The sequence below is a fragment of the Erpetoichthys calabaricus genome, chromosome 8 (assembly GCF_900747795.2).
Source record: "Erpetoichthys calabaricus chromosome 8, fErpCal1.3, whole genome shotgun sequence".
Classification (NCBI taxonomy): domain Eukaryota; kingdom Metazoa; phylum Chordata; class Cladistia; order Polypteriformes; family Polypteridae; genus Erpetoichthys; species Erpetoichthys calabaricus.
The window spans coordinates 79,007,058-79,079,146 of record NC_041401.2 but is presented as its reverse complement, the minus strand read 5'-3'; the positions used below and the strand labels follow the sequence as shown (position 1 = coordinate 79,079,146).

Below are 72,089 nucleotides of genomic sequence, written 5' to 3'. Positions count from 1 at the left end.
TTTTTTTGCTCTGTGGCGGGCGGCAGTGCGCGTGCGCCTCGATGTGCCCAGCGCCCTGCGTCCATATCCGGTTTACAACCTTCGGTTAGTAAGATGGATTCCAAAGTATTAACTCTGAGATATCTGTTTTTCCAGTTAACAAATAAATATTTTAACCAGGCATCAAGATAACCAGGCTTCTATTGACTTTATATTATACTGTTGTAATTTATTTTTCACTTATTGTCTCTCTGTACTTTATTTAAAAAAATATCCCTGACACCACTAGAGGGCACCGTACAAAGCAGCTGACTGAACTCCAAGAACAACACAGCTTATGGCAAGTTTGTGTTAAGTGTTTTAAGTGTTTCAGACACCAGTTTAATAACTGAAAGATTGCAGAAGCTTAAGTGAAGTATACTTTTTCATGCTTCTAAGTGTAAAACCCCACAATCAAAAACAAGGATACAATTAATCCCTGTTCTCTTCTATATGTACAGGGCCAATAAAAAGTCTCTTTTTTTTAATGTTACTAATAGTCAGTTGAAACAGTGGTGTGCTGGCAATCTGATCACCAACTATATACTCTAGGACAGGGGTTGCCAACTCCGGTCCCAGAGGACCACCATGGCTGCAGGTTTTCATTCTAACTCTTTTCTTAATGAATGTCCTGTTTTTGCTGCCAAATAACTTCTTTTGAACTCATTTGAATTGACTTGCTCTTGAAGACCCAGGCCCCTTAATTGTTTCTTTTTCCTTAATTAGCAGCCAAACAATAATGAGATACAAAATGTGCCAAAACAACTGGTGTCCATCACACAATATCTGAAAATAAAGAAAGGTGAAAGTCTCAGGAATGTCGATCTCCTCAGGTCCACAAAATGTTTTATCAGTGCTAGCAAAGATTAAATCAACAGTTTCGTAAATGTCTGGTAATGCATTATGAGAGCAGCAACAAGCCACAGAATTAAAGAACGAGTTTAATTAACGACAAGAATCGGCACCTCATTAAGCAAATGGTTGGAGTGAAATTGATTGGAGTTTGAAACCCTGACTTAGTTGGTCTTCTCTTGGCTCCTTCATTTCACATTTCATTTCTCTTTGGGTGCTATTTAAGGAAGGAATGAAGCAATTCAGAAGAACAATGAAGAAATTCAGGGGAACAAATCTTAAAAGAGAAGTCAATTAAAATGAATTCACAAGAAGTTAATTAGCAGCACAAACAGGGCACTCGTTAAAAAAAAAAAAAAAAAAAAAAGGGTTAGAATGAAAACGTACAGCTATGGTTGTCCTCCAGGACTGGAACTGGCGACCCCTGCTCTAGGACAGCACTGTTAAATCAACTTTATGGTTGTGTGTGCATTGTACATATGGTCTTTGACAAGTCTATGGGATAGGGTAGGGGGCTATCAAAGTTCAGGGGCTAAAGCTTTGGAAGACCCCCAATGACAAAACTGATTGTACATTGAAATTCTTACTGACATGTCTTCTCAGAAAAACTGATAAAAATACAATAAAAAATAAATGAATAGTATACAGTACATAGCATGCAACATGTACAGTTTTTATATATAAAGTACTGTAGTATATACTGCTGACCAACCACAAGCATTACCTGATAGGTAACCATCCAAAATAAACAGATTGTGATTCAGACATATGAATTTAATACTCTGATCTTCAACCTGGCAAGTAGGCAAACCAGCCGCTGTGGCGCAACGTCAGAGGCTTCGCCTCAGGTGCTGATGTCCAAGGTTTGATCCCTGTAAGGGATCACATTTATATTTACAGGTCAAACCACGTTATAGCAAATATCAAAGTAACATCATTTTCAAAATAACGAATACTTTTGTTGGCCCAAACAAACATTCATAATATAATATTTAATGAATTTTGTTTTAATGGAATGTAAATTTCAGTATAATGAATGTTTTTTTCAACCAAAAATGGCCACCGAAGAAAATAATGCAATGCAAAGAATACTTAATGCTGCATCTATACTTTTGCTGAGTCTCAAGAACCCTGCAGTAGTGAACCCAGTCACAATAATATTTGTATTTTCACCATATTCGTTATAGCGAAATTTCTGTTATAACCAAATATTTTTATTGTCCCATGAATTTTGTTAAAATGGGATTTCACCTGTATATACTAATGTATGTAATGCAATACATACACTAACAACTGTATTTGTAAGTACTATATTTCTATACAATGTTTATTACATTACATTTGTTCTTCTGATTGACTGCTCAACAACCTTACCACTTGTGGGTAGAAACTGTTCCAGCATCAACTGGTACCAGTGCCAATAGTCCTGTACTGTTTGCTGGAAGGAAAGAGTAAGAAACCCAGCTGTACAGGACAGCTGAGGTCTTTTATTATATTATTTTCCTTTTTAAGAAGTAAATGTTGTATATGTCTTGAATAGGAAGCAATGGATTAACAGATAGATAGATAGATAGATAGATACTTTATTAATCCCAGTGGGACAGTGTTTGAAAATGTTATAAGTAAAAGGCCAAGTCACATTAGATGACCAGTAATTTCCAGTAGTAGCCTTCAATTACATAATCTTAGCCAGTTGGCGGCAAGTTCCTGTGAAGGCAATTGCTTCATGTAACATACCCAATGACTTGGCCCAGCTATTCCATGATTCACTCCAATAAAATCAAGCAGAATTGATTTTGTGTTTAATTGTAGGGGTGGGCTCTGTGTGCATGAAAGCGGACAACCAATGAATGTTCATCTGGAAATAAGATGCATAAAATACAATGACAAGGAATTAGGAACACGGGTGTTTTGGACCTCACAAATAGAAGTTCATCTGTCTGTTTTACATACCATGGAAAAGAGATAAAAGAAAAGCGGGAGTTTGTGGTTGAACTTTCCATAATTGTTAACCCTTAGTATAGTAATGGCTTCATAAGGCAGCACGTTATTGGCTGTCACAAAAAAAACTCAGTAGTCACTAAATCTGACCTATCTAGCGATTCTTCTGATACGTAAAACGTCATGTTTTGGGGACAAAATTAACAACTATGGTCCACTTCAGATTAACAATCTAAGATGTTGTATGTTTTTCAGTTTGATCTAGTGTTTTACTTAGAAAGAGATTTCTTGACCTTTCTAGGACTTCACTCACCACTGGGATATAAATCATCAGTAGCATCCTGGTAGTCTTAACAAGGCTTGGACCTGACTTTTGGTTTTCATCCAGGGCCAATTTTGTATGGAAGTGATCTTGGACAGCTGAGGCTTTACTTGTCCTTGACCTACAACATATTGCAAATACTTTACTTGTACCTGCCTTAAACATTTGTTTGGTTAACATGTAAGCCTTCTTGCTTGAGGAACATTAGTACAGCCTCTAGGTGGCATAAGTGGTCTTCTCAAATACTGGATTAGACGATAGTTTTGTTAAGCTAGGCAGCTCTATGTGACTGTGGCAGTCTACAATTATACAGTTATAGAATTTATTTTTGTATAGCCCAAAATCACACAAGAAGTGCCGCAATGGGCTTTAACAGGCCCTGCCTCTTGACAGCCACCCAGCCTTGACTCTCTAAGAAGACAAGGAAAAACTCTCCAAGTCTATCCTTCAGACACTGGAATGTCACTAGAGCCTGATGCAGCCAAAAAAGGAGCACACAGTATTGCCAATGTCTAGTACAAATTCTAAACATGGCGTTCTCCTTGGTCACATTAGTGAAGGGTATCTGCCAATAGCCTTGTTTAAAAAGTTATCATGGTTAGGAAGTGAGTGTTTCCCAGATTCTCAATAAGACACTGAAACTTGGGCATAGGTAGACATTGAATTGAGAAACCCAATTAAGTCATAAGCATTCACCTTGACCATCACTCTGTCAGTGATAAACAGACCTCTAAGCATTTTAATTTGGCTGGTTGTTTAAATATGTCTAGAATAAAAGGTGTTCCATGGTCCATCACAATTTCCTTCAGGATGCTGACCTTTGAAAAGACCACTACAAGTTCCTGGGGAATTGTTTTCATGTTGGCTAGTCTCAGTTGGGTGGCTTCCAGATACAGAGTGGCATAGTTGATCAGGGCAGGTGTGTATTTGTGTACTCTAGTAGAAGGTTCAAGGGACCATACACTATTGACCCCAGTACTCCTAAGAGGTACAGTATGTCAATTAATGGTAAGAGAAACAAGGGAGTTTTTGAAACTGTGGACTTCGGTGGAGTTGAAATTCTGCATAAGATGCACAGTAGCCTTTTAATTCTTTTTCTGTTCTGCCAATAGAAATATAATCTTTTATAGTCTGTGCCCAGTTATCATTACCAAACATAGTAAGGTGTAGCAGAGAGTAAAACAAACTTAAACAACAATACCATTTCTCTCAGGTCCTGGTTGAGGGAAGGTGCCATACCAAGGTGTTTTAGGTATTGACCAAGGTGGGCATATTCACAGGCTCCATCATCATCTGCCGTAAGAATCTTGCTAACTTCTCCACTGTCAATGAATGAAAAAAGTAAGTGAGAAAATTTAGGGCCCTAACTAAAGAAGAGACTGTGTAATTGTCATATTAAGTGTTAGAGGCGCAGGTGTAATGTTTGAGCACCCTCTGTGGCTCCAACACGGATGGCTGAAAGGGTGAAACTTTATTCTTCTTTCCTGGAAGGGGTGAGGCTGGAGGCAGCTGTCTCAGTTCGACAGAGAGAAACAAAAACTGGGTGAATAATCATTCTACTTCCTAACTACAAAACTGGTGTTGCGTAAAAATGATCCCTGTAAGGGACTCGCCAGAAGTACATGTGCTGCTCTGCGTGGTGGTTTATCGTCTACCAAAGTATAATAAGGATTTTCTAAGTGACTTTTATGATTTCTTGGCTGAATTTATGCCAAAATATGACCAAGTTTTAATTGCTGGGGATTTTAATATTCATTTTTGTTGCACTGAGAAGCATTTGATGAAGGACCTTTTAGATTTAATGGACTCTCTTATTCTAATTCAGTCTGTAACTGGTCCCACTCACGAACGTGGGCATACATTAGATCTTGTCTTATCTCGTGGTGTATCTGTTCTTAATCTGGAAATTGCTGAGCAGTGTTTTCAGACCATATGCCTGTCTTATTTGATTTTGTTCCTCTCTGTCAATCTGCTAAACCGTGTGCTCCTGTCCGGCGCTGCCATGCTCTTAAATCTTCCACTGCCGTTCAGTTCTCTGCAGTTTTTTAATTATGAAATGACCTCACAACCCTCGGTGTCTTCCAATACTGAGGAGCTAACACTTCAATTTAATTCTGCTTGCCAAACTGCTCTGGACTCTGTGGCTCGATTAAAAAGTAGGCAACTAAAGCCCAGCTCAGAGCCATGGTTAAATGCTAATACCCGTGCTTTTAGACAGGAGTGCAGGAGAGCTGGACGGAGGTGGAAAAATGACAGTTTGCAGATTTCTTTTGAAATTTTGAGAGAAAGTTGGTGGTGTTGTCAGAAAATTTTGAAAGCTGCTAGATCAAAAATTTTTTCTGAAGTCATTGGCTCTAACTCTCACACCCCCGTGTACTTTTTAACACTGAGTTCTGTTCTTAATGTTCATGAACCTGTCTATCTGGAAGCTTCTAGGGAAACTTACGATAAATTTCTTCACTTTTTTTGAAGGAGGTTGTAAGCACTAGAGCCCTCATTTCACCACCTTCTCATGATCCATCCATTTTAATACCCTGTTTGGCTGTGTTTGACCACTTCAAGCCTGTCACTCTCCCCTTTTTAAAGGAGCTGGTTTCCAATATGAAGCCATCTGGCTCCCTCCTTGATGTTGTCCCTCCTCGGCTTCTTAAGGAGGTCTTTTCTACCTTGGGTCCTTCTATTCTTACTATTATTAATAGTAGTTTAACCTCTAGTGTGGTGCCTAAAAAATTTAAACATGCTGTTGTGCAACTTCTGCTGAAAAAATCTGGTGTAGACCACTCTGTTATGTCAAACTTCAGGCCTATCTCCAAGCTACCTTCTTTGTCCAAACTCTTGGAAAAAGTCCTCTACACCCAACTGAAGTCCATCCTGGACGAACGTGCAATTCTGGAAGTGTTCTAGTCTGGGTTTAAAACTCACCACAGCACTGAGTCCACTCTGTTAAGGGTTTTTAATGATATTCTTTTAACAGTGGACTCTGGTGACTGTGTACTACTCATGCTTCTGGATTTAACAGCTGCCTTTTACACTATAGACCATGAGATCCTCATCTCCAAGCTGGAGCAGTAGGTGGGCATCACAGGTTCAGCTCTCCACTTAGGTCCTATCTCTAGGATAGAAGTTTTTGTGTCAGCATTGATGATTTTACCTCCACCTCTGTTGCCTTCCCCTGAGGGGTACCACAGGGCTCCATCCTGGGATCTCTTCTGTTCTCCTTGTACCTGCTGCCACTCTGTGCTATTTTCTGGAAACACGGTATTTCCTTTCATCTTTATGCGGACAACTGTCAGGATTATTTCCCTCTGAAGCGCTCTGGTCCATGCTCTGTCCAGCCCCTCCTTGATTGCCTTATTGACATCAGGAGTTGGATGGCATTAAATTTTCCTAAATTTTAAGGAGAATAAGGCAGACGTCATGCTGTTTAAACCCAATGGCACCAGCGGGGACCCCTGCATCGACCGTTCCACTGTGACTCAATATGAGAAATCCATAATCACAAATTTAGGTGTGAAAATGGATTCCACTTTAAAACTTGATAGCCATGTGAACACAGTGGTAAACTCTTGCTTTTTTTCCAGTTGAGGCGGCTGTCAAAAATCAAGCCTGTTTTGTCTAAATGCAACCTTGAATCAGTGATACATGCTTTTATAACCTCTCGTCTAGACCTATTAGTTAGCTAGGCCTCCATTGCTTGCCCACAGCTGGTGTAAAATGCCACTGCTCGATTTTTAAGTAGCACAACCAAGCATGAGCACGTTACCCCAATTTTGGCTTCCCTTCACTGGCTTCTAGTTCGTTTTTGAATCCATTTTAAGATCCTTGTATTTGTTTTTAAATCCTTTAATGGTTGTGCCCCATTTTATCTGTCGGAACTGCTGCACCCTTATGTACTGTCTTGCTCTCTTGGGTCAGCAGACCAGATGCTTTTACATTTTCCTAAGACACGATGCAAACTCCGAGGTGATTGGGCTTTTTCAGTTGTAGTTCTAAAACTCTGGAATGATTTGCCATTGCACGTTAGGCAGGCTCCTTCACTTGCTGTCTTTAAATCTTATTTAAAAACACACTTTTACTCCCTGGCCTTTAACCCAGTGTGATATGTTGACTATCTGTATACTTTTTATTTTGAATCTCTTCAGCTGTTATGTGTTTATTTCATTTGCCCTTGGTTATTGCGTGTCTGATATGTTGGGTTTTATTGTACAGCACTTTGGTCAGCCTTTATGTTGTTTTTAAAGTGCTTTATAAATACAAAAATAAATGAAATGAAATGTATTAGTGAAAATTAACAACAAGCAGAGCAGACACCAGTGCTACAACCACTCACTAACATGTACATTAGTAAATAATGGATTAAATAACCTGGGTGCCTGGAAAAACAATGAAACTGATGACAATAATGAAAATCTTGGATACAGTGTACAAAAACGCTAAATTAATATCAGGTAACATACATAAATGCTTAGTACATTCTAATAAAAAATGTACCAAATAGAGAAACTTAGAAACACTGCAAAATAACAGCTTGCTTATTAGGCTAGGAACCTTAAATTCAGAACAAAAACCACAGTTTGAGGACCACTGGGTTACATTATAGAAAATTGTGTTTATTTCTGTTGTGTACTCGGTAGCTGTGTAAATGCATACGCTGTTTTCCACACATCCTGAAACTTGCTGTAATCTGACAGTTGCCGTGTCTTGTGTCGACTGTTTGAGTGATGCTGACTTTCCTAATATGTGTATCTCTTGACTTTGCCCTTGAATATGGCTGTGCCAGCCAAGAATGTTCAAAGCTACACATTTTGGGCACAAGCTTCATGTTTTTCTAAGTTTGTAAGACTTTCTGAAACATCTATGTTTGTCTCTATAACAAGTGTAAAGTTACAGTACTCCTTGCTGATAGTATTGTATACTTTAATAATAATTCTTAAAGCTGAATCATTTCCATGCTCTGAGGATTATGGTATGGTAACACCCACCAGGGTGTTACCCAGGATCACCCACTTCTCAGTTTCTGGCCTCACCCCACATTCTTAGGCTTCTCTACTGATGCATCCCTGGGTCCCTTGTGACAATAGGTAGTGCCAACTGCCCCAACATCATTAGTATGTAGTAACTACGTCACGGTAGTCAGTTTACTTTTGGCAATTGCTCATCATCACATGCCTCTATGCATGCATCATATTGTTGTACCTCTGTATTCTATTTTCTGATTTTGAAACTCCCAAAACATTTTTTATGAATGAGTATGAAAGCGTCACCTGTTGGTCACGCCCAGCACCTCAGGCACATCTTGGTGTTTGCCTCATTGCGTCCGCCTCCTCCTGCTGCTCTTCATAAGTGCCAGGACTTGTGTTGCATCTCTATTCTGAACTGCATATTGCATCAAGCTGAACATCTCTTAGCACAAGCATGGAAGAGCACTTATGGGATGAACTTTTGCAGACTTTAAGCAGCCAGGACTTGACAAGACTGCTAGTTGCTGTTACAGGGGACAGCAGGGACCAGAAAAGAAAGAGCAAAGATATGAAAATCCAATCTATCATCAAGTTTACCCTGACCTCCCAAGAATTATTAAATCGTGCTGGGCTGTGCAAAAGAGTTTTGTACAACTTTGCTAGAAATAAAATGATGCAGGATGTGTCAACATCAATGACCAAGACTCAGATTGTTGAAAAAATTACCGACATTTGGAGGATGCGAGCCTTACCTCTCTCACGCATCAGATTTAATGAAAGAATAGAATGCAGAAATATCCTTAATCATCTGGATTCTGAAGCCATTAAACATATCTGGATAAAGCTGAAGCCGTGCCATGGGAAGAATTCAAGTTCTGATGTAAGAGGTGACATCCTGAGCTCTCTACCGTCAGTGGAGTGGCTGCTTCATAAGAGGTGCGTTACTAAAAAAATTCTTGAAGAGTACTTGCATCAAGTAGGCAACACATCCTACAATCAAGCTACTAGAAGTGTCCTGATCCAGTGGGTGCTGGAATTCATAAGGAGGAATCCAGGTCACCTCTTGTATCAGTAACCAACATAGCATTAGAAACTGCCTTTTGTGTACTTGGATTACTGGAAGAATGTAAGAAACCATATTAGACAATGCATTTCTTGGGTATTTAGATCAGTGATTTGTAGATATATCCAGCTGCCCTTCAAGATGCTGCTCATTTTCTGATGTCACTTTCAACAATATAAGAACTAGAGGTTCGTTTCTTCTCACTTGGAGATTGGATGGCATTTGGCATGAAAGGGCAATGTGTAACAGTAACATTTGTAGGCCACGGGAGGTAAGGCCACAGCAGACATTTGTTCTGGGATAGCCGAGGAACATTTCCATCTGGAAGAATGATCGGTGTCGTCTTGTTCTGCGAGAAGCTCTTTCCACTGCTGCTGCCGAACCCCCACACCTCATCCAATACTAGTAATTCATCTCTTTATCAGTGTATTTGAAGTTAATTTGCCATTGCAAAACCCAAAAATCCTTGACTAAGATATGAACACTCTGATGTAGTTTCAGTTTTCAGAGGGTGACATTTGTAAATAACAAGAATTTTCAATGTCTTTTAAAATCCTGGTCACAGATACACAACTGAACAGACGTTTCCATGGAATGGGGTAATGACTTTAAGTTTGTAGCTTACTCTGGGGGATCTTTAGCCAAAGAGCTACATCTTATATCTGTCCTGTCCTGCACCTAGTGAGTGGCCCATCTCCCCATGTCCCATAACTACAGCATGGTGGACCCTGTTTTGTTGCTTATCTATTTGATGCATCTTGGCTTTTATGGATTCTCTCAGTTCTTTCAGAAATGCTAATGTTATCACAGGAGGCCAAGTGATGCACAGAATGTCACAATTTGTCATTAATGCAATATTTTTTTTATTGGCTTCATTAGTGTACTGTATATGTAAAATGCACTTGTCTATGTGTCTTTAATTTTTGGATGCTTTCTATACTCCTGTGTGTGTATATTTATGAATCATTTGACTTCATATTTAAATTGCATTGTGTACCTTGAAATTGCAGATTTAGCACAGTGATCTTTAAAGTCTGTATAAAATAAAGATTGTTTTCATTATATTGTGCAGATACAGTATCATCTTCTCTATGCTGTGTCAGTGGCTTAATAAAGATACAATAAATCTGTTTTTTAAAAGCTGCAAACATTTTAATTTTTATATCAGGATGGTTCACCTATGAGAGGTGATTGTATTTTTGTTTTAATTATGACACTGACACACCAAGCCGGGTACGGAAAATGAAAATGGGTGATTTTATTTTTATTTTTTAAATTTTCACAGATGACTCCTATGTGTGTGGAAAATTGCAAATGGTGTTATTGCAATCTAATTTTTTTTTTTATTTTTGCAGCATCCTTGCATGTAGACCTTGGAAAAAATAAATGACAAAAGAGAGATTGCATTTTCATGTTATAATTTCAAATTGCATTTCCTTTTTTGCAGAAAATACCTCCCATAGGTTCACCGGTTGGTGCTGCAGCTTTCCAGTTTCAGAGACCTGCTTTCAATTCCTAGCTCAGTCACAGGTTGTGTGTGTGCCCCTCTCTGTTTGCTTTCAGTTTCATTTCTTCTAAGTTTTCTTTTTCTCGAGTTGCCAACAATGAAAGCAGGGTGGGGCAGGCAGCTACACATTATCCATGTTATCGCATTTATAATTTTGTTCTTTGTGTTCCAAACAGAAGTGTTTATCTTTTAAGAACCAAGAGTTATTCTAAACAGAGGAAAAGCACTCTGCCCGAGGTTTGAAATATGTATTACAAAGTGTACCACCAAGGGACACGAAGGAAACAGGCACTGGTACAATTGTGTCTGTACATGCCTTCATTCAAAATGATTACTGATGACTATACTAATTTAATCAGAGCAGGAGAATTTGAAGTTAATGTATGATAATGGATGGATGGTATTGGACAATACACAAGATGTAATTCTCTACTTTGTTAGTGTTTGAGCCTGCCTTTGCTCAAACTATATAAAAATTGTAGAAGCATAACTTGTTGTCTGCAACTTGCACAGATGCACGAGAGTTGTCCACAACATGTTCATCTAGTTCAGAGGTTCCCAAAGTGGTCGATATCGACCCCTTGGGGTCGAAATAGATTTCCCAGGGGTCGACATAAACGAAAACTGATTTTGGGGGTCGACGAGGTCTAAAAATCGGCCCCTATTAATTAACACAAGTTCTTATTTGAAACTTTCAAGATACTGTATAAGTTGTGTTACGTGTACCAACTTGTTATAAGAATGACTAATATTTTAGTAGGAAGTATCATTGTTGTACTTTTAAAAAACACAACAAGTCGATAAGCGTGCACAAGTTCGTACAAGATGATGAGTTCGAGCGTATAAGTCTTTCGGGCACGTTTTGACTTGTTCTGTATTTGACGCATATACGCGATTTAACACGAACGAAATCATGATCAAGTTCAAGTCCAAACATGCTCCTGATATTTTACTATATAACAAGCTTGCACTCTACGGTGGGTTGGCACCCTGCCCGGGATTGGTTCCTGCCTTGTGCCCTGTGTTGGCTGGGACTAGCTCCAGCAGACCCCCGTGACCCTGTGTTCGGATTCAGCAGGTTGGAAAATGGATGGATGGAACAAGCTTGCACTTAGGTTGAAAGTTCATTTGCGTTTTGAAATTCGTTGGAGCTTGAATGATAATACACTCATCTACTAATTTATTTCAAGAGATTACAAAGTGATTACATAGTTAAATAAAGTGAATTAAAATAAAGTGATTGAAAAAGAATTTACAAAGTGCTTAGTTACCTACGCGCGTTTTATTATTGTTTTTTTAAGTAGTTTCTTAAACATATATATTTTTTTGATTTGCAAGTTTACTGCGAGTTTTATGATGGCAGACACGAAAAAAAAATGCAGACAATACAGTTTGGACTACTTGAAGTTTGGATTTATTCCATCTCTATCAAATCAACACTTGCCGATGTGTCTCATATGTGAAAAAGTATTCAGTAACGATGCCATGAAGCCTTCAAAAATGGAGGACCACTTATCAAGAGTACATGCTGACAAAAAAAGTAAGCCCTTGTCATTCTTTCAAGCACTTAAAGAAAAACTACAGAAAAGGCCATCCATAAGATCGATGTTTGCGTCATCATCTATGCAAGACGTTGATGGTTTACGAGCGTCCTATAATATATCTTTACTAATAGCGAAGTCGGGGAAACCCCACACAATTGGAGAGCAGCTTATTTTACCAGCCATTGCGGAGGTCCTCAACAAAGTTTTGCACAAGCCCGCACATGATATTATAAAGAGAATTCCTTTGAGCAATAACACCGTTCAGAGACGAATAGACGAGATGGGTCGCGACGTGGAAAACATTTTATGCAATTTCTTACAGACCAACAGATTCTCTCTCCAGTTGGACGAGTCTACATTACCCGGCAATGAATCTCTGTTGTTAGGATATGTTCGATATATTAAAGATGAAAATATGTGCCAAGAACTGCTTTTTGCTACATATTTAGAGACTGATACCAGAGGAGAATCGATTTTTCAGGCCGTGGAACGTTTTTTTACCGACAAAGCTATTCCATGGAAGAACATTGTTTCTGTTGCGACTGATGGTGCACCATCTATGGTTGGTCGTCATCGAGGTTTTATAGCTCACTTAAAGAGACAACTGCCTGAGGTACTGGTCATTCACTGCGTGATTCACAGACAGCATTTAGTAGCAACAAATCTGTGTCCTAGATTGCACCAGTCTTTACAATATGTTATAAATGCTGTCAACAAGATTCGAAGCAATTCTTTGAACTCTCGGTTATTTGCTCAGCTATGTGAGGAAAACAACGAAGTCTTTACTCGGTTACTTCTGCACACTGAAGTTCGCTGGCTATCAAGAGGCTCTTGCTTAGCAAGATTTTCAACTATTTTTGAATCTGTGTTGGAGTTTTTACAAGAAAAAGATCCGAATTTGAAAGAAAATCTGAACAATTGTAAAACAGATATTTATTACTTGACTGATATCTTTGGAATGTTTAACAAAGATAATTTGCAGCTGCAGGGTGACGATCTCAACTTGATTAAAACAAAATCAATAATATCGGCCTTTGTGGGTAAACTTATCCTTTATAAACAAAATTTAAGCAGAAAACAATATTCACAGTTTCCGCATTTGTCAAAATTACCAGAAATGCTTCAAGACGATGTTATTTTATCATATGTCACTCACTTGGACGCATTACACAAGGATTTTACTAAGAGGTTTGAGGATCTCTTAAATTTACAAATTCCTCAATGGATAATAAATCCGTACAATATCACAGCCATGGAAGAAGCTAATGTGATAATGCAAGAAGAGTTGATCACCATCAGCACAGAGGAGGAGCTTAAGCAGAAGTTCAACCAAGGCTATCAGAAGTTCTGGTTGCAGCGCAACATTGAAACACAGTATCCTGCATTGTGGAACATTGCTGAAAAATACCTTATCGCTTTTCCATCATCATACCTAGTCGAAAAAGGCTTCAGTGTGGTTACAAACATTTTGACAAAACAAAGAAACTGTTTGAAAATCAACGAACGCGGAGATTTAAGGCTGCAACTCACCAATATTGAACCAGATTTAGCTAGATTGGTAGAAAGTCACCAGGTTCATCCATCACACTGAATTTTTTATTTTTTATCTTTACTTTGCGATTTAAATGTTTTTTTTTTCAAAAAATAATTACCTACTTAAGTATTTTTACGTAATTTATATTAATAATTATTAATTACACTTGATATTTCCTGAATTTTATGTCTATTTATTTTGTTAAATTTTGATGAGAAAATGATGTCAAGTTTACTCACTTAACCAACCGCAAAGCTTTTAAATTGGTAAGTATTTTGTATCAATAGGAAAAAAACTAGAGAGAGAATTTTTAAAGTAATTTGGCTATGGGGGTCTGAGGTATCAGTTCATTTTGGAAAAGGGGTCTCTTGCCCAAAATAGTTTGGGAATCCCTGATCTAGTTGAACAAGAAATGAAAACCAGAACATCTGGGTGAATTGCCCCTCTTGGGTACCATTACCTGGTGCATTTAATGGGATTCAGTGGGCTGAGCTATTTTCTGGAGTGTCCATACACTGCTATCACTAGACTATCCTTTCATGGGACCCTCGTGTACTGTGACAGTCTTATTTTTCCGAGCTATTTCTTAGTGTTCCTTTTTGACACTGCTGGAATTTACTTAAGAGTTTACTGTGTTGCTTAATCAAAGTTATAAACACTATGACTTCTGCATCTGACAATAAATCGGCCAGTGAAGGCCATTTAATTAGCTAGTAGACTGATCTAAGAGCAGCTGCCATCACAGAGTACTGTATCTGTCTTGGAGAAATTGTGTTACAACATATAGGGTGTTCTTTACATTGAAAGAAAGAAAGAATACAAATTAACTAACTTGGATTATGTGTTTATACTAAAAATGTGATTCTGTTATTCTCTCCATTAAATCAAATACTATCACAAGATCACTCTTTACATTGAAGTCCAGAGGGTATTACTTGACATTATAAACTGCTTTTTCTATTGAGGAAATATTTGAAACGGTTCTGAATAAGTAAGCTTTCTGTTGTAACAAAACACTACCAGCCCCGACTGTTTTATACTTTGTCAGTTTGATTTGAATTCTTTTTCATTCACTCCCTTCCGTAAACAACTGAAAACCCTGTTATCACTGGGGGGTGCTAGACAGGATACTTTGAGTATAAATCACAAATCCATGTACAGTATGTGCATTACAGCTGCAGCGACTAATAGATGATATTGCTAGCATGGTGTAATAAATAAATTTCACTCCGGAAGCTTTGCAAAGAGGTGGGGAAATTGCCCCGTATAATGTCCACCGGACATAATGAAAATTTGAATGAAATATGATCAAAAACCAAAGCATTTGACAGAATACAATTCTGGAATGAGGACAGAAAAATGGTGACAGGATGTGATTTAGCTGGAAGTGATATCAATACAGAAAGGCAGAAGTGATGTCATCACAGCGGATCCAGAAGTGACGTCAACATGGTGGAGGCAAAAAATGACGTCATCATTAGGAGTCAGAAGCGGGTGTCTTGTGGAGTGGCCATTCTGAGAAACCGGAAGTGCTGAAGGCAAGTGCGTGGGATTGTTATTTTTCTTCTTTGGGTCTGTTAAGAGAGAGAGAGAGAGGGGCGTTTGTATCGAAAATCAACCCTTCATCTTGTGGTAGATCACTCACCTTAGGACTTGTTGGCTGCCTCCTAAGCACACGTGTGTGATAATGGATAGTTAAAAAAAATATTAGTTAATCATTTTACATGTACTGTACCCCTGACAGTGTTGTTACCTTAGCTGAAATATTATATGCACTCACGTAAGCATTGTATTCTGTTTTTGCAATATAAAAGCGATAACAAAAGTATAAGATGCATGAAATTAAATGTTCAGCTTGCAAGGAGTTGCTCTTGTTCATAAAGTAGTACTGAGAGTCTGAGAGGTTATCTTGCCTGCACTAAACCCCATGTTGTTTTGTACTTGCATGCAAAAAGAGATCTACTTTGAAATGCAAATCTGCAACGGGTAGACTGGGGACATTAGCCACTCTTTGCATGATAACTTAGTCTGTTCAAACTTGAGCCACAAGGCTCACAGAACAATGATGGGTGACCTACAGACGCTGGATTTGTGGCCTCAACATTTGTAATTATGTGCATGACATCACATATTTTCTTAAGAATAGAGAAGAGGATATGTGTACTGTTCTGATCAGCCCTACATACTGTTGTTTTGCCAATATGTTCACCATCTTTAGCATAAAGTTTGCATTGATGTTGTTGCAAGATTTTTCAGACTTGATACGGTCACCTATTATTTTGCAGACAACCCAGATGCCAGAATACATGTCTGGGGTCTGATCACCCTTTCGCAGCACAATATTTGGAAAAGATATTGTGCTGTCGATTGATCGTTCCATGAAGGAGCACATTTTTAACATTAAACAATAGTTTCTTCAGCGTCCATACTCCTTATATAGTGCAGCATTTCTAACATGACAATTTTAGTATGTGATTGTATGATTGGATTCTCTGCTTCTTAATTACTACATCCTCAAATCAGCAATCCCTCACACTAAACCTGCTATTTTGCATGTTAGTTTCAGGGCATTGGTTTCACCATAACTATGCTAGATTTTGAGAAATCTTTGGTTCTGGAATTGACAAAACCAGAACCCATTCCAAAAAAAAGGATTGGCGTCAATGGCCTCATATATCATAGAAGTGTGGCTTTGTCTGTTCCAGAAGCACAGGTTTGGCTGGATTTCATGCTAATACTCCATCCTGGAATAAACACCAGGTGTATCTTACCTTAACTCCTATAATGGCTGGAGGCTTTCATTTCAGCTGCTTTAGATGCCTCACGCCTGGACAAACTGGTGAGGAAGGCAGGCTCTATTGTTGGCATGGAGCTGGACAGTTTGACATCTGTGGCAGAGCGACGGGCGCTCAGCAGGCTCCTATCAATTATGGAAAATCCACTGCATCCACTAAACAGTGTCATCTCTAGACAGAGGAGCAGCTTCAGCGACAGACTGCCGTCACTGTCCTGCTCCACTGACAGACTGAGGAGATCGTTCCTCCCTCAAACTATGCGACTCTTCAGTTCCACCCAGGGGGGGTAAACGTTAACAATATATAAAGTTATTGTCTGTTTTTATCTGCATTATTATCAATCTTTAATATTGTTTTTTGTATCAGTAAGGTGCTGCTGGAGTATGTGAATTTCCCCTTGGGATTAATAAAGTATCTATCTATCTATCTATCTATCTATCTATCTATCTATCTATCTATCTATCTATCTATCTATCTATCTATCTATCTATCTATCTATCTATCTATCTACTTTCAGTTTCTTTTTGCTTTCAATTACCGTTCAGCCTCTTGGCAACATAAGAAGAAGGAATAAACTAAGCAAAATTAGAATCATTTTCTGGGGGGGGTGAGCTTTATTCAGTTTGATCGCCCCTTAGTTTAGATGCATGTACACTTGCTGCTGCCCTTTACAGACTTGTACCAGGAGCTTGCAACTGTGTAAGTGAGTGAGGGTCACACTTGCTTCTAGCCTTGTTTGCTCTCCTTTCAGTGTACCTGAAGCAGACTCTTGAGTACAACTCCTGTTCATGTTACAGCCCAGAAAAGGACCTTCCTTCCTCTCCAGTGGTCTCCTTTCACAGCTTTTCTGAGCTATTCCTTTTGAAGGCCCTTTTGCCCTTCTTAGGTGAATCACACTCTGAGGCATCAACGTCTCATGACTTTTTAACCAAGTATGCCTTTGGATTTTCTAGCAGGAGCTGACTGTGATATCCCTTAAAAATGGTTTGAATTGCTCAACAAGGAGAACAGTTTATGCAAACTTTTAAACAATTTTAAAACAATTAAATCCTCCCAATTAAAATAACAATAAAACTAATCCTTGATGTTTTCTGTCCTTACAGGCTCAATGAAGTATTTTCCAGTGTGATCACAAATACATCTAAGCCTAAGTTACCTGCTTTTTGGTGCCATAAGTAAGTCAGCCACCATTGGTGCAGGGAAGTGTGGCAGCTATTAGAACTCCCAGTTGGATAGCAGCTACATAAGATATAGGGAATGATCAACACGTTGAGTAAAATGTCTAAATAAAGTGTCTGTTTAGGATATTGTATTTGTAATACTCTTTAACTGTTTGTATAGTGTGTCATGACTGATGAGAACTTTCAGTGCAATTCCTCTCAGATGGTTATATTTTGAGAGTGGCAGAGATTAAAATAGTCCCTAATCCTTCTGGATCATAATGGAGGAATAGTCTTGTCATTGGAGAGATCGGCACGCTAAACATTAAGGTAAGTCACCTAAGTACTGTAAAAGGGATTGCACTAAACTTGACATTGATGAACAAAGTTAACTGAAGATTAAAATCTGACCGTGTATTTACTTACTGTTTTAGTAAGAACCAATGAAGACCTTCATACTGTGGTGGTTTTGAAAGAATTCTAAAGCAAAGCTGCTTATCTTCTCTTCACAAAGTACCGTACAGAAGATTACCAGCAGAGAATTATATCTGCTACTTCTCTCTAGCAAAAAAAAAAAAAAGAATTACCTCCTAATGTTAACTCTCTCTCTTTACTGAAACCCCACAGATATAGGTCTGTCTTCTTCGCAAATAAAAACAAAACAGACAATGTAAGAAGTTCTTTTGTTTCCACGTGTACCTGGTGCACTACTTATATTTCAGTTTGCCACCACTTGAAGATCCTTCATATTTAAAATGTACCAAGCCTGTATACAGTGGCTTGACCGCTTTTAGCTAAAACGTTCTAATGTCATTTTTATCATGAACATCACTTCCCTTTATACTGTTGTTCCTTACAATGAGGCCCATGGTCATTTGGTCAGTTGATTCTTAACCTCAATGATTTCTTCTTTGACAGCCACTTTTTTTTACCAGGTCATTGTACTCACAATGGATACAAGGACAAGACCTGCTTTTGTCAATATCTTTGTTAACTGGGAAAAAGATTGTTTCTTCCTGCATATACCAATGATTGTTTTGTGTAAGCCCCCTACTCTAGATGCCAGCTTCAGGAATTAATTAACCCTTTTACTAGATTGTGTCCATCTCTTAAGTTTATAGCCATTATTGACAGTCTTTCTATCACCTTGCCAATACATACAAACCTCTTTTCATCACATGCCAACTGACTCACACTGTTACCTTCTCAATGATTCCTTCCATCCTCACCACACTAAAAACTCTTAACTCTTTTCCACAGTTCCTCAGACTCTCCACCTCTGCAGAGCAGAAGTGGACACAAATAATGGAATAATAATAATGTGGAATTAGAGACCAAAAATAGCAACAGTAGCGACAACAAAAAGACAGTAGAGGGTGAAGGTGATGTCAGGGGGATTGCTTCCCCCTCCTATGCTTCATAAACAATAGCACTTGTGGTATTTCCTTATTCTTAACTGAACACTGAACCAAAAAGGCTGTCTCTTATCACTGTCATGGAGGAGCTGTTATGGAAAGAACTGCTGCAGACATTGAGCAGGGAAAATGTGTCAAAACTGCTGGTTGCTGTTATAGGAAATACAAAGGAGCAAAAAAAAATGTACAATAAGGAGAAAATCCAGTCTGTCATCAAATTCACCTTGACATCCCGAGAACTGTTAACACGGACTGCACTGTCCAAATGGATTTTGTACAACTTTGCAAGTAACCACCTGAAACTGCATGTCTTGCTTTCACAGACCAAGAATCAGATTGTGGAGAAGATCATCCAGATTTGGAGCACGCGAGCCCCCATGCATTTCCCACGAATCACAGCTATTGAAAACAGTGAGTGCAGAAAAATCCTTATGCATCTCAATCCTTCAGCTATCACTGATATATGGACAAAGCTGAAGCCATGCCATGAAAAGAATTGCCATTATGATGTAATAAATGACATCCTGAACTCCCTGCCTTCAGTGGAGTGGCTGCTTCATAAGAGGTGTATTACTAAAGGAGTTCTTGAAGAGTACTTGCACAAAACAGGTAACGCATTAGATCATCAAGCTCATAAAAGTGACCTCATTCGGAATGTACTGCACTTCATGAGGCAAATTTAATATCCCTCTAAATATTAGTAATCCTGTAACAGAAGCTGCTTGGTGTGTTCTCGGATTACTAGAAGAATATAAGAAACCAATTAGAAAATATGTTCCTTGCCTCTTTAGATCAATGATCCCTACAGTTGATGTATCCAGCTGCCCCTCAAGATGCTGCTCATTTTCTGATGTCAGCCTTGTCAACATCAAACCTCTAGGGCTTTGTTTCTTCTTGCTGTGGGACAGAATGGCATTGGGAAGAAGTGTGCTGTACATACAATAATCGTTGTGATCTACGCAGCCCGATTAACATTTCGATTTGCCAGAAAGAGATCAGTGCCTTCTTATTCTGTGAAGAAGCACTTTACCACCACTGCTGCTGCTGGATCAAAGCAGATGTGCAGCACCTCACCCATCATTTAACAATTCATCTGTTCATCTGTGTACTAGATTTGAATTTGCACTGAAGAAACCCAAGCCTACCTGACTAAGATGTTAACACCCTGTTGGTTCAGTTGCCCCGAGGTGACACTTGTAAATGACAATCTGGATTTCTCATTCTTTCTGTTGTTTCAGAAACTCTACCATTACCATAGGCAGCTAAGTGATGCAAAGATTGTCCAAATTAACCATTAATGCAATATTTCCTCAGTCACTTTGCTTTTAAATGATATATTTGGTTCCTTGGTGTATATGATAAAATACTTTCCATTTTTGTTACTTATGAAGTGCCATTTTTTGATTTTGCTTGTCTATTTTTTTAATTTTTTGATGTTCTGAGTGAAATCTTTAGTTAATTCCCATTTGATCAGCCCTGTGTAACAAATACAATGAATTATGATTTCAACACTTTAATTATTGATAACTGTATCTAAATAAAATGATTTTCTTGATAATGTAATCATTAAGTCTGACTAACATTTCTTTACTACTTAATGGCACTGGCTTAGGAAAGACACAATAGAAGTATTTAGTTATTGCTGCTACCTGCGTTCAGTTTGCAGCTCCAGCACTGTTGATATGCCCTTACTGATCTTTTATTGCTGTCGTGTCAAGTTTCATTTCTGCAATGTTATCAACAATAAATGCCCCTGTTGTCTGATGTATTGTACAAGGTGTTCCAAACTGAAATGTTTACCTTTTATGGATCAACGAGTTACACAAGAAGGAAAGCACTCCGAGTGCCTGAGGGCTCAAGCGTGCATTATAAAGCGAATCACACAGGAATACCAAGAAAACTAAAATTCGTACAACTTGTGCATAGCAACAATGAGGGACATAGAAGTCTAAACATATTACTGTTCAGACTCTGTCCTCCTTGCTTTTTAATGTAATCAGAAGTGTGTTGTTTTGTGGTTAACAGCAAGCAGTGTTGGGATCAAAACATAGCAGGCGTTACTTAATCAGATTACTTTTAAAAGTAACAAGTAACCTAACGCAATACTGCACTTACTATTTTGAAGAAAAACTACCTAAAAAATATATATTACTACCAAAGCCTATTCACGTCACTGGACACCCAAAAAAAAAAAGGATTGGCATATGTATAGCATGCAATCAAGTGAAAAGAACAGAACAAAACTTTTTAAGGATATGTTTAATCCTTCATGTGCTGAGGAGTACAGTTTAGGGTCGCAGGGAGCCAACAATTAATCCAGCAGCGCTGGGTGGACAGCAGCAAGACGCAGTGGACCGCTCGGACCTCAGTGCCTTATCAGCTTCTTGGACCTTGGTCTTCCTCACGACGCATTTGAAATGAATTTCTTTAACAGTATTTCTATAACCTTTTAGGAACATTAAACTGTGTCTGCTGACCTTATCATCCGTTCTCAGTATTTTGATACCATTAGGACAGCAAACTCACAAAGTTTAAAAAAAAAAATGACAAAACAAAAGTTAAGCCTTTAAACACATGACAAGGAATACAGACGTTTCTTAAGTGCACATAACTTTGACAATAATACTCTTTTCTTAATGCAAAATGAGAAGGGGTAAAGGTCAGATAATTAAACAATGAGGTCGATCAAATGTACAAAAAGGAGTTTGCTACAAAGAAGACCAGAATCTGAAAGCTTATGAAGGTAGGCACACACATTTTGCTCTTATGCTATTTTGTGTTGCGTATTCCCCTACGGTTTTCTGGGTGTTGTTAGTTGACTGGCCAGACAGCATTAAGCCATTGTGTAGACTGGTGGAAGTGACCTTGTTGCTCCTGTTTTTAATTTTTTTGCAACTGATTGACTTTGCTTGGTCTTTCAGCCAGTGTTGCTGATATAATATACTGTAGTTTGGTTTCAAAGCCAGATTGGTCATTCATAGTGCACATTTCTTTGGCCCATAATGTATTGTTACATTCCTAAGTTAAAAGTAATGTTGTATGCATCAAGTGCCACACAATGATTTGCATTTCATGCTTGCAGTCGCTACCAGAAGATAAGGTATAAGGAGGTGGGCCATTTATATTAACTGGAAGGTCGTTTAGGGGCCTAAAGCTGGCATCAGCCTATAGGCCCCCAAGTTAGTTAATCTGCCCCTGCTGACGCATACTTTGCAAGCCTTGTCTTTAATGATATCATAAAATTTCACCTATTAAGCCCATAACTGTCTTTTCTTGGTGTCCCTATTTTGGCATATCTTTTTTACATGAGTGTTTTCCAGCCTTAGCTCATTTTGACCATCATTTGGCTTCTCACAATAAATATGCCAATTATGGTAAAATCACTTAGTAGGCCACTCTGGGGGGCATCGACTCTGAATGTGTGTCTTTGGAGGAATTATACACTGTAAATAAAACAAAATGTTAAATTTGCGGTTAAAAACTAGGAGTTGTGGTTGCCAGAATTTTACCATAAAAAATATGGTAAACAACATTTTTACATCTACGGTATAACTTTTTGAAGTTGTATATTATGCAGTAAATAACTTGTTTGTTTGCAGCACAGTACAATAGAAATTAAGATTTTACTGTAAATTGAAATTCACACCATAAAAAATGCTGTCAGAAGCACAGAACAGTGTGTAGGCTGCATCAGTAAAATAATAGCAATCAGTAACAAACACGTTGTGCTGTTTCACTCCATACATTAAAAGGACTCGATGTTTAATGAAGTGTTGGTATGTTGTGTGGTGGGTGAGAGAAGTTTGCTTTCATGGTGTATGGTGTGTTGCAGTTTTGCCAGTTTACCAGAAACAACCCACCATAAATCAGCATTCCATAATCTCCAAAAACCTTCAGCACTTGGGGAAAAATATGTTTGCTAACTCGTTTTTTTTTTCTTCCACCACTGTGCGTGTCACCAGGAACAATACAATAAAAGGGGGCGTTCACTTGTGCAAATATCATAACTGTATACAAATTAGAAATCGGTGCCAAGACAAAAAAAAAATAATGTCAATGTTCTGAAAAATTGTATCTTACTCTATATGGTAAGCGCTCAAACTTATTTTTCCTCCAGTGCACATTAATTAAAAGTAATGCTGAAGAAACAGCTCCATAAAACCAGTACATATGATCGTTTTGAGTTAAAATAATTTAAGGTAGCTGTTTAAAGTTAAAGAATATATACAGTATTCTTGGTCAGCATGTGACAGTGGATTAGAGCAAACCAGACATAGGGATCAACAAACAAGAACTTTTCTTTTAAAAGCTTGCTGTAGTGAAATGGAAGGTAAAATACGATTTCAGAATGATCTCATTTTTGGTGCATTATTTACCATTTTTCATAGAAAAGAATATATTTTTATAGGTTAACAATATAATAGATATTATATTGCTCTGTACCTTTCATTTCAGTGCTTTGGTATTACTGAAACTGTGCTTTACCGTTTTACATTTTACTGTTTACCGTTGCTATGTAACAGTATTTTTATATTCTTTACATTCTGTCGCTATGGATTACAGCCGTTCTCAGTGTGTTTCAGATGGATTACCAGCTTGCCAAGGTCATAAAGATGGGCCTACTACTCAAGGAGTGAAAAACGGGGTTCCCTCTAATAAACTTTGAGAACTCCATTAAAGTCTGAAAGCAAATTTTGTGGGGGAAGTCAATGGGGAAAACAAATTCAATCATGTTACAGTGGCTATCGATTACTAAGTGCCCATTACTGAGTTTGCAAGAAAAGATTGTAGCAGACTGCAGAAAGCTGTTTATAGTCCAGACCGGACTGTGGCATTCAATGGCAGTTCATTCTAAGCACTAAATGGATACTTAGCAGTTTTCAAGGCTGTAAAGAAAAGCAACAACCACATCTAAACTCTTGGGGATAAAACCAGATAGGAACGTGTAGAGATGGTGGCTTTGCTGGTTCTCCACTTATATTAGTGAGGAGTCTGCATGTGTCAAAACTGTAAACTGTTTCATGTTATTGAAGTAGCTGTCTTAATAGGCTGTGCCAATGGAACTAATCGATTCCTATGGAAGTGCCTTTTATTATCAAACATCTACAAATTCCAGTATGCGTCGTCTTTATGATCTCCCTTAACAAAGCTCAAGGACAGCCTGTTAAGGTTGCTGGTGTCAACCTATAGGGACTCCACGCTTTCCTTACATGGCATATTGAAAAGGTTGAACTGGAGAGAATTTGTATGTCTTTGCAACCGATTAAAAGCTAAAAAATATGGTTTATTAGTCCACTTTACAATAACAATACTTTTCCAATATGAATAGTCAGTCAGTGTCGAACCCGCTATATCCTAACACAGGGTCATGGGGGTCTGCTGGAGCCAATCCCAGCCAGCACAGGGCGCAAGGCAGGAACAAATCCCGGGCAGGGTGCCAGCCCACCACAGGGCACACACACACACCAAGCACAATTTTGGATCACCAATGCACCTAACCTGCATGTCTTTGGACTGTGGGAGGAAACCCACGCAGACACGGGGAGAACACGCAAACTCCACGCAGGGAGGACCCAGGAAGCGAACCCAGGTCTCCTAACTGAGAGGCAGCAGCGCTACCCACTGCGCCGCTGTGCTGCCCCCAATATATGAATAATTTTTTTTTAATAAATATTCTCCAGTGCCAAGGATGCAGTATAAAGTTTCTTGATGCAACAAAAAAATACATGACTCTGCAGGAAGAACTATAAAGCATTTTGCAGAAATTGTTAGATAATTATATACCAAATATGATTAGCAGCATGTTTAAGTTATCTAGTGGTAGAGATCTTCAGATCTTGGTATGTTTGGCAAAAATGTCACTGATGAAGGATATACACGCCATGTTGGGCCAAAGGGTGTTTTCTTGCTGAAATGTATTTTTAATCTGTAATCTTTTATAAATTTGCTAAAAAGATTAATGCAGTTAGTTCTGAAACTATTTTTTCCTAAAAAGAAATATTTGTGACAGGTTCATTTATTTATTTTTTGTGTAGGGTAGAATTTCATCCATCCATCCATCCATTTTCCAACCTGCTGAATCCAAAGACAGGGTCACGGGGGTCTGCTGGAGCCAATCCCAGCCAACACAGGGCACAAGGCAGGAACCAATCCTGGGCAGGGTGCCAACCCACCGCAGGGGTAGAATTTCAATTAATATTCAATTACTAAACCTTCATACAGCATGACCTTTACCTTTGATTTTCTGACACTGAATAATCCTTTCCTGAAAAACTAAAGATTTTGGTGACTGTAAGTCTCTGTATCATGCAGTAAATCTGAAAGTCAGCTGGGATTGTGTTTAGTTCCTTACAAACTATCCACTTAGCTGTAAGATTTACTTTTCTACTCTGTTTCTCCATTTTCAGAGCCTATAATCCAATATAGTCGTGGGGAGGACGGCAGCCTGCCGAATGTGTGACCAGTTACACTCCGCACAATCATCTTAAGGAAGTTCGAGAAAAAACGGAGCGTCCGTAGAAGAAGGAGCTTTCGCGGAGGGAGAACATTAAAAACAGACACCTGCAGTAAGTGCCCATTCTCGTCGAGCTGTGATTCAATAGCAGTAATCGTATGATTTGATTAAATCCACTTCTTTAATAATAACAATAATACCCAAAAGGTCTGATGGGAGGGAGAGAGGGAAATCAGAGATCTTTGTTGGAAAAAAGTTTATGGTTCTTAGTTTATAAGGTTAGATTAATTTTAAAAATACACGATTTTCTGTTCTCTCTCACACTAGACCTGCGGAGATTTGCTACTGTATCTAGTATTTTTGAAACAGTCCTACACTTACATGCTGTACCGGGTTGGGGCGCCCACTTCCATCCCATTACCTAAGACCAACGCGGGCTGTTTATCCAAAAGAGTGAAGCTGCCTCAGTAGCGTAACAATGAAGTCCTCGCTATACAGAAATACACCCAGACCATCTCAGTTAGTGTGCTACTTGACATGTCCACCTGTCTCTCGTCTGCTCAATTTCGCAACTGCCCAACTCTAATTATTTTTCTTTGAACGAGAGATCTACTGATTGGTTGATTGACTCCGTGGCACGGACTCCTGTTTACAGTTCATACTGAGCACGCATGCTGTATCTCTAATGAGGACTTTCGGTGATCAAACTTGCGTGCATAATGATTTGTACGTCCAACGAAAACTGCGTCAGATCCTCGGCCCAGTTTCAAAATACGTGTAAGGGAGGGCGTTATGACACCTGCACATTGTGTGTGCGGAGCAGAAGTTAGTTATGAATAAGCGCATGGCGTGACGAGTCTAAATTAATTTAATTACCTTTCTCAGTTTAATGGGCGGAGGAGGGTATGGAGTGCGCTTGCGTGAAGTGCACCAGTGTTAGTTAGGCACCAGGGTTCTTTTTTGTACTTCAAAGTAACGCTATTGTTTGATTATTCACTTTACCTCAACACTAACTGGCTTTTAAAAGGTATGCCAGTATTTAAAATACTTTATACTGTATTATGAAATCCAGATTTTTTGTATTTCTTTAATTGATACTTAATTGTTAAGTTGACCCGCTGCCACTATTTTGCTGGTAATACTTTGAGACTGCTGAGTGTTTACGTCTTACGAAATATTTAAAGCATTGAATTTCCCTTGGGATGGGAATAAAGAGAAGTTTACTTGTTATCCTTTGCCTATTTTCCTAACGCACCCCAGACGTGTACGAATTGCGCTGGACATGGGGATACGTTTTAAAAACAACATGCTGCCGCAGTTCGAAGCAGTTATTAATAAGGCAGCGTGACTTAAGCATGATTGGAAAATAAGAACCGTTTATAACATTACACGCATAAAAGAGTGTGTAGCAACATAACGGGAAACTATTCTTCAGGAGGGCGAAACAAAAGCAAACGGCTGTCTAAATTAGAAATGTCCCCGGGTGGCCGTAGCTGTACCCCCTGGCCGTTTCACTGTACAGTATTGTGTTAACATAAGGAGCCGACTACTGAGAAGGAGATGATCGCTTTGGCAGCTTTCTCTTTTTAATTTTACCCTGCACCGGTGCTCAGTCTCTGTTATGTTGCGTTTATATCAAAAGATGGCGCATTACATTTTTTATAAAATGCGCATTTGTCATTCCAATAGAAGGCGCATGAGAAACATTAACACGAGACTCATATGGCATGTGACAGAGACGTGCATTAAATGATGCCCTGCAAACAGGGCCGGTGTTCTAACGAAACATTCTACCCATCGAAATGATCTACTTACTGATACTACGCATGCGCAGACCAAAATTACGCAACTTTTTTCGAAGCTTACCAACTGCTTGTCGATCTGTCCTACCTAGTGTTGAAGTTTGAGGTAAGTGTTACTGTATTTCAGTAAGTTTGAGGTAAGTGTTACTGTATTTCAGTAATATGTATGCTTTTCTTAGCCTTACTACATTAATGCATTTATTACAGTTTACTGCATAGGTATTTTTAACTGATGACATGGTATAACGTTATAAGTTTAATGCTACGACTTACAATAAACGGATGGGTGTAACATATACGGTGTATATACCATTCATGCCAAGTAATCTGTTGCTTTTGTTGACATAGTGTGTAATAAATAAACTGTTAATTTAATGTGCTAATTACAACTTGTTTATTTTGCTTTTTTAAGCTATGGAAAAAAAGTGGGAAGAAATTTATAACTCACAAAAGGAGGGCTAATGGATGTGTTAACCAGTGAGTCTGTCATGAGAACTGCAAGGATGGACATAGCCTGTGCTCTCCTTGAATACAGAGATAATACAATGATATGATTCACATACAGTAATATATTTTATCATACAGTTCATAAGGATTCTTCTGCAAAAGTTCTGTTAATGTGAAAGGAGTATCCCAATGTTCTAAGGTCCAATACTTGTTTGTAATGATATCTGATTAACATCTTTGATATTGCATTTTGGAAAACCTAACATGATGCAACACACTTTCAAATTTTAAGTTAGGTTTGCTTGAAGAATTATTTTGTCAGAAGCCGCAAATATTAGCATACTAGCAATAAAATCATTGAAAGTAAATTAAATATTGAGTGAAGATTATTTTCTTATTTTGAATAACAGCAGTATGTTACACCTAACACTACTATTGCTTTTTCAAAATACTGAAAATTAATCAAATGACTGATGTTAAAGCTTGTACACTAATGAGAACAACTGTGATTATAGGCAATGCAGAAGGTTATTGCTTGGTTTGTTCCAAGCTGGAAGATGATCCCAACAAAAGCACAATTGAAATGGTAACAATATTTCAACATGTACCATCCACAATAATATAATATCCTACTATGCTCATTTTCAGTCTTCATAATTTTGTTCTTGGAGTCTAGTAATATAACTTAACAAGTAACATATTAACTGTTTCTACACCTGCTTGGCCTCATCGGAAGAAATAGTTAATTGAATCAGTCACTATTATTACTGTTTCCATGTTCAGACTAATCGTTATGTTTTATTTTTCAGGTGCAGTGTGATATGTGCAGTCGCTGGGCACATTTTGAATGTGAAAAATACAATGAAAAAATTGAAATAGCATATGTTTGTAAAAAATGTATAGATAAATAAGTATTGTTCTTTGGTCTTTGTTGTTGGAGTGTTTTATTGTTCACAAATGTATGTAAATTAAAGCCTTTCTATTCTTCCTATGATGTGCTATTGTTTTATTTGAAATGCCCTCAAATAAGGTGCTTTATGGACCTTAAAAGTTTCACTTAATATGTTCAATAGAAAATATTACACATACTTTATAATGTTGTATGTAATACAGTTGTTGTTTATTTTGTTATACTATACTGTATATAATGTGTCAGCTTTGCAGTATATTTCAGTCCTTGGAAATGTGTTACTGATGTACCCATATGCATTATGAAGGTAGGATGTTTAGTTAGTGTTATTTACCCCATCGAGATGATCTACCCATATGCATTATAAAGGTAGGATGTTTCGATAAGGTAGCACCAATCGATAGATATACCTGTCGAAATAAACTACGGTAGGATACTTCGACAAAGTAGGACAAATCGTCAGAACACTGGATTTATATGAAAAGAGGCCCTAGGCTATTCCACTTATGAGGCCCTTTCACCTTCCATTTTTACGTTTGTAAATTACATGAGAGATAATAAAATACATCATTACTGTGATTAACCAATACATTTTTATGTTTGTTTATTAGTCATATGCGTAGAATTTCTCCTTATTTTCGGTTCAGTGTTTTAGTGTTCACTGTTTTTAGAATAATGTAATTTTAATTTTGCTAACATTTTGAATGTAGGCCCCTCTTGATCTTGAGGCCCTAGGCTGAAGCCTATAGGAAAATCCGGCCCTGCCTGCAAACGTTAACGCTGGGGTCCAAGTTGAATATTTAGATTTCAACTCGTCTTTGACGGGTAACACAGCTTGTGTGTGTACTACAAAGACTAGTTATAACATACAGCATACTTGAGAATATAATATTTGAACATAGATGTTTGTCTTTTGTGTGTATTGCAGTATATTTCACACATGATTGCCCCTGAAAATATCATCCTATAAAAATCTCATAAGTGTTTTCTTAATTTGTGATATACTGTATTATTGATCAAGACACACTGACACAACCCGGATTCTAATCCTATAAATAATTAACTTAGTACAAGAAAATAAGGTTTTAACTTGAACCCTGCCTGCTAGTTACTTTTAGGGAGTTACTGGGAAGTCAAATTAAATTGGAATCCTTGGAAAGATCACGTTTAGCCTTTCCTGGTAAAAAGAGAAGACGTGATCCGCAATTGGTCTGGTCACAGTATGTTACATGTCTTAGACCTAATATATTTTGAAATATATTTATTACTAGGGGGCTCTGCCCCCTGCTCACTTCGCTCGCCAACCCCTGTGTTCGGTTTAGCCTACCGGATATACAATACAATACAATTTATTTTTGTATAGCCCAAAATCACGCAAGAAGTGCCGCAATGGGCTTTAACAGGCCCTGCCTCTTGACAGCCCCCCAGCCTTGACCCTCTAAGAAGACAAGGAAAAACTCCCAAAAACAACCCTTGTAGGGAAAAAATGAAAGAAACCTTGGGAAAGACAGTTCAAAGAGAGACCCCTTTCCAGGTAGGTTGGGCGTGCAGTGGGTGTCAAAAAGAAGGGGGTCAATACAATACAATATAGTACAATACATAGAACAGAATAAATTATCAATACAGTGATCAGTGCAGCAAACAGTCGATATAGACCAGCATAGAACACTAACATGACAAACATAACATTGTCAAACACACCCTCCATCATCACTGGGGACCAGAACGTATCCGGCCAGCCTCGGGTGCAAGGCAGAACCCTGACTAATGGGAGAGCCCACAGAGGACACGAAATGTAAAGCTCTAGATGGTGACCTGCAGAAGCAAACTGAGCAGTGTTTGTGTCAAAGTTTGCATTCTTGAGCATTGTGTGAGCTAAGACTGTGGCGCTCTTTGTTCAATTAAGTTGTTCAGGGTTTCTGAATTTGAATTTCCATAATCAAATAAAATACCAGGCTAAAACAGACCTTCTGTTCCTATCTGATGGTTAGATTTAATAAAACAAGTATTACATAGTCAAAAGGCAAGACCATATGGGTGCTGCCTCAACCAGAGGATTTGCATGGCGTTGGGTCAGCCTTTGCTCAAATGTTTTTGCTTCCCCAAGGTTGTTTCATCCATTTATCTCTTCATTTGGCTCTTAGTGTGTGCTTACGCATATGTGTGTGACCACATGAGCAAGTCTTTTGTACATACACATATATGTTTGGGTTCCACTCTACTGTTTCATTCTTATTAACCTGCATCTCCTTTAATCCTTCTTCACACCATTGCCTCAGATGATTGTCTGTCAAGTGCACTGTGTAGTCCATCCATTGCAGGGGTGTCGAACTCCGGGCCTGGAGGGCCGCAGTGGCTGCAGGTTTTCATTCTAACCCTTTTCCTAATCAGTGAGCAGTTTTCACCGCTAATTAACTCCTTTTCCACTCATTTTAATAGCCCTGTTTTTAAGGAGTCAGTACTCTGAATTGATTCCTTTCTTCATTAAATGGCAGCCAAAGAGAAATGAGACGTGAAACGAGCCAAAAGATGACCAGCTAAACTGATTTCAAACTCCAACCAATTTCAGTCCAAATAGTCTCTTAATGAGAAGCTGTTTCTTCCCGTTAATTAAGCCCATTATTTAATTCAATGGCTTGTTGCTGCTCTCATTCTGCCACAGCAGACAATTCCAAATCTGTTGATTTTTCTGTTTTTTCTAAGAACATTTTCAAAATGTTTTGGTGACCTGAGAGATCAACCTTACTGAGACCTTCACCTTTATTTATTTTCAGATATTGTGTGATGGTGGCTTGTTTGATGTCGCATTATTGTTTGGCTACTAATTAAGGAAAAAAAGACAATTAAGGGGCCTGAGTCAACTTAATTAAAACTAAAGAAAAAGAAGTTAATTAGCAGTAAAAACGGCTCAGTAATGAAGAAGATGGTTATAATGAAAACAAGCAGCAACTGCAGCCCTCAAGGACTGGAGTTAGACACCTGTGATCTATTGGAACAAATACATCTGAAAGCCCAAACCTGCCCTGGCTATATCAAAAGACACCAGGGGCCTAAGTGAATACTTGATAAGGTAAGGTCAAGTACATTTTATATTTATCGTTATTTAGCTGTGTATTTGTCACCTTTTTTTTAACCACTCTTGTGCTTCTTTACCAACATGACGTGGGCCGCACTTGCCATCAGTCAACTTCAGTATAGGACAAGAATCACAAATGTGGTTCATTAGTTGAATTTCCCCACACTGCCATTTATCAGTAGTACTGTGGTGCTAGCAAAAACAATTTGTGTTAAACAGATCTTGTTCATTGTGAGTCCATTAGCCATTTAGGAAATCAAAGCCTGGCACTCAGAGTGTATGGTCATTCACTAAATAGTAGATAATCATGACTGCAAGTCGACATTTCTCCCTCCATTGCTCCAATGCAGCAGTAGGTCTTGTATCTGTCCATAGAGGATCCACATCCATCCACATCCACTTTACTAACCGAGAATGGTAAACCGGATGGACGCAGGGACATCCGGCCATGGGCCGTGGACGCAAAAGACGTACTGCGCAGGCGCCCCACAAATCCTCCCCCCCCCCAAGCAACAGGAACCGGATAGAATGCAACGTAAAATAAGAAATGAGGCGCCGCGCACAGAAAAAAGGAGTCAAACGCCGGCGCCGCACACAGCGCCGCACGAAACCCATTGCACACGAAACGGGACACACACAAAGAGGAGGATTCAACAAGCCCCTAGCACACAAAAAAAAAGAAGCCGCGAGCACCACACAAAGCCCATTGGACACGAAACGGGACAGACTACGGACATAGCACACGAAATGTACACAAAAACGACAATTCAGACCCACAACCACAGTAACATAAATAACAAATGACACACAAAGCCCCATTTCTAAATGAACCGTCCGTATTAAACATACGTCATCTCAACACGTTCACACTATGCAGCATAGGTGGATCTCATTACAATGAGGCACTATTAACCGTTCAACCGCAGAAAAGGCTCCATATTAACAGTAAGTGCGATCCTCCTTATTACTTATCCATATTTCCAACGCTGAAGAACAAACAAGTCATGAATTCACTATCACGGGTACAAAACGATACGGCTCGGGTAACTGGACCAAACACACGAACTTAGACGCATGCAGCGTGCGTCTCAAAGTGCTGCATCGAAACAGACACGGGTTCAAAACGAAACACCTCCCGTCTCAGACATACAGAAACGGCAGCGAAGGGACAAAATAAATAAACGCAGACGTCTACAACGCGCATCTGGAATGCCGGAAAACAAGCAGGCAAGGCTCCAAAAAGAGAAAGCTCAACTGACCGACATACACAAACGGGCAAGGCTCAATACAAACAATGCACGCTGTAAACTACAACGGGCTTCTCACGCAGCACAGGCAAATCGATTACACCTCCAAAACAACACGTCCCAAATACTGGACATACAACAACGCACCTCTCAAACGGCACAAGCAAAACATACACATCACGGACATCAACGACGGACACCTGCTAAACACTTGCGCCAGTTAGCTGACAACGCGTTCAATAATGAGTCCACTATTCAGGAAAATTCATTGGGATTAATGAATGTCATTTGTAATCATTGTCATTCACTTAACTTCCCTGAAGAAACAACTGGCAATACAAGTAGACTGCCTCCTTTACATTCATATCCTGAATATCTACAGAAGCTTCTAACTAACGCAGTACCTGAAAGTAAAAACTTTATGAACTGCATTAGATCCTACAAATCGGTATCCACTATGCACATGAACAGTAGCACTGCACGTGACATCCGTCTTGCAAAACAGTTCATTATTGATGAATGTACAATGGCATCCAGTCACTTACTCAACACCATTCATAAACTTCTACAAACGTTGATGAATAATAATATTCCCTTTGGAGGAAAGGTTCTTTTATTAGGAGGAGATTTTAGACAGTGCTTAGCTATTGTTCCACATGCCATGCGCTCAGCTATTGTTCAGTGCACCTTAAAATCCGCAGACAATTGGCATTGCTTTCAAAAGATACAGTTAGTACAAAACATGCGATGTCCAGATCCAGATTATAACAATTGGTTATTACAACTGGGAGATGGTACACTCACCAATACAGATAGACTTCACCCAGATATTATTACAATTCCTCAAGCCTAAAATGACTGTGCCTTTTTTAATTTATTAACAATTGGACATGGTAGAAAAGCATTGCCATCTGCAATTGTCTGTAGAGATGCCCTATCAAATAAAGTGTGAGAGTGATACAGTGGTAATATTTCAGAGAGGCGACGGCAGTGGATGTGGTGCCAGCAAGGATGACGATGATAGCAGGCAGTTATAACAATAGCAGTGGCACGTAACTGATGGTGGGTAAAACGTGAACAGCAAGGTGCTAGTGGATTTGGGGAAATGTGAAAAGCCTTGAAAGCTGTGGAGACCTCGGTTTCTGCAGTGGCATAGCCACAGGACAGGCAAGGCAGGCAATTGTGTGTGGCCCCCCCGAGGATATCGTTTTCTGCTCATTGCAAATCAAATCCAGTCCAGTCAAATCAAATTTTGTCACATTCAGCTTATACGTACGGTACAATGTGCAGTAAGATGCTTAGATTTAAAATGACAAATCTGTGGAAACCCACCTTGAAGCGTGGCATCAACACACTACAACAACCCAGTTGAAAACACCCCAGAGGGAGCTCCAGTGTTCGTGCTAGAGCGCAAGAGTATTTGTGATGAACGTTACTTTTTCAGTAATGTTAAATATTATCGGCTCTATTTGCATAAATCATGAAGAGAATTTACATGTCTGGAAGCAAAATATTGGAAAAAAAAAACAAATATATGTTTAATTTTGTATTTTAAAAATCTTGGGAAGGGCAATTCAGACTGCATTGTTCTTGCACAGCAATAGCACTCCTCACCGAGTGCGGGCACAGAGCACCACAACAACTCTCAGGGCAAAATACAAGAATAGATTATAATACTCAATAAATACAGAACTGTCACATATAAGGATATGGATTTATTAAAATACATCAAAACAAAGTAGAAACTAATGAACCTAAATGAAAACCAACAATATCAGTCCACCAGTTAAGTATTGTTCTGCGTCTCCTCCTGACTCTTCATGTCACTGTTACCTCTAATGAGAGAAGTTTTCCATTTTTAAAACTGATCAATTCTTACTTGACATCTTCCATGTGCCAGCAGAGACTTTCAGCCTTAGCTCTAATTTCAACAGGGCGCAGTGTTTGAGGGTTTTTGGGCCTGGTGGACACGGTGGCTGCTGTTGCTAAAGCCCACAAACTGTGATTTTGAAAGTTACACTAATATCTTTACAAGACATTTTTTTGTATCTATTATATTAACTTTTTGATTTATTTTTACAATGGGCAATTTGTATTTATTTTATTTATTTCTATTTATTTTATTGCCATACCATACACTTATTTTGCATTTTATTTCCTTTTTTACTTATTTAGATTAAAAAAAATATATCGTTTTTCTATTTTTTTGTACAAACTTGTATTAATTATGTAGTTTTGTTTATATAATTGGTTTTTCACAAATATAAAAATAAGTGATTTCTGTTTATCAAATTCTAGTCTATTGATCTTATTAATGTAGACTTAAAATAATTGAAGTAACTGTAATGTATTTTACCATTTGGGGTCTCGGGGGAGGGTGAAATGGAGGACCCCCAGGACCCTGATGTCACCTAAGTGGCATTGTGTGGGGGATCTTCCAGGTGCTTCAGCCTGTAATCTCAAGTGTTTAGCCCCCTTATCTTCTAATGGACATTAGCCCCCATTTCCAGAGCCCAGACCTTGCTCCTTCCATTTATAATCTCTCAGCGCTTGTTGATTACATGCAAACTTCATGGGACCCCCTTCTAACTGTCAACAGTGTGAAAACTCCATGGGGGACCTCCCCTGCTTTTGCATTCGACTATTACGATTAGGTGATGACTTTATTGGGCTGGGGGCTAAGCCCCTAATAAAGGCTGAAGCTAGTGACGCTGCTGTAGTCACTTCTGCTGATATGTAAACTAAACACACAAACAACAAAACACTCAGACAAAAATACCAAAACTAGCATTTATTTAAGCAAACCCAAAATGCCGAGAATCACAAAATGACAAACTGAAAGCTTCCTTTTACGCAGTGAGCAGCACTTTCAGACATTCCTCCTTCGCTGTACTCGTGTGACAAAACACCTGAAATCTGTCCTTATACGCAGGGTGAAGTAGGCATATCGTGGAGCTGGGATGGACGGCTTTATTAAAAGGAGTGGAATGCAAGCTAACAGCTTTTGGAACACTTAAAATATAGTTTGGTGAAATGGAGATAAAATAACTTATTAGATACATTAGGCAGGGCTGTCAAATTCAAATCCTGGAGTGTCAGAGTGGAGTTCCTGCCATTTCCTTCATTAGTAACCAGTTACTGCTGCTAATGTATCATATTTTTTGCCTTAATTATGGATAACTTGCTTATTTTTTGTCTTAATTAGTAGCCTAGCAATAAAGAGATACAAAGCAAGCCAATAGATGACCAGCTAATGTCACAAACAGTCCTAGAGAGACACCATTTTTCGCTCCATCTTGGGTATGACGTTAAGCTGCATCAGCCTTGTAAGCAGGTCCTTCAAATTACAGGGAGAGCTTGGGGGTTGGTGGTAGAACTGGCACTCCAGCCACTGTATCAAAACCTCCCACGGTTCTGTTCCATTCAACCTAATGTGGTGCTGAGGTGTCACCCATTGCACGACTGCACTTGGGTCCTAATTTAGGTGGTTCATCGTGTGGTGGGTGCAGTAACGCACCGTATCAGTGCATGCTCCCCAACCTCAACCCTAGTTTTCTATTTAGGTGTTCATGAACCCTGTATTTTTTCTATGGCTTGTTAGTATATCATTCTGCCACACTATTTCCAGAACTGATTTTACCTTTTCTGGCATCACCATCCAAACATTTTGTGGACCAGAGAAGACCTTGATTTTTTTTTTCTTTTCAGATATTTTATTGTGACAGAGAAAAAAAACCTGCAGCCACTGTGACGCTCCAGGAGCTTAGTTTGATATCCCTGCACTAAGGTGGAATCTTTAGAATCAGGACACCATTTAGGACAGGGGTCACCAACTCCGGTCCTGGAGGACCACCGTGGCTGCAGGTTTTCATTCTTTTTAATGAGTGCCCTGTTTGTGCTGCTAATGAACTTCTTGTGAATTCATTTTAATTGACTTGTTTTTCAAGATTTGTTTCCCTGAATTTCTTTTTCGTTCCTCTGAATTGCTTCATTTCTTTCCTTAAATGGCACCCAAAGAGAAATGAAATGTGAAGTGAGGGAGCCAAGAGAAGATCAACTAAGTCAGGGCCTCAAACTCCAACCAATTTCAGTCCAACCAGCTGCTTAATGAGGTGCAGATTCTTGTCGTTAATTAAACCCTTTATTTAATTCTATGACTTGTTGCTGGTCTCATGGTGCATTACCAGACATTTACGAAACTGTTGATTTTCTCTTTTCTAAGAGCACTCTTAAAATGTTTTGTGGACCTGAGTAGATCGACATTCCTGAGACCTTCACCTTTCTTTATTTTCAGATATTGTGTGATGGACACCAGTTGTTTTGGCTCATTTTGTGTCTTATTATTGATTGGCAGCTAATTAAGGAAAAAGAAACACTGAAGGGGCCTGAGTCTTCAAAAGCCAGTGAATTCAAATGAGTTCAAAAGAAGTTAATTAGCAGCAAAAACAGGTCGCTCATTAAGAAAAGGGTTAGAATGAAAACCAGCAGCCATGGCAGTCCTCCAGGACTGGAGTTGGCGACCCCTGATTTAGGCCGTTAAACTTCTCACTGGGTGAAGGTCCTGTTTGAAACAACATAGGCCATAGTCCAGCTATCACACTCATCCTGAGGTCAGTTCTGGTAGTTTATAGATTTATTTAGGCCATCAAGGGCAGGCTGAATAGGACAGGATAGGGATCTACTGGCACCCAATGGAAGCAGTGGCAGAAAAGAGGGCAAAATTAGAGGCCACAGTGGTCAGTGCTGCCAATCTCTCCATGATGTGTTGTTCCAAACTACCATCAACTGCTGAATCATTACATTATGGTGTGCTAAGAGGCAACATTTTTTTTTTGCCTGCAGCTGCCATACTATATAATGCAGACTCCCAAAATTCCTGCCTTCACCGAAATGAGCTACAGAGTAGCATATGGACAATAGTTATTTATAAAGCTGTACTAACTGTATAAGATGTGTTGGAATCTAAATAAATAACGTAGACCACCTTTTGTTATTTCATGCACCAGTTGTCCATTTGGTCTTGTATAATGATAAACCCCTGTTCCCTTTCCCTTGTGGAGGTCTTACCCTTTTCAGATCAAGTTGCCCGTTTTCACCATTTCCTCTTGGTGTCACTTGTTGAACTAACCACTGTTATATCTGAAGGGAATAATTTGCTGGGAAAATGTTGCGGTGGTTGCTCCCACATTGGCCTGGTTTAGTGACTCTAGTCAGGCCCATCTGACATGCGCGTCTGTTTATTGTAACTTTTAGTCATCCGATGTCCACCATGCAAAGGTATCAGTCATTAGCATTACAGCTGTAAACCTCATTCACATGGCCCAAGCAGGTATAAGAAAGTTTCTACCACATTGCCCCTGCTGGAATATAACGTCGAACAGTAGATTTTATTTTATTATTTTATTATTTGTAGATCCCTAATGTTGTTTGTATTTTGTTTACCCTACTTATAAATGTTTTGCCTATTTTTAAATTTTTTGTCCTAACCTGAGCAACCAGATGGACACACAAATACACGGACACTTGTCATTTTATTAATGTGAATTGTGTGTTATGCATAGTTGTGGATCTAACATGAATTTAATAGCACTTTTTAGTGTTATATGTCACTGTTGGAACAAAACATTTTCCACTTAAGGATCAGTAAAGTGTTATCTATCTATCTGTCTATTTAGCACTATGATTATAGTACACTGGCCTCTGTTTAAAAGTTTCATCAGTCAATGGTGAGCACTAAATGAGTACTCGATATGCAATAAGCAAATGAAACTGCAGTCACAACTCCTGCACGACTGCGGGACAGAAGTTGTGTGTTTTGTTTGATGAATGTGTTCTCTATGGCCAACTGCAAAGATTTTTTTATTTGCTGATGGCAGATTGAAATCTTCTCTTTGGTGCCCCCTTCTGTTGCAGCTCAGTATTTTTTTGTGGTACTGCAGTAAGAGTGCGACCAGAAATCGCAACAAAACAATTTTGATGAGAGCAGGCCATTCAGCTGAGCTCATGTTGAATGTAAAATTTTGTTATTTTTCATGAGCTAAAAATTAAACACACAAGATGATAGAAATTTCACCCAAAGTGTCATCTTCTGTTGTATTTTTTCTTAAAAGTTGGAACCAGTTTTTTAAAAAAGTACTGCTTCCTTTGGGACACTCTGTATCTTTGCATATTTTAGGTGCCTATAGTGAGGCGTGTTAGAGGAGGAGATTTTAGTTAAAAACATAGCCTGTGGTAGAATAGGTGGGGAGTATAGGTGCCCATGGTAGTGTAGCCTGGGGTGTTGATGAGGGGACTGGCTGACCTACACTCAATGTGGTATAAAATGAAACTGAACAGAACAGACAACGAAAGAGAGAAAAAAAGAGAGCAAGCTGGATGTTACAGAGTAAAAGAAAGAAAGGAAGGAAGGAAGGGCGGCAGGATCACGGCTGAGCCATGCTGTAGAGAGGAGGGATTCAGTCCCGGATGATGCACCAGGTGGAGCAAGTAGACGTCGCTTATGGGGTAGGGTTGGGGAGCAGCATTGACAAACCACTCCAGGCAATCCCACGGGCCCTGAGGTATGGCAGCAGGATCATGAGCCAGTTAACAGTTTACTGTGCTCTTTGGAGTATGCCTCTGTCTGCTGAGAAGACCGTAAAGGTGAGCAGAGGCGGATGTGCATTTAGATGGATGATCTGAGGCTTGTGATTTGTTCAGTTGTAACCTTATTGCTTGATTTTTAAGCTCTACTGAACACTGTTTTTATGAAGGGTTATTTATGTATTTATGAGGAGACTGCACTGTACTTTTGAGTGGTAACTCTTTGCTTATTGTGAATAAAAACACTGTGTACTATTGTGCCAAACTTCCTGTTTATGCATAAAAAGCTACTGATCTTTTGCTTTTATAGTTGTTTTCACTTTGTGTATTATTTGTCCATCTCCCTACCTCTCTCTGTAATCTTAACTGCTTGAAAATGCTGGAGCACCAAAAGCTGCCAGCAAAATGACAAATAATCTTCTTTTTTAATGATTGGTGAATTAATATTGGTTGATCCTAGGCAGTTTGCAGTGCCACTGCATGCCAGTAGATGTTGCTGCAGCATACCATCAGTGACACCTTTGTCTTTCCTATGCAATTGTCTTCTCAGTCAATTAAAATTGGAGTGATGTCTCCAGCAGGGGGCGCTTGCTCCCTGAGATCAAAATGTAGGACATACTTGAATCTGTATATACACACCATCCTCTTTAATAAAATCCCTGTGTGCGTCCAGGTGTCCATGTGTGTGGGTGTCTTCTGGTGAAGTGCGCATGCGCGGGGCACGGTGCAATGCGCGATATTACTGTCAGAGAAAGTTCCAGGCATTTTTATGTAAATACAAACCGGTATTACTGCGAGAGGAAATTAAAGGTACACAATACATCGACTCATATTACAGCCACATACAAGCCAGTATTACTGTCAGAGGAGATTAAAGGCATATTACCGACGCGCACGCCTGTATTACCGCCAGACAAAATTAAAGGTATATTACGGATGTTCAAGACAGTGTTACTGTCACAGAAAATTAAAGACACACAATACATGGCGGTAGCCCATGAAGAACGGTCAGCTCAGCAAGTAAACATCAACAAAAGAAAGGCTGAAAGAAAGAAAAATATGACCAACAAAAAGAATGAGGTCAAAGTCCCTTGCCATTTAATATAGACTGTTCCTACTAATGTTTATGCACTACTGTTCTAGAGCGCATTATTGTAACGGGTTAAATGATTAGTTAGTAGATAATTGGACGAGAGAAATATGGTAAACAAGGAGATATATCCATCCATCCATTATCCACCCTGCTATATCCTAACTACACGGTCACGGCTGGTTCTGACCTTGTGTCCAATGTTGCTGGGATAGAGTTTGGTTCTCCAAATCCCTGATTTGGGTTAAGCAAATTTGAGAATACGTACGGTAATGCCGCTAGTGAGTAGTTCAGGTGCCTTTTTTAGTTTCAGTAATATAGTAAACTATTTGTATACACCGTAGTTAAGGTGACCCATGTATCATAATAAAATATGACTAACTGTGATTCATTATTTTGTTTTTACATTCATTAAGTGCATCAGAGCATCTGCCTAGCCTAGTGAAGTTTTATCATTTTTAGGAACTGACATTCCTACATAATTGTCAGAGCAATTAGCAACTTTTATTTGAAACAGAAACTGTCTACAGAACATCATATGACGAAAGTATCTACACACAAGAGAGAGATGACTGGCAACTTGTAGTTCACTCAGCAGATTGCTATTTCGGGATAACAAAAGCTTACACCTGGATTGCTGCCTACTCACTTGCAGATAACTTGTGTCACTTGTTTGTAAATTAATGACGATAAGTGAGATGGCAGTGCCTGAAGGAGTCTAGCAAGGGTGTCGTGACAGAGCACTGGATACAAACACATAATGTTTTATAAAGATAATGATAAAGAAATCCTTTCAGTCACTACATATTTTACAAATAAGAGGTAAAGGTGTTTGCAGTCCTGCTACATACTACCCAGCCTGTTACTCGAAATGACAATGTTGGTCCTACCAAGAGGACAACTGACACCATTATAGAAACAGCACTACAGCAAGGGTAGCCCTTTGATGGTTAGGGTGATTTAGATCATATTATCTTAAGTTTAGGGCACTAATGCAAAGTCCACAGTGCTGATGCTCTGTGACCATTCCATAAAAGTTATATAACACTTTGTCCAACATCCTCAAAGTCTCTGGTCATGCGTGAGTGTAGTCATGGATGTTAGTTGGCAATGCAGCTTGGTTGGCACTTTGCCCCAGGCTGCTTGCTAAATCAAATTAGGGAATGTTTTTTTTAAAGTAATTTGTGTTTCCAAAGTAGAGCAGTAGTAGAAAGAAGATTCATGTGATGAAGAGCCCATTTGGATTTGGAAAAAGCCTTAACTGAATCTGATAAGTTTTTGTGTTTCACCTTTCAGTTTTTCTTCTTAATAACCATTGAACACTGATTTATTTCACAGTCGGAGTAGGCTCTGTGTGCAGTTTGAATGACCTCACAGTGTTTTCTGGTTTTCTTGAATCTTCTGACGGTGATAAAATATAGGGTTATGTAGATTGCAGGTTTTAACCTGGCGCAGCCTGAACATGAATGGAATTGTGCATGGTGGACTTTCATCATCCTTTCCACAGTAGGAGCCAGTGTGTCAAGTGAACATTATTTTTGACTGTTATGAATGTGTTCTTTATTTAAATTTTTCTTTAGCTTTTTATGAAGTTTTGGACTCACTTTGGGTTTTTTTTTATACCTTAGAATCTGAATTTACCATTAATTTTGCAATTGGTGGGTTAATAGTATTTCTAATTTTTTTGGACTGTTTTCACTGCCATTTCATTTCTTCATACCATCACACATGTGCATTTAAGGGACACCTACAAAGCTTCTGCGAGATAAGCACTCCTGCCGCTAACTGCCTCTTCTTTTCCATCCCCAGCTCTCAGACCTCTCTTCTAGGATAGTTCTGGAAACCCAACCCCTTCTGGGGAAGACGCTAAATTTATACACATTCTGCAGCCAAAGAAGGTGCACTTAGTCCATGGCAATTGCTATCTGCTTGCTTTGTTTCCTTTTCATTCCAGAATTAAATGGGATTTACCTACAGGTACCCCAACCCTTGAAACCTTGTCCTAGCAGCTACGGACAACACTCACCACATTTCTGTGCTCCCGTTTCTGGGAAAATGTCTCATGTTGTTAGGGTTGTGCCCTTAGTGGTCATGACATTTCTCAACAATGCAATGCATTTAGAAAGGTCTTTGAAAAGTTCACTTCCTATCTGAGTTTTTAAATTCAAAAACATTTCTTTTTGCTCTAATTTTTGACTTTGGTTTTTGTCTTGCAGTATGGCCTTGGTAACAGTATGGCTGACTTCTCAGTTTTCAGCTACTTTTTCGATTTTAACTTCACCTTTATTCTCAGTTATTTGTCAGGTATTCTTGTAAGCTTGCCTAGCATAATATTGACAGAAAAGTGTATAGACTAGACATCTTGCAGCCCTCTTGCATCTGCAGAAGAACATATGTTTTCTGAGTCTTACATATATTACGCTCAAGCTCACATGCTGACCTTACAGACTTTTCTACCAAGTAATTTACAGTTGGCAGGATTTGTAAACTGTAAGGTTACATTAGGTTACCCAGGGATGAGGTTCTAAGATGGCAAAAAATGCACTGTTGCCATTTAGGTGACTAAATACATTTTGGAATGGGTTATTAACTCTGTGCAGATCAAATATTGATGCTGAAAAAAATGTGCTTTATCAATTTTTTGTCTGGAATGTCAGAAATTCAAGCTGAGCAAGTATAAACCACTCTAAAGCCAGGGTTTCTGACATTGAGCCTTTATTGAATACAACAGTCAATGTTGTAGTCCCTACCCTGTCCAAGATGTCAGCATCAATGACATTCATTTTTCATGAATTACATTAATTAAAGAGTTTAGTCATCTGGTTGTGTAAAAATCTGAAAAAGAAACTCCAGAATTTTACAGAGAAATTGTAGTATTTAGTATACCACACTCATTAAAGTGCTGTTTAGAGAGCAAGTATTGCGTCTAAAAACAAAGCATTTATGAATAAGTGGAACAACAGACAACATTTTATATGAAGGATGAGACAGCATATAGAGGTCACTGTGTGCAGTATCATCAGATTTATCAGATGTGTGACAAGAGAGTCCCTGGCAAAATTTTAAATAGGAATGGATGAAGAGGATAAATAATACCAAAACCAAAGGGCACTGCTTCATCAGATTTGTCAAACCTGGAGAACACTCTTGCAGAACATAAACCAGCACTGGATGTCTGGCATTGGCTGCTGACTGGGAGATGAGAGTGTATATCAAGAGACCAGTAAAATTCCCATGGGAGGTTGCTAGCTCAGTGCTCAGGCCAGATGTAGTTCTAAGGTCTAGTGCAGAAAAACAGGTGGTGCCCCCTGAGCTGACTATGCTGTGGAAGGAGAGGATCTTGGAAGCCCATGAAAGAAAGCATGGGAAGTACAAGCACTTATCCTAGAATGCCAACAGAGGGGATGACAGGCAAGAAATCTCCTACTGGAAACAGGCTGCCTGTCATTATGGAGAGCCCTTTCTAATTTGGGCATTAGAGGTTTAACCCAAGCAAGCTTGTGGTTAACATCACCAAGCAAGCAGAGTCAGCATTGAATTGTCTGTGGATGAAGTGCAATGAACACTGGAACAACTCGTTCAGTGAGATCTCTCTGTGCCAAAGGGGCTAACTCAGAACACTGGAATTCTTTGTCAAGCACTCCAGAGGTGTTGTGGGCTTAAATTAACAAAACACCTGAAATGGAGGTGCCTACCTGACAACCCTAAAAAAGTTCTAAGCAGAGCCAGTTGAAGTCCATGTGGCGCTATAGGCCATGGAGAGATCTCCCTCCAGAGCACGTGCCCCTGAGTTACCAGAACAGCAATCCCCAGTGTCTGGACCACATGCTGCTCATCTTTCATAAATGGCTCCCCTCTGCTGCCTCTTGGAATGACTGGCTCTGGTTCTAAGAGCCTGCACTACAAAGCTCTGTCAAAAAATGGACTTGTGAAGGTGTGATTGCTTACCACTCATCTCATGTAAGGCAGACTCTATCATACAGAGAGAGTAAAAAGAAGATAGCAAATGGGTTGAAAGCAAGGAGATTTTCACATAAACCAATCCCAAATGAAAGACAAAAATCATTGTCAAAGACAAGGGGTCATAACTAGTAGACCAACAATGATTATAACAAGCTGCACACTACGTTTCAATGAAGAATCTCTAAACTTGAACAACCAGAATGTGTTCAGTGCCGACCTTTATACTATCATAGCATCACACATCTGGTCGTCCTGCCTAGCAAAAGGCTGGCACCTGCACAAAACAACGGCACAAAATGGCGGTGCCACTATCAAAAACAAAATGGCACTGCCAGAGAATGTATTCTAATTTAAACATCTTAAAAACACATCAACAAAAAACATAAATGTGACTGCTTAATCCCTTGACTTCAAAAACTCCCAAAGCGATTGCTTAATGATTATTTGAAGACAAAAAATGCCTGCAAAAAATTAAAACAGAAATTAAATCATGACAAGGTCACTTTTGATTTTTAAAGCTTTTAACCAAAATATTGTATTCAATTCTCAGCCAAAAAAACACAAAACTAAACTTATAATTTCTTTTAGATTTATTTTTGATTCGCTATAGTGTTAAGATACCAAGCGTCATTACACCACTAATCTAAAGTTCTGATTTAAGTGTGTGCGTGTGTTACACTCTTCTAAGGTGGTGCCGTGATGACGTCACATGTACCATCACTTTCAGCCCATGTAGATAGTAATACGTGGCACTGCTGTCAACACAATTGCGCTGCCCATGAAAAAAACATAAAGGGCCGTATCTTTTAAAAATACCCAAACAAATTGGCACTGCAAAACATCGCAAAAATGGCAATAAAAATATGTAATAACAAATAAAACAATAGTGATAATTCACAAAATGAACTAAAAGCAATCAGGGTGTTCAAAAATAAGAATAGAGATGAGCACTTTAACAATTGGAAGAAACTTATCAGAATGTCCTCTAGTGAGACCATCATGGCTCAGAAGCAGCCTCGGTTCTTACATTAAATATTCTTCTATTTTCCAATACAGGAAATCCCACATTCATTTAAGCATTTAGGCTTAAGAGCAGCTTTTGAAACAGTTGACCATAGAAAATAAATTATGCCTAACTGACTGGTGCTGTTGTTAGTTAGATACTTCCTGTTTATTGTCATTTTTTAAGATGGAAAAATGCCTTTTCTGGTTTCAAGAAGTTAAAGACGTATGTTGTCACATATGGCAGACGTGTCATGTTCTTTTGTTATTATACCTGTTTGTTGCCTCTCATTTGGAAACATACTAATGATTTAATCTTATATGGTAATGGAGCACAGCTGTAGTTATAAATCTGTTATATTGTAGTTATATGTTTTCCCTACGGTTTCGTTCATTAATAGTTGAAATGTGTCTCTAAACTTAGAAAAAGCAGAAATCCAATAAGTGGGTGGACATTTGCCAACAGCACTGCAGGACTGGCATTTCTAAACTTACAGAATTTAAGTATTAGCTTTGCTACATCTGCAAAGAATGTACATACTAACTCTGTCTTTGATCTCTCTTCTAGTCATAAGATTTAAATACTGCACTTTCCTGCTTAAAATTAAATTAGGTAAACCTAGTTAATCCCATAGCGATATTCAGATGCATACAGCAGCAGAAACATAACATACAAGAATACAGACTCCCATGACAGATGACATAAGTAAATAAAAATAAACTTATTGAGTACATTGGTTCAAAACATTGAATTGCCTGGCAGCAGTGGGCAGAAACGATCCTCAGAGGCGCTTCTTAGCACACTGTGGTGGAATGAGCCTGTGGCTAAAAGCACTCCAAGGGAGCACCTCATGGAGGGGACTTTTCATCATGGCATCCAATTCAGCCATCATCCTCTTTTCCACAACGGCTTCCAGTGTGTATAATAAATGTAAACTTCTCACCATGTAAGATGCAACAGTTTGTGTTGTCTTTATTGATAAGTTGATAGGGTAGTCTAATGAACTCAGCTGCCAAATGTTATTAAGAATAGAGTTATGGGAGTTTATTTCTGAGCCACCACCTGGTTTACTTTGTATTTAAACAGGAACAAGCTAAGGTTGCTTAACCTTTTTGATGACAATGGTTTGAAAGACTTTGATGCTGATAGATTGCAAATTGTAAAGCAGGATCTTCACTTTTAGGACTTAACTGAGAGGTGAATCAACAGTGTCACTCGCTGCCTTTTTAATGAGTTAGTTATTAGAAATGGGGCTACAATACATGAAACACAAACCAAGATACACCATCATGAAATTATACACAGCATGATATAGACAACTTTTAGAGGTGTATAATTTGAGGGATGGACAGGTTGTCCCCGTGTTCAGCAGACAGACCAACATTCAGGAGAGTTTCTCTTCAAGTCTTGCAGGAAGGGTTGATGGTGATTTCTTTTGTGTCACCAGTGCAGATAATGGGATACAACTTCTCAGACGTATTGATGTCTTTATAAGTATAAATGTAAGCATTTATAGAGTTATTGTCCATGGCGCATAGGGACAGTTGCTTTTTCTCATGGTCAAGGTAAAGTCTGATCTTATTGGGCTGATAGCTTAGATTCAGCGCGTTCTCATCATCTGTAAAAAAAGTGTAATTGTTGTTGTTGTTTCTAATAACCCAGTATCCCTTCTTATTTGTCATTAGGAATTCTTTTCTCCTCTCAGCAGACTCCGTGATGACTCCTATTCTCCACAGGTTGCTGTTTCCAACATGCACATCCCAGTAGTGTTTCCCTGAAGTAAAGCCTTCATTACCTGGTGCGCAGCCAAAATGATCAAATCTCTGTGGGCCAGCTTGGCAATTATTGGAAAGATTGTTCTGCACTCGTGTCGGGTTTGTAGACAAGATGAGCCAACAGTGGGATAAGGAGCTATTTAGAGTCACTTCACCTTTGGAAAATGAGACAGAAAGAAGACTAGGTTGAAGGATTCATAAAAACCTACTTAGTGTCAGCATATACAGATAGGTCAGTGTGGCTAAAGCTCTATACTGGCAAAACAATCAATGAAGGAAACCGATCTTTGTGTCTAGCTAGCTTGCTCTTTTGTGACCCTGCAAGTTTCTCCTCTAACCCTTTAGTAATGCGATTGATCTTTCCTCCCTTAGTTATACAAAATCCTTTCCCTTTCATCCTTGCTTTGTACCTGTTTTTCCTAAAGGTGCTTACTAAACACCTCTTAATCTGATCTGCTTCTCTGTTTTAAATTGGTCATTTCTCTCTAAAGATTTAAAACATCTTCAGATTGCTGCATTCATATTCTCTTTTATCTTTAAACCATCCATCTCTTTTCTAAAACCTGCATTTTCCATTACACAATCAGTGGAAGGCTATAGCCTGTTGTGGTGTCAACAGTTGCAGGACAGAAACCAAACCTGAAAGAGTTGCTGTTTTTTTTTTTTTTTTTCCAAACAATTATAATAATAATAATAGTAAGTGTGTTTATTACTAGACTAGATGCTGACCTCACTCCTGACATTTTAAAAAAATTAAGTCAGCACAGGAATGCAAAATACTGTGTATACTGCTATCAGACTATGAATAACATGATAAACGTTTTATTGTACACTCTGAACTGCCCCAGGATGGTGAGAAGGTTGAGGTGGTTACTTACTTTGACAGTCCTGTAGTTTTGTCACCATTTTGCACAATGTGTCTTTTGTGGAAATCCAAATGGAAACTGAAACAACAGTAACATAACACACATCACATCTAGTAACATAACACACATCACATCTAGTAACATAACACACATCACATCTTTCTTTCTCTGTCTCTCTTTCTCTAACCAGTGCTCCTGTAGCCCCTGTGAGGCAGGAGGACCCTCAGACCCAAAGGGCCCCTTCATCAGACCTCCACAAACACAAGCACAAAATGTATGATTTTTAGAAGCACAAAAAAAGTATGTGTGTGCTTTAGATTAAACAAAACAGTAAGTTGCTGCTGTGTCACATCGTGTGACATTACAGGCAACAGATGGATTGACGGGTGGGCACAGTAGTACTTGAAATCGGCAAAAGTTAGGGAGCAGACAACGATGAGTTGCATCAAGATAAGAAAATAATTAAGTGTTTATCAAAGAAAGCAGTTGGCACAACAATCCATTGCCAAACTCTGCCTTAGGGCTTATTTATACGTCACGCTCAGAACGCGTACGCGCACGCGTCATGGCTGCCACACGTTCATTTGATGCGTCGTCTGAGCAGGTCCTCAGAAATTAACGCAACACATGCACGAGTTGCAGTACCAGCAAAGAGTCGGGGGGCGCAGTGTGCTAAAAGTTGGAATGTGACGTCAGAGTCTCTGTTTACTATCTACATGTGATAGAAAGCCTCTATGTGGATCGGTGTACGCTATAAGGTTTGATGAATGGTTCGATGCGGTGAAGCAAAATGCCGACATACAGATGCATTTGTGGTGCTTTTATATTCAAGTGTCGCATATTCCCGATTGTAATGACATGATACATTTTAAAAGTCTCACATACCGTCTTCTGTGCCGTCTTTTTTTTCTGGGGCTTCCTCCTGACCTGACAGCAGCGGCAAACAGCAATAGATCGCCACACAGAACACATTAAATGTATGATATTCCAACTCTCTACACATTTACATTCCTTAGATTTATACTTTGAAGTATAAGTAAGTATGTTACAATTTAGAGATAAATTGTTAATTTCATTTAAATAATGAATACTGTTAATAATTACACACATGGGGGTGACACGGTGGCAGAGTGGTAGCACTGCTGTCTCACAGGGAGTCACGTCGCTGGTATTCTCTGCCTGGAGTTTACATGTTTTCCTGCTGGGTTTTCACAGTGTGCTCCGGTTTCCTTCTAAAGATATGCAGATTTGGTGACACTAAAATGATGCTAGTGTATGTGTGTGCTTGTATTCACCTTGCGATGAGCTGATGCCCCGTCCAGGGATTATTTCTGCTTCTTGCCCAATGCTAGCTGGAATGGGCACATCTCTGGATTGATGGATTTAATCATTATTCATCCTTTTCAGAGATATTGCGGTAAGGTATCATCGGAATTTAATGGCTGTTCCAGGCAATTCACAACACAGCGAAGCCGAACCTATCCTCACCGTGATGATATGACGCACTGCCACCTGGTGGATTCTTCCAGATTTACGTAAAGTACGTGCGTAAGTATAAACAGTAAAACACTTGCGTAGCAGGAGTGTCCGCTGGAGCGTGCGTCATGTCGCGTGAAGTATAAACCTGGCCTAAGAGAACATCTATGTTTAAATCATCAGTGGAGGACATAACTGGTGAAATGCCACCACTGAGTGTCATAACCAGAGATTACCGTACGTCACACAAGTCGAGCATCATGGCAAGCGTGACAGAAGATGCTGCTCCTCCTTGTCCTCCATGCCCACCTCTTCCCATTGTAGATGGCCATGAGCCTAATAATAAAGATGTGCAGAGCAACTTGACAACTCAAGACCCAGGAAGAAATACCAATATTCAGTGTTTAAATAGAAATAGGTAAAAAAATAACATTGGCTTCTCAAATTATTTAATACTTTAACTCCATAGCAGTTTTCCCCCAAATTGCAACAAACTAGCCAGGCACAACACAGGATTAATTTAGTTTGGTATCCAAGAAAACATTTGAAGTTTGAAATAAGGTAGAACACCCAGGTAGCGTTTTTCTAGGGACTAATGACCAAAAAAAAAGCATTAAATGTAGGAAATTGTCAAGAATTTCTCGGAAGTCAATTAGTACAGGTCTGGGTTCATTGTGTTTTTAAATTTTTTTTTATTTATGATTAATAGTTTTCTTTCCATAAAAGCACGGGTATTGCATGTGTGCCATTGTTTTGAAGCCAGAAATAAACTCCATTCACACTGCAGCTCCTTTCCCATTTTTCAGTCATATGTGACAAAGATCTGATGTGTTTAGAGAAGTGTGACCAGCAAAAAAAAGGAATGGAATCAAAATTTTCCCGAGGGGATTTACACTGCTCTCATAACAACAGTTTTTCATCCAAACCTGTCCCATCAGTTTTACACCAATTGTTTGGGCCACTTTTTTCTATGAGCAAAACACCAGCAGTAATAAGTGCATACAAACCAACAGCTCTGATCTTTTGCTTCCTGCTTCTCTTCCTTGCAATTACCAATTGACAAATTTTCAGATGTTCTGCACTGAAACAATTTGAAGTAGCGCAGCAATCAGCATCTGTCTGACAGAACAGTTTTATTCATTTTGTGCATGTGGGGCGTCTTCAGGATAGACATCTGTACTTAGGTCAGATTTGGATCAGTCACAAAATTAATCTTAGCAGTCAAAAATGAAAGCAAACTATCAGGAAAAAAATCAGGATAAGAGTCAGTTTTAGTTGCAGTGTGAATGTTGCCATCTTCAGACAATGGCTGCTTTTATGTCCAAGAACAGTAATAATAAAGTGCTAAATGTGTGAAAATTCTAAATATGGGAATGTTAAATTGGGCTTCCAGTATAAGTGCTTATTTTAGGGAGGAGTCCCCATCTGGGGCCCATGCATTTTGCGCTGCACCAGTGTCTCTACCAGAGTAATTTTTCTCTATTTTGGTCTGCTTATTTCTCATGGCTGCAGTTGAACTCCATGCAGCTAGACTTTTTGGGCCGGTGCAATGGTAGGCTTTGACTCTCTGATCAGAAAATTTTCATGTCACACATCATTGTTATCAGGATTTGGCTGGGGTGTCTTTCTGAAATGGCCCCTCCTGTTAGTGTCTGTTACCATACAAATTAGTTAGGGAGCAGACATTTGATGGGACAGGGATGGAAATTGAAAGTTGGAGTCTGGCAGAGCCAGTGACAGGAGGAACCACAGGCAATACGCAGACAAATTATACGCAATACAATTACTGTACAGTTTTGTTGTGCTTTTCTTTTTTTTCCTCTATGAATTCTACATAGAATTAACTCTTGGATGCTCTGGGCAAGTACACTGATGACAGTCCCTCAGGCTGGCAACTTTAGAATAATAGAAACTGAATATCCCATGTCATTTAGCACCTTGAGCATGGGAAAGGCGCTATATAAATAAAATGTATTATTATTATTATATTAATATTATGGTCATTGACATTGAAGGTTTTTACACCTTATGGAACTGCTTTTCATTCTGAGTAGACAGAAATGTCAGAATCTGGCACCTGTGGTACTCATCTGATTATCTATACACTTTATACTGTTCTAGTTCACCATTTGAATTATTTTCATCTTCTATACAAGAGGTATTTTATCTATTATTAAATGTGAACAAGTTTAAGTGACCTCTTTTGGGTCGTATTGCTGCGGATACTCTTGTTACAAATTTGTTAAAACCCTTTTTGTTTTGTTTTGTTTGATTTTTTTTAACAATAGTAATTTTTATTTTTGTTTTAAAATTGTTGAATTATAATTTTGGTTATATTATTGTGTTGCTATTTTGTATACTTGTTTTTTTCATGGGAGCCAATTTACCCAGAAGCCAGAAACTCATCAAAGGCTACAGGAGCCGTCTAGAGGCTGTTATATTTGCAAAAGGCTCAACTAAGTATTGATGCAATATCTCTGTTGGGGTGTCCAAATTTATGCACCTGTCTAATTTTGTTATGATGCATATTGCATATTTTGTTTTAATCCAATAAACTTAATGTCACTGCTGAAATACTACTGTTTCCATAAGGCATGTTGTATATTAAAAGGAAGTTGCTACTTTGAAAGCTCAGCCAATGCTAAACAAAAATCCAAAGAATTAAGAGGGGTTCCCAAACTTTTTCATATTACTATATATATATATATATATATATATATATATATATATATATATACATGGAAGAGAAGGTCTGTGATACGGTTTGCATATTTGCAGCTGGAGATCTACAAAGGGAAAAAAATGAATCACGTATCATAAAGTAGTTTTTATTCCTGAGCTTTCAACCCCTGCCAGGGGTCTTCATCAGAGGATAATGCTTAGACTTACAAGAATCAAAGGCAATATAATGTATATTCTTGCTCAGCGGTATACATAGGACAAACTTCAAAAAGACACAACACGTGTACAGGAACATCGCAACGCCATCAGAAGAAAGGACGCACTATCATTGATCTATGCACATACTAAATCAACAGGACACACATTCAACTGGGACAATGTAAAAGTAAAATTTAAGGCCAGTACTAAAAGTGCCAGAGTTGGCCGTGTCTTGGCTATCAAATGAAAACGCCATCAACAGACACTTGGACATAAATCCAGCATATGCTAACTTAAGAAGAACATGTACATAGTAAATAAACTGTACAAACCCCCCCTCTTGATCATAGTTGAAAGCTCAGGAATAAAAACTACTTTACGATACGTGATTCAATATAATATAATATATGTACAGTATGTGTATATATGTATGTACTGTATGTATTGTGGACACTTTTTCTATGGTGTCGTTTCTCGTGACTGAAGACAGAGAGATATAATTAAAGTTAGTAAAAAATCTTTTATTCAAACACACCAGGCAAAGGTAAAATGACAGAGAAGCGCAGTCCTAGGACACCGCCCTTCATCTGCCCCCCGGCCAGGGTATCCCAAAGTTTTTATAGCGCTTTGTCTTGTGATTTCAATTACACAAGTACTGCAAAACAACAACAACGGTTAGTTCCTTAAAACAATATATAAAAGCTAAGCTTTTTCTTATATCTCTAACTAAGCATTTTCTTACAGTCTCCAATATTGGCCAAAAGACAAATGTCATGTACCCCCTGCGACCTTGTGACTTCTTCACCCTGTCTCATTTACTTTGAGGAAATTAAACAAGAAAACAGTTTGAATCATATAGAAACTGATTTTGTTGAGCCCTTGCACAATATATTTTTGTCAGTTCAATAGCCTTTGTAACCGGGCTTACAAGCATTGCTGAAATGAAAGTTTTTAGTCACCAAATACACAGAGTACGAGGTGCTCAGGAGAACATCTTTCTTCTACAGTATGTATGTATGTATATATATATATATATATATATATATATATATATGTATATATGTATGTGTGTATATGTATGTATATATATATCCATATTACTAACCGAGAATGCTAAACCGGATGATGGACGCAGGCACATCCGGCAATGGGCCGTAGCTGCAAAAAGACGTACTGCGCAGGCGCAAAAAGAGTCCGTGAGGGTCGGCTGAGGAGCCGAGAAAGGCGGATAGAAGAGGGCGAGAGAGAAGGATGAGGGGCTGCGAGAGGCGGACAAGACCACAGAAAAAAGGAGTGAGCACAGGAAAAATTGAGAAATGAGGCGCAAAGAGCACCGAAAAAAGGAAACGGCACATAAAAAAGTATTCAAACGCAAGCAAAGCACGAAACACATTGCACACGAAACTAGACCCAAAAAAAAAAAAAAAAAAAAAAAAAAAGAGGCTCGCGCACAACAGCAAGGCACCCCCCCCTACAGGCACCGGACGGGACACACACCAAGAGGGGGGTTCAACAAGCCCATGGAACACAAAAAAAAGAACACAAAACCACCCCACAGACCCTACAAGCAAGGGACGGGACACACACAAAGAGGGGGATTCAACAAGACACAGGAACACAAAAAGAAAGAAGACGCTCGCGCGACAACAATCCTCAACCCCCCCAACACACACACACACACATCCATAAGAAGTGACACCCAAAGCCACATATTCTAAAGTGAACATCAACACCTTCACACTAGACAGCATAGGTGTCAGCATTGGTGGATCTCCTTACAATAAAGCACTATTAACCGTTCAACTGCAGAAAAAGAAACATATTAACAGTGACTGCGATCCTTCTTATTACTTATCCATATTTAGCATGCTGAGAAAGAAACAAGTCATGAATACACGGTCACGGGTACAAAACGAAAAGGAAAGGATAACAGGAACAAACACACGAAAACGAAAGAAACAACAAAATAGACGGCTATGCAGCATAGGTGGATCTCATTACAATAAGGCACTATTAACCGTTCAACCGCAGAAAAGGCTCCATATTAGCAGTGAGTGCAATACTCCTTATTACTTATCCATATTTCTAAAAGAAAAAATGTCTCGACTCCAAAAACGCAAAGCTCAACTAAAGCTTCTAACTAACGATGTACCTAAAAGTAAAAACTTTATGAACTGCATTAGATCCTACAATAGTTCATTTGCTTTTGCATATACCGGAGTAAATATCAGGCCACCAAAAGGCAATGGCCCATACTACTTTCGCATATGTGCACAAATACTGCATCGCATTGGAACAGTGCACCCTGAAACAAATCAACAACGCAAATATGCACAAATCTACATCCTAGATCCACATGACGCAAACTATCAATCAAAGTGCTGCATCGCAACAGGCACGGATTCAAAACGAAACACCTCCCGTCTCAGACATACGTTAATGGCAGCGAAGGCTACAACGGGCTTCTCACACAGCACAGGCAAATCGATTACAGCTCCAAAACAACACGTCCCAAATACCACACATGCAACGACGCGCCTCTCAAACGGCACAAGAAAAACATACACCAGTAAAATTCATTCGGATTAATGAATGTCATTTGCAATCATTGTCATTTAGTTCACTTCCCTGAAGAAACAACTGGCAATACAAGTTATACATTTACACGTTGTTGTCAAAAGGGTCAAATTAGACTGCCTTCTTTACATTCATATACTGAATATCTACAGAGGCTTATAACTGACGATGTACCTGAAAGTGAAATCTTTATCAACTACATTAGATCCTACAAATCGGTATCCACTATGAACATTAACGGTGGCACTGCACGTGACATACGTCTTGAAAAAATGTTGTTTATTGATGAATGTTCAATGGCATGAAGTCACTTACTCAACACCATTCATAAACTTCTACAAACGTTTATGAATAATAATATTCGATTTGAAGGAAAGGTACTTTTATGAGGAGGAGATTTTAGACAGTGATTAGCTATTCTTCCAGATGCCATGCACTCAGCTATTGTTCAGTGCACCTTAAAATACGCAGTACAAAACGAAAAGGAAAGGATAACAGGAACAAACACACGAACACGAAAGAAACAACAAAATAGACGGCTATGCAGCATAGGTGGATCTCATTACAATAAGGCACTATTAACCGTTCAACCGCAGAAAAGGCTCCATATTAACAGTGAGTGCAATACTCCTTATTACTTATCCATATTTCTAAAAGAAAAAATGACTCGACTCCAAATACGCAAAGCTCAACTAAAGCTTCTAACTAACGATGTACCTAAAAGTAAAAACTTTATGAACTGCATTAGATCCTACAATAGTTCATTTAATATGCACAAATCTACATCCTAGATCCACATGACGCAAACTATCAATCAAAGTGCTGCATCACAACAGGCACGGATTCAAAACGAAACACCTCCCGTCTCAGACATACGTTAATGGCAGCGAAGGCTACAACGGGCTTCTCACACAGCACAGGCAAATCGATTACAGCTCCAAAACAACACGTCCCAAATACTACACATGCAACAACGCGCCTCTCAAACGGCACAAGCAAAACATACACCAGGAAAATTCATTCGGATTAATGAATGTCATTTGCAATCATTGTCATTCAGTTCACTTCCCTGAAGAAACAACTGGCAATACAAGTTATACATTTACACGTTGTTGTCAAAAGGGTCAAATTAGACTGCCTTCTTTACATTCATATACTGAATATCTACAGAGGCTTATAACTGACGATGTACCTGAAAGTGAAATCTTTATCAACTACATTAGATCCTACAAATCAGAATCCACTATGAACATTAACGGTGGCACTGCACGTGACATCCGTCTTGAAAAAATGTTGTTTATTGATGAATGTTCAATGTCATGAACAAACGTTTATGAATAATAATATTCGATTTGGAGGAAAGGTACTTTTATGAGGAGGAGATTTTAGACAGTGATTAGCTATTCTTCCAGATGCCATTCACTCAGCTATTGTTCAGTGCACCTTAAAATACGCAGACAATTGGCATTGCTTTCAAAAGATACAGTTAGTAAAAAAGATACGATGTCCAGAACCAGATCATAACAATTGCTTATTACAACTGAGAGATGGTACACTCACCAATACAGATGGACTTCACCCACATATTATTACAATTCCTCAAGCCTTTATCTGCGACGACTTAGTTACAGAGAGATTTGGAACAGCAATCTCATTAGACCAAATGCCCCTTTTAACACAACGCACTATATTATGTCCAAAAAATATTAATGTGGAAAACATAAATACCCAAGTCATTCCATTACTTCCTGGAAAGACACAACTCTTTCTAAGCTCTGACAAACTTGACTCTGATCACAACAATAACCATCTTAAATGACCTTACAAGTTCTGAGCTGGAATTACCTTTTACACTTAAACGGCGTGTACAAAGAAATTTTCAAATAAACCTTTACACTGTGCCACACACTTTATTGGGTGCTTTCTATTTGCATCATCTACACCGTCACACTATTCTATATCTCATTCATACATCACGCTCTTTGTCATTCCCAACACCAGGGGTTGGCGAGCGAAGCGAGCAGGGGGCGGAGCCCCCTAGTATATATATAATAGGGCAGCAGCTTGAGCAGAGATGCCCAGACTTCCCTCTCCCCAGCCACTTCTTCTAGCTCTTCCGGGAGAATCCCAAGGCGTTCCCAGGCCAGTCGAGAGACATAGTTCCTCCAGCGTGTCCTGGGTCTTCCCCGGGGCCTCCTCCCGGTTAGACGTGCCCGGAACACCTCACCAGGGAGGCATCCTGATCAGATGCCCGAGCCACCTCATCTGACTCCTCTCGATGCGGAGGAGCAGCGGCTCTACTCTGAGCCCCTCCCGGATGACTGAGCTTCTCACCCTATCTTTAAGGGAAAGCCCAGACACCCTGCGGAGGAAACTCATTTCAGCCGCTTGTATTCGCGATCTTGTTCTTTCGGTCACTACCCATAGCTCATGACCATAGGTGAGGGTAGGAACATAGATCGAGTGGTAAATTGAGAGCTTCGCCTTGCGGCTCAGCTCCTTTTTCACCACAACAGACCGATGCAATGCCCGCATTACTGCGGATGCCGCACCGATCCGCCTGTCGATCTCACGCTCCATTCTTCCCTCACTCGTGAACAAGACCCCGAGATACCTGAACTCCTCCACTTGGGGCAGGATCTCGCTACCAACCCTGAGAGGGCACTCCACCCTTTTCCGGCTGAGGACCATGGTCTCGGATTTGGAGGTGCTGATTCTCATCCCAGCCGCTTCACACTCGGCTGCGAACCGATCCAGAGAGAGCTGAAGATCACGGCCTGATGAAGCAAACAGGACAACATCATCTGCAAAAAGCAGTGACCCAATCCTGAGCCCACCAAACCGGACCCCCTCAACGCCCTGGCTGCGCCTAGAAATTCTGTCCATAAAAGTTATGAACAGAATTGGTGACAAAGGGCAGCCCCTGGCGGAGTCCAACTCTCACTGGAAACGGGTTTGACTTACTGCCGGCAATGCGGACCAAGCTCTGGCACCGATCGTACAGGGACTGAACAGCCCTTATCAGGGGGGCCGGTACCCCATACTCTCGGAGTACCCCCCACAGGATTCCCCGAGGGACACGGTCGAATGCCTTTTCCAAGTCCACAAAACACATGTAGACTGGTTGGGCAAACTCCCATGCACCCTCCAGGACCCTGCTAAGGGTATAGAGCTGGTCCACTGTTCCGCGACCAGGACGAAAACCACACTGTTCCTCCTGAATCCGAGGCTCGACTATCCGACGGACCCTCCTCTCCAGGACCCCTGAATAGACTTTTCCAGGGAGGCTGAGGAGTGTGATCCCTCTGTAGTTGGAACACACCCTCCGATCCCCCTTCTTAAAGAGGGGGACCACCACCCCGGTCTGCCAATTCAGAGGCACTGTCCCTGATGTCCATGCGATGTTGCAGAGGCGTGTCAGCCAAGACAGTCCTACAACATCCAGAGCCTTGAGGAACTCCGAGCGTATCTCATCCACCCCCGGGGCCCTGCCACCAAGGAGTTTTTTGACCACCTCGGTGACCTCAGTCCCAGAGATGGGGGAGCCCACCTCTGAGTCCCCAGGCTCTGCTTCCTCATTGGAAGGCATGTTAATGGGATTGAGGAGGTCTTTGAAGTACTCCCCCCACCGACCCACAACATCCCGAGTCGAGGTCAGCAGCGCACCATCCCCACCATATACAGTGTTGACACTGCACTGCTTCCCCTTCCTGAGACACCGGATGGTGGACCAGAATCTCCTCGAAGCCGTCCGAAAGTTGTTCTCCATGGCCTCCCCAAACTCCTCCCACGCCCGAGTTTTTGCCTCAGCAACCACCAAAGCCGCATTCCGCTTGGCCTGCCGGTACCTATCAGCTGCCTCCAGGGTCCCACAGGACAAAAGGGTCCTGTAGGACTCCTTCTTCAGCTTGACGACATCCTTCACCGCCGGTGTCCACCAACGGGTTCGGGGATTGCCGCCACGACAGGCACCGACCACCTTACGGCCACAGCTCCGGTCAGCTGCCTCAACAATAGAGGCACGGAACATGGCCCATTCGGACTCAATGTCCCCCACCTCCCTCGGGATGTGGTCGAAGTTCTGCCGGAGGTGGGAGTTGAAGCTACTTCTGACAGGGGGCTCTGCCAGACGTTCCCAGCAGACCCTCACAACACGTTTGGGCCTACCAGGCCTGACCGGCATCCTCCCCCACCATCGAAGCCAACTCACCACCAGGTGGTGATCAGTTGACAGCTCCGCCCCTCTCTTCACCCGAGTGTCCAAGACATGTGGCCGCAAGTCCGACGACACGACCACAAAGTCGATCATCGAACTGAGGCCTAGGGTGTCCTGGTGCCAAGTGCACATATGAACACCCCTATGCTTAAACATGGTGTTCGTTATGGACAATCCGTGATAAGCACAGAAGTCCAATAACAAAACACCGCTCGGGTTCAGATCGGGGGGGCCATTCCTCCCAATCACGCCCTTCCAGGTCTCACTGTCATTGCCCACATGAGCATTGAAGTCTCCCAGCAGAATGAGGGAGTCCCCAGAAGGTATGCCCTCTAGCACCCCCTCCAGGGACTCCAAAAAGGGTGGGTACTCCGAACTGCTGTTCGATGCATACGCACAAACAACAGTTAGGACCCGTCCCCCCACCCGAAGGCGAAGGGAGGCTACCCTCTCGTCCACCGGGGTAAACCCCAATGTACAGGCTCCAAGTTGGGGGGCAATAAGTATACCCACACCTGCTCGGCGCCTCTCACCGGGGGCAACTCCAGAGTGGTACAGAGTCCAGCCCCTCTCAAGGAGATTGGTTCCAGAGTCCAAACTGTGCGTTGAGGTGAGCCCGACTATATCTAGCCGGAACCTCTCAACTTCGCGCACTAGCTCAGGCTCCTTCCCCTTCAGAGAGGTGACATTCCACGTCCCAAGAGCCAGCTTCTGTAGCCGAGGATCGGACCGCCAAGGTTCCCGCCTTCGGCCACCACCCAACTCACACTGCACCCGACCTCCTTGGCCCCTCCCATAGGTGGTGAGCCCATGGGAAGGGGGACCCACGTTGCCTCTTCGGGCTGTGCCCGGCCGAGCCCCATGGGTGCAGGCCCGGCCACCAGGCGCTCGCCATCGAGCCCCACCTCCAGGCCTGGTTCCAGAGTGGGGCCCCGGTGACCCGCGTCCGGGCAAGGGAAAACGTCGTCCAAAATTGTTTTTCTTCATAGGAGGTTTGTTTAACCGCTCTTTGTCTCATCCCTCACCTAGGACCAGTTTGCCTTGGGTGGCCCTACCAGGGGCATAAAGCCCCGGACAACAGAGCTCCTAGGACCTTATCGTGGTGGAGGGGTTTGCGTGTCCCAATGTATATGTATAATTAGCATTTTTAATGTAGGTAGATCATTTTGACCTGGTCATTTTAAAAGTAGCTCTCAAGCCGAAAAAGTGTGGGCACCCCTGCTCTAAGGCACCTTTCCACCGCACCCTTAACCAAAAAAGAAATAATGCTAAATACTCACTACAAATAATAGCTGTGAGCACAGTGCCCAAAAATAGAAGGCAGAGCATTACCAAAATCTTCTTTCTGAATGGATGTTCTTTGCTTTCTGTTTCTGAGATTTTTAACCCTGGAAGAGACCATACAGTATATAATTAGTGCCGCAAGGCATGCTTAGACAAGACAGCAGTTGTTGGGGTCAACACGAGTCTCACCATTAGAAGGGGCCACAGGTGTACCATCTTGGTTGATAGTGGAGGTCTTCAAGTTCACCTGTGAATAGGTGACATCCTCACAGTTATCTGTAGAAAAAATAAACATCCATAACTCACTCACAGATCATGTCATTTTTTCAACTTTCTGCTTCTGCCACTCAAGCCCAAAGTCATTTAGATTTACAGTAAGTATGAAGCACTTTCTGATTCATAGTTCTGGTCTGCACTTTTATCCTTCAAGGAACAATGGATTTTATAAAAATATGTGGTGCTATATCAAACATCTCACGAGAGATTCACGAAATGTATGGCAAGCAGTTTACAATATAAGCAGCCCACTAATTAGTCATTGGATGGGTTTACAAGCGCCTCAATAACCCATTTATTCACAGAAACCTGGTTCCTAAAATGCCAAGTAAACCACATTGTGGTTAGAGAAGCTGGGCTATTGGCCTCAGAGAAACCTGGTTAACAGAGGTAGATTTCTCTGCAAATAACCTGATTATGTGGTCATGTAAACCCTTAACTGGGATTACTGTGAAGGAATTTGCAGTCTGTATGTGACTATTGTACTCTGTTGGCCTGCACATGTATTTGCTTCACACACACTTTTAGCAGCCGCCAGAAGAAATGTCCACAAAATACATTTCCAGAGGCAAATGTCCAGACAAAGGCATTATTCCTTCTCCTAGCTTAAATAATCTATCTCCATATTTCAGAAGTCGCTAAATGTGTGTTGGTGAGCTGAAGGTACAGTGCTAAACTCAGTAACACAATCTTAAAACCAGTGATGTGTTAAAAGTAATATGCTTTAAGTAGTCCAATTAATTTTTAAAGTAACAAGCAACTCAAAAAAATATGTATCTTATTGAAATAAAAATACCTGCGTTGTTATTATAATCACAACAGCACTGGGTGTAAGGCAAGAAGCACATGTACTGATCATTACAGGGCTCAATCACACAGCCAACCAGAAAAAAGTGAGTTGTGTGCAATCTGGTAACAGAAACCTATTAATAAAGTTAAAAATAAAGATAAATTATCATAGGCGTCATGCTTATTGTCAGATTCATGGTGCCTGATGTTGACACTTAACTCTCTTTGGTGCAGTTTATTTACGAAAGATCGTTTTGACAAAGGAAAACTCCAAAGATTTAATGCAAAATTTAATGCATCTGATTGTAATTAACCTGTAACAATATAATGGTCCACAGAATGGTCAAACTATTCTAAATACCATAACTGCTTTAGCATTGTTACTCTCGCTGCACCATCTTCTTTTTCTGTCAGCTGCTCCCGTTAGGTGTTGCCACAGTGGATCATCTTTTTCCATATTACTCGCACTGCACCACTCGGAGTATTTATATTACTGTATCTGAGTGTGAATCACAGATCTACAGCAGCTGATCGGAAAGAGAATTATCAGTATACAGCATCAAGCACTTGCTGCCTCAGCCATTTGCTATTTGAACTGCTCTCATCCAACCAACGCTTCACAAACAGTTTCATCCCAAGAACTATACACGCACTCAATCAGTCCATCAAGTGCTCCTTGTGGATCTGTTTGTACTTGCAAGTTACCGTGAGGTAATTGTACTTATGATACGGTTATAATATTGCACAACCTGAGTCACTTTATACAACGCGTATTTACATATGATGACGATATCATTTTTAAGATGAAATGCAGCAAAATATGTTGATTATATTATACAGATAAAACTTTAACTTTAACTACACGGTGCCGCAGCGCTAGCGAGCTTGTGCTTCGTTCACGGTTTGTTCCTGCCTCACGCTGTATTCATGCTGTGGCTGGCACGACACTGGAAGGACAGAATAATTAAACATTATGAAGATATTTTGATGTTCCTTAAAAGTTTTGAAGAATCTGCGTTCTAAGCTTACAGATGGCTTAACATCTATTACAGAGCTGATTGTGTGGCGATTGGGTATTTGGAGAAAGAAAAGTAAGGACAGGAATTGGGGGTTAGTACGTTTGAAAAAGACAGTACTTCTGTAATGAAGCAATTCATCGAAGGTCTCGCACGGCACAGCAAGCATCTTGCTGTAGGACATGAACAATCACTGCGCCACCGTGTCCCCATGTTTAATAACATGCTTTAACTCATATCATCATGAAAATTATATCACGTATACTTCTCAGTATTTTAATTACTCAGAGAGCTGTAATATTACGAACGTAAAGGATTCTGTGTTCTGTCGGAGGAAGAGCACGTAGTGATTCAGGCACATAGAGCACATATAAGATCAAATACAAAACAAAGCATTTAACGTGCTACTTTAGTTACGATGGGATTTGAGAAACTAGTAAATTAAACAATTTTAAGATGAAGTTTATGATGTTCTACTTTAATGACAATAATAAACTACGTGATTAAAGTGGAAATTTCGAGATTAAAGTTGACATTTCGTGCTTTTTTCACACTGTGTGCCTTATTTTTTTTTTCACTGTACCCTAATAAGCTTTATATGACACTCAGAAGTTGGGCTACGAGTCGCCTTTCACGCCGACTTTGATATGTGACAACTTTTTTATTTTCGGGCACTGTGCGACTTTGTGAACTTGAGCGTTTGAGTTTCTCCGACACGCTATGTCACTCAATCAACCTCCTTTTGTTTCTTATATAACTGTTTAAACCAACAAATAGTACGTTTTTCTTTGCCTCCATTTGATATTCGCTGAAATTCTTCAATTCTTCCTTGTACTTTTGCCATTGTCTTTTCACAGAACGCTGGGCTTAAGGGCTATTTATATTGATTTGCATATTCAAAGAGGCGTAATTCTGGGAGGAGTTGGGGCGGGACAGCAGGCTCGTGCACATGCATTTATTTCCACGCTGAATGGGATTTATGTAGCGGAAGAACGCGGAAGTTGGCGAACGCACAGATTCCTGCATCTGGATTTTTCTGCACATTTCAACTTTTGTGCTTACGCTATGTTATAGTGCGAATTCTACACACGGCGTTATGCATGAGGCCCCAGGAGAGCGGCTATGAAGAGTGATGTGATGTATTGTACTTGATTTACTCCGATAATTCTCTAAAGTCCAAACTACTAACAGATTTGTAACAGGGTGGCAGTGCTTGTGATCAACCAATCATCACGATTCATCACTGAAGGCCCAACCAACAATAGCTCCTGGTTAAATGAATGGTTAAAGTCCATACTCAGGAGAAGGAGCTACAAAACATATCAGGAACTACCTACCAGTAATTAGAAATTGTCCAAGTTTTTGCAGTGGGAATGCAACAAAAGTTTTTGAGTTTCAAAAAAACTCACTGGTTCCTAGGAAAAGTTCCCGCGGTGGAAAAGTGCCTAATTGATATCCACTTTCTTATGTTTCAGCCAGCATTTCCCCCCTGTCTGGAATTCAAAGTCATGTTTCTGGTGTATTATGTCTAATTTTATACCATTTGTATTTATGTTTCTTTTATTTATTACGTATATTTTTCTTTGTGTTCAGTTGTGAGTGATGATGACTTAGGCTATGTCCATTGTGTTTTGTGGGTGGTTTCCCAAGGGTGAGGCCACCTTCCAATCACCGCCCGGAACAACCCTCCTCCCCTATTTATGGGAGGGCCTTCCATAGTTCCTAGCAGTTCTTTCCGAATGCACTAGGGAGTGGAGTGTCCTTGTGTTTACTGTGCCTTGTGCTACTGCTTTTGTGGATTTTCTGGACTCTTCAAACCTGTCCTCTGTTTCTCGACTACGTCTTTGGATTCTGTATTGGGACTTTGTTTGCTGTGATTGCCTTGCCTTTAATGCAACTCATTTCAGCTTTCTGGAACTCTCTGTATTGAAGATCCTTTTGATTAAAATAAACCTTTTATTTTTTTATATTTTTCAGGGCCCTTTCTTGGAAAGTATTTTGGAGCTTTCATACTTTTGGGACTACCCAGTCATGACAATCTCCACACATAGTATAGGTTCTGAAACGAAACGTCTTGGGTGGGGGTGGTCTCCCTGCTACTCTGAAGTTACAATATACTGTATGAAAGACTTCAGGTGGGTGTGGGGATACTCATAAGCCCTGGGCTGATGACTGTGCAATGTCAGTTTTCTCTACTAGATGAGTGGGTTGCCTTAATGCTGCTACAAGTAACAGAGAGGAAAAGTCTGACTGTTGCTTGAGCATATGCACCAAAAAGCTGTTTGGGGTATTCAGCCTTCTTTGAGAAGGTGGGTGAGGTTCTTGAAAGGGTCACCTCACTGACTCACTGAGTTTTATAAAATGACTTCAATGCTCATGTCAGGAATAATGGAGATATCTGAAGAGGCTTGATTGGGAGGAACTGCCTGCTGGATCTGAACCAGTGAGTTGATCTTGGATTTCTTTGCTAGTAATGGATTGTCCATCATAAATACCATGTCTGGACAGAGGGAGACTCAGAAGTGTACCTGGTACAAGAACACCTTGTGCCCAAGGTCGATGATAGACTTTGTAGTTGTGTCATCCGACATGGGGCCATGTGTCTTAGACACACGGATGAGCAGAGGGGCAGAGCTGTTGATTGATCACCACTTGGTAGTGAGTTAGAGATTCAAAAACCAGAGATGTAGCTTAGGCCGGATAGACCTAGTAAGTCTAGATGAGCAGTTAGGGCGTCCTGGGAACATCTGACTGTGGCCTCTATTCATGATAAGTTCAGCTCCTATCTCTAAGAAAACTTATCACATGTGCAGAGTGAAGTCGGGGACAATGAGTCCAAATGAACCTTATTCAACATCTCAATTGTGGAAGCAGCTGCTAAAAGATGTGGTCATAAGGAAGTTAGGGCATCGCATGGTGGCAAGACCTGATGGTGGACACTAGAGGTGAGGAAAGTTTGCAAGAAGGTGGTCTTCGGGGAAGAGTTCTCTCTGGGATCTCTTGACTCAGTTGAAAGGTACCGACAGGCTAAGTGGACTGCTGTGAAAGTGATTGGGGAAGCAAAAGCTCAAGCATGGCAGCAGTTTGAAGAGATTTTCCAGGAAGAGCTGGAATCTGAGCTAGGATCATTGAAGTCTGGACTGACCTGCTTGGCCTTTTGCTGCTGCAACCCTCACCAGAAGTTTCAGATGATGAGATGAGGTATCCAACAGTTCCAGGACCTTTTTGTGCATTTGAAAAGTCCAGAAAATGACTGGTAGAACTTGACACTTCTTAAGATATGATTTTGCTGGACTGCCTATCAACAGTGGAAAGTCCCTTCTTTGGAAGCTTGTCTTCTGCAGACATTCTCTTGTTTACTAACATTTCCTGTTTCATGTGGTTAAGACTAGCTGATTTTATGATAACCAAAAATTCAAGCAATAAAAAAAAACTAAGAAGGAAAAACTTAACAATTTAAGCAATCTATAACATTCTGACCTTCTTATCACTTTAAATGCTATTTTCACATCTTTAAAGCAAATTATCAGATTACTTCCCAACAAATGACCTTGAATTTTGACAAAGCTTTCTTTAGCCCATTGACGTCAGTCACCCTCCATGTATATTTCACAGAATCTAGAAAGATGCCATTTTTAAACAGAGGCCACATTTTTCTGATCTCTACGGGACAGCCATCATATTTTATGCACAGCGCTCATTTTTGGTTCTTATCATCAGAATGTTGCACTTCATTTGAAGTTTTCAAATGAAGTCAGACAGGAGTGTCCCTATTTCAGGATTGTTGTATAGAGGCATTCCTGAGAAAGCTCAGTAAAAATCAAAGTATAAATGCTACTAAATATTCACATTAGAATATTGGAAATTAGTGCTGAGGACTGTAGCAAGTTTTCAAAAAAATCACTAAGTAATATTCACTGTAATTTAGACTTTAAATTGCTTCACAGACATACTGCATATGTTTTTTGCTCTATATAATTATACATATGTTTACTTTCAAATCAAGTCAATTTTATAAATAGAGCACATTTAAAACAACATAAATCAACCAATGTGCTGTAACTCTGTTTAAATACATACTGTATGTATAGGGATTTAGCTGATGTGATTATGTTCTGTTTAATCTTTTAATTGCTTTTGATGGCATATTTCGTAATAAATATTATGTTTTTCTGGGATTTTAAAAATCGTTTGTATGTGCCTTTAAAAATCGAAGGTAAAAACTATAAAGCACTTACTGACTCGGGGGCTACAGAAACTTTTATCAGCACAGTTGCAGGTTTTATACAACAGTTGCACATACCCTCTTAAAATTAAATGCAGCATTTTGTCAGTGGATGGGAACCCGATCGGTTCAGGTGTACTGGAATTCGTTGCACATCCAATTAAGATTGACATTGAGGGTTTTTCATGTGGAAGATCTCTTTTTTTTTTTTTTTTGTTATTCCTTCCCTGATAGCTCAAATAATATGAAGTTGTCCTTGGTTAACATTGCATAACTCTGAAATGGACTGGCACATTAAAAGTATTTTTGCTTGGTATCAATATTGTAAAATGAATTGCCTGTAACACATCTTCCCGTCAATTAAACCTTGTAATAACAGCGACCTGACAGATATCCTTAGCACTCTCTTTTTCTTTTATTTAATTCTTTGGCAGCGTTATTTTGACTGCAGTTTTGGGTTTTGTTTTGGTTTGATGAAAGATCGAGTTGAATTCCTCATTTATGATCTTGGTGTGCTTCCTGACTTTGCACTTCATCTTCAAGTCCTCGATTCTAATTTTTCTAATATTTTTACCAGAACATTAGCGTGTAGGATGGTGTGTAGAACAATATGGTTTATAGCTACAGGTGTAAGTGAAAGAGATGGTACAAAAGTGTTTTCTTTTGTAAAGCCTTCCTAAATAGGTTTTTTGGAGGTAAGGAGAGAAAAATGGTAATTGCCAAGAATTTTCTATATTTTCTTAAAATCTCACAGTGATATGGTATGCTAATACAGCCTGTCAACCAATTTGAATTCTACCTCACATCTTCTTCTTTCTTTGCATGTGTTGAGTCCCATGTGAACCTGAATGACCAGTAAAGACCACCCTCAATTCTAGTACTGTTATGTTACAACCAAGGGTTACTCCCTAGCTTATGTTTATTTTAATTTTTCTTGTCATTTTTGTTGTTTTTAAATTATTATTTATTATTTTTCATGTGTAAAATGTAAATATTCTTTTATTATTATGTACTGTGTATATGTGCTTCAAAGATATATTCCAATGATATCATGGATGCCAGGCCACTATGATGTCACTGTACTGGTTGAGCAGGGTGGTAGCAGTTTAAAGTAAGCAGCCATACCACATGCACAGGCCATCTGAAGATAAGCATGTTTGGGCCTGACCAGTACTTGGATAGGAGACCATCTTGAAAAATGCTTACAGAGGAGTAGTGGAAGGAGGTGGATGGTGCTTATTTATGTGTTATACTGTGCTGGACTGTCTTAAATCTGGGAAAGTACCTGAAATTGTGTTCTGCTGAGTTGTGTCTGGTGTTAAGTGCTCTGGGGCGCCTCCCTGTGGACACATACAACAATTCAAATATCTCACTGGTTTGGATATTTTAGGGTTATGAGTTGTAGCTGCACTTCTTAAAGCTGAGAGATGTGGAGCACCACCTCTTAATGAATGTCCCATCTTAATGGCATTGGCTAGCTACCTCATTCTGCTTATTTGAAGAACTCTTAACCCACCTTCCATATTATTTTAATTCTGAGGAAATAAAATACATATGGATGATAGAAATGTGAAACCTCAGTGTGCCTTCTGTATTTAAGAGTCAGTATTGTGCAGCATGGTCGTACAGTGGTTACTCCTTCTTCCTCACAGATCAAGCATCATGAATTTAAATCCCCACCACCACACTCCAAGAGGGCACGGCATCATGTCCAGGATGGGTTCTTGTCTTGCAGTGAGCTACAGAATGGTATGTCATGTAGCTTTCAAAATTCTAAAACCTTGATCAGTAATTCTTGTGTCAATAAATTAAAAAGCTGTCAAGTTTGGCAACACATACTCGTGCCGTTTCTGCTTTGAAATTTAGCTTCCATTGTATGGTTTGTTTAACTTTACCTTCCTGCTATTTGTTGTTGATTTCTTTATTTCTGTAAACAATGATGCTTATAAAGTTCTGGATGGAACAATGTATACAATATAAAATGAATATGTTTGTTATTTGTGTAAAAACACCCTGTTAATTCAAAGATGACTATGTGCATTGTACTTTAATTAATTTATGAGTAATAAAAGGAGTTGAGAAAGGCCTATGATAGCATAATGAACCTTGATCTGCTTATGTGTGTGAGTGTTATATGAGTTATAGATAGATAGATAGATAGATAGATAGATAGATAGATAGATACTTTATTAATCCCAATGGGAAATTCACAGTTATACGATGATGGCCCCCTCTCAGCTATTAACCCTTCTCAGCAAAACACAGGAACATACAAAATTTGACAAACAACAGGAGACTATCCAGTCCATCAAGCTTTCTTAGTTAGCTAATCTTTAAGATGCCAACAGTGGGAATCAGATGGAGTCGGAGCTGTCATTTCTAGAGAATGCCATTTAACCAGCTGCGGATCTGGCAGCTAGCTTGGTGATGCCATTTTCTTGTTCTCCCTGTCCTAGCAGCTGTCCTCCCTGGCATGAAAGTTTATGACCCTTTGAATCAAAACCACCAGTTATACCACTCAGGTAAATGAAAACTCTATTAGCCAGCCGCAGATTTGCCTTTTATCTTGTGATGCGGGTTTCCTGCACGGTGTCTCTATCAGACTTGCTGCACATGCTACACTTTACTAGTATAATGTCTGTTTAATCCCATTCACTTATCTGTAATGAATATTCATTTACACTCCTGTGTCTGCATATTTCTTTCTTGTAGTTCCAAATGAGGCACCTTGAGATAGATTTAATATATTTTAACTAATCCACCCAAAGTCAGACTGCTGCTAGTTGTTTTTTCAACATTAATTAAAGCCAATGTCACATTACACAACATCTAGTCAAAGGGGATGTCAAATTATGCAATCCTGCAACAACTTTCCAGTGCAGTTTCACATTTCCAAAGTATCACGAGTTGGCCTCATTCTCTGACGGCTAATAGCATGCTGCCTGATGGAGCCATTGCTGCATGAATTCTTTCTACGTATGGTGCGTACAGCCTCATTCTTAGGCCTCTTTTTTCTTTTTTTCCCATTTTGTAGTAGTGTATAAGGCATGAGACTTCAGACAGATAAGCCCAACTTCTGTTTGCTACATCCAACACACTAGTATTCCTCATTTTTTGTCACTGCATTATAGGCATTATACTTCTGGATTAGCATCCATTGGTTATCGGCTCTCATCCGCACAGAAACTGCCCTGTGCCTAAAGACAAAATAAGACCTGTTTGATTTTGTCAGAACGAGTCAAAGACTAGTTGGACTTTGTTACGGGGTATGTCACAGTGTGTGACTGGCAGTCACTGGAGCACGTCACGACTGCCTCTGACTCGCTAAGATTATATAAATGAACTCTACAACTGTAAATTGCTGGAAAAGTCACATAATGTGACATGGCTATTATCTAAGTTATGGTTGGGTAAAACAAAACAAAACAAAAAAAATTATGATATGCATTACCATAATGAAGTCTGCAAAGCAAAAAGCTTCACTAACCTGAAAAAATCAGCAATAGTCAGCAGGCAGGTTCTCCAGTCTCTCCTGAGTCTAACTCTGTGATGACTGATTTACTTTGTCTTCATTTTTTTTTAGTTATTTTCATTAAAAAGGGGGAAGTTAAGTGACAATGGCAGTGCCTCAGCTGCTCTGTGTGAAATAGTGGCTTTGACTTCCTGCCTGTCATTTGTGGGTTTTTTTCTATTTTCTGCCTCAGTTGATGATGAAAAGTTTGGCTTCTAACATCTTCAGGTTCTATCCTGGCTCAGATCACACAGGTCACAGAGCAGGACACTGAAACAGGCCATCCTTAATGTGACACTGGCAGACTTCCACATATCTCTTCTCCCTTTTACAGCCCTAAACCCAAAGCCTACATTCCTTGATTGTGCATTTTCTGCTGCTTGAAAAACCAAAAGAGGACCCTCTGAAAGTTTACCTTTTAAAGTCTTACCTGGAGGTTTGGCAGCTGTGTTGACTCCAGCCTGGGAAAAATTGAAAGTGGAGTAGATGACTTCGCCAGCCATGGTCATCGGTGAAGCGTCCAGACAAAAATGAGCATTCTAGACGGAGTTCATCAAATTACATGCATCTTCCTTCCTCTATTGCCTCAGAAGTGATGAAAGAATTAGTGGATGAGGAGGTCGGAGCTTTACGTGACAAGGATTGATGACAAGACTTGCAGATGCCACAGTACCTTTAAGACGAATAAGTGATGCAAAAAACATGCAGGTTTTTGGGGTCACTGTTGTCACATGAACAGAGTACAGAGAAATTCTTACTTGCATGTGCTAATCAACATGCAAAATGGTTTGTAGGAGAGATCACGTATAAAATATGTCTGTGTTTAGTACAGCCTACTTCAGTTTTAAGTTCATTTTGATAATGTAGGTTGTAGAGGTACTGCACACCTCCAGGGATCAGGGGTCAATTCCTGGGGTCAGATTTATAAAACTTGCGTATGCATATACAGAGACTTGAATTGTGTGTATGCAGCAATTCTCACAAATTTTGTAAAATATAAAAGACCAGTAACGGCACACTGCACGATAATGTGTAGTGAATACACTTGACTTGAGCATTCCTAGTTTTCGGACTCTTTCTCTGTACATTTACCATTCATTTGCTCAGAGGTTGATGCGCTTGTTGCTTCCTGAGCAGCTCTTCTTTTCTCAACTCTAGCGGCCCACTGCTTCTCTTCTTCCGTCAGCATCTTTTCGGATTAAAACTGATTAAGTTAGTTTTTGTGTTGCAATTACTTAGTACATTTTTCTTAATTTTTCACTTAAGCTGGCACTTAAGTCTTCAATCTGCCTCAAGAATGATTTAAGATATGAAGAGGTAGGAGAAGTGACCGCAAAGGTGGTAGAGAATGAGAACGGCGCCAGTACGCATGTGCCACATGGCCGCCCTGCTGGCCGCTGCTGAGAGTTGATTCTACAATAAAATAAAATAAAAATAAAAAGAGTAATAAAAATCATCACCCCGAAAGCGGACAGTAGACGTCACGTAGTATATGTGTACCAAATTTCAGGT

At 39.7% G+C, this 72,089-nt stretch overlaps 1 protein-coding gene and 1 pseudogene across 1 annotated transcript; one reads left to right on the top strand and one right to left on the bottom strand.

The window, feature by feature from the left end:
* The first annotated feature begins 12,020 nt into the window (after positions 1–12,020).
* LOC114656550 (SCAN domain-containing protein 3-like) lies at positions 12,021–13,808 on the top strand (annotated as a pseudogene).
* Positions 13,809–46,897: 33,089 nt separating this feature from the next.
* On the bottom strand, positions 46,898–71,140 carry LOC114655722 (zinc-binding protein A33-like). Its single transcript, XM_028806917.2, has 5 exons — positions 71,008–71,140; positions 60,950–61,036; positions 60,757–60,864; positions 48,340–48,405; positions 46,898–47,616 (listed from the first exon to the last, which is right to left on the bottom strand). The coding sequence occupies exons 1-5, from the start codon at positions 71,084–71,086 to the stop codon at positions 47,087–47,089; spliced, it is 870 nt and encodes a 289-aa protein (XP_028662750.2). The 5' UTR covers positions 71,087–71,140; the 3' UTR covers positions 46,898–47,086.
* Positions 71,141–72,089: the final 949 nt, after the last annotated feature.

Bases quoted from the DNA above. Each gene is read 5' to 3' on its own strand.
- LOC114655722 (XM_028806917.2), bottom strand. From the start codon at position 71,086: ATGACCATGGCTGGCGAAGTCATCTACTCCACTTTCAATTTTTCCCAG. The intron at 61,037-71,007 runs GTAAGACTTTAA...TTTTTTCTACAG, and splicing joins CACAGCTGCCAAACCTCCAG to ATAACTGTGAGGATGTCACC. The intron at 47,617-48,339 runs GTAAGTAACCAC...CATTTTCCAAAG, and splicing joins AAAACTACAGGACTGTCAAA to GTGAAGTGACTCTAAATAGC.